This window comes from Pundamilia nyererei, unplaced genomic scaffold, assembly GCF_000239375.1.
Source record: "Pundamilia nyererei isolate P.nyererei 1_Seehausen unplaced genomic scaffold, PunNye1.0 scaffold00013, whole genome shotgun sequence".
Taxonomy (NCBI): Eukaryota; Metazoa; Chordata; class Actinopteri; order Cichliformes; family Cichlidae; genus Pundamilia; species Pundamilia nyererei.
Genome location: NW_005187414.1, coordinates 3,994,673 through 4,047,832, shown reverse-complemented (window position 1 = coordinate 4,047,832; position 53,160 = coordinate 3,994,673). Strand labels below are relative to the sequence as shown.

The following is a 53,160-nucleotide window of genomic DNA, read 5'->3' as shown; positions in this document are numbered from 1 at the left end:
CCTTTTAGTGTCACTATATACATGTATAATGAGATTCAGAGCAGCTCCTATCCAGTGCAGACATGTGGAAAAAGAAAAGGGGGGGATGAGGTGCATAGTTCTGAGGCATTATGAACAGTCTCAATTAAAATATCAAATATACAAATATTGGAAAAAATGAAAAATACAAATAAATAGGGTTTACAGTACAGTTTTTTTATGTTTATTTATAAGATTGTAAGTTCAAAGTTACATAAAATCACACCAGACAAAGGACATAAGATTCAAAAATAATAACATTCAAGCACAGAAGAAAAAGAAAAACAAACAGGAAAACAGGAAAGAAAAGAAAAAATACACCGGTTAGCCAGTACAAATCAAAAGTTCAAGAGAAACACCAGTGTCCAAAGAAGATGATCTTCTGTGTGAGGTTAGACAGGACAACAGAGAGTTCACCACGTCCAGAAGATGCGGGGAACAAGTCCGAGAAGGAATCAGGGTCCGGCAGAAGTGTAGTTTCACACAAACACAAAATGCAGTCAAATAGGTTAATGTTTATGTTGAACCCCATTAATATGATTGAGAAAAGGGCCCCAGATTTCAACAAACTTAAAATGAGTGTCAGCCAGACGATAATGATCCTCTTCAATATACAAACATGCAATCATCATGTAGCCAAAACCTAAACAATGGAGGAGATGGTGATTTCCGGGCTCTTTTAGCTCCAATCATGCCAAACATTAAGGCTTTCTGAAGAGGACTTCAGGACGGCTTTAATTTGATGTCATAGATACAGTTATATATATTAAATATCTCTGCCCAGAAACTCCCGAGTGTAGGGCAAGACCAGAAAAGGTGACCAAGGGTTCCTTCCATTGCTTTGCATCTGTCACACAAAGACAAAATAGATGGAAAAATGCTGCCCAGCTTCGTTTTAGAAAAATGCAAACGATGAAGGACCTTGAACTGTATAAGTTGTAGTCTGGCATTAACAGAGCGTTCTTTAATCTTCTTCAACCCATGGGCCCACAAAGCATCCGATATGTCTACTTCCAAGTCCTTAATCCAAGCATCCTTGATGTGGTTTGTAGGTGCAAGTGTAAAAAGTGTAGTAAACTGGCTTATTAGGTGTTTGGAAGTGGGATTTTTAATCAAATAATCATAAAAGTCACTATGAGCCTTATCCATATGGGCGAAGGAGTGTTTAACAAAATTCCTCATTTGTAAGTATCTAAATAAATGAGCAGAGGGGAGCATAAATTTTGATTGCAACTGAGCAAATGAAGCAAAACAATTGTCGATGTAGAGGTCCTTAATAGTGTGAAGACCTAATTCTGACCAAAGCTTAAACACAGGGTCCATCGAGCCGGGTGAAAAAGAAAGGTTTTCAGTTATGGGAGTAAAAATGGATAGGTCTGGAAGGCACAAAGCACCCCTAACTTGCTTTAAGATGCTAAGAGAATGACCTAGGACAAGATAGTACACAGTTTAGCATTGTCTTGCTGAAATATGCAGAGCTTACCTAAAAGGACTTCATCTAGATCAGAGGTGGGGAACTGCAGGTGTAGGTGTCCGGCAGGTTTTAGGTATTTTACAAAATAAATTAAAAACTCTGATTTTTTATGACCACAGAAAATTCTTCCACTTTGTCTCAGTCCATTTTAAATCATCTTTGAGCCGGTGAAGAGAGCAGCATTTCTGAATCATGTTCACATATAGCATGGCTTCTTCTTCACACAATAGAGCTTTAACCTGCGACTGTGCATGCCACGATGAACTGCGTTCCAAGACAGTGATTTCTGGAAGTGTTTCTGAGCCCATGCTTTGATATTAATGACAGAATTGTCTCTGTTTTTGATTCAAATTTTCACAACTTTATATTTAGGAACATTATTCTGAAATGATTTCTGCACTTTGTAGACAGTTTTCTGCAGACTGGTGAACCTCTGCCCATTTTTACTTCTGAGAAACTTTTTACTCCCAATCATGTTACTGACCTGTTACGAGTTAACCGAGTTACAAAATGTTCCCAAAGCGGATTCTTTGTAGTACCACTTACTTACCCATACAAACCTTTTAAAAAATGAGCTAACATTTTTCATGACATAGTTTAAACATGTGACATGTTTCCTATGTTTGTTTGTTTTTTAAATTTGGGTTTTACGTTATTTTGAAACACAGAAATGAAGCAGAAATATTGCAAGATTATAAAATTAAAATCCACACTGATTTTTCTGTTGATTTGGCGTCCTTAATAATTCCAGTGACTGAGCTCCAGTCTTTGGCCTGAAGACTTCTGTTAATGCCTGCTTACAAAACAAAACACATGTAAATGAATAAGGATACAGCACCAGGAAGTATATGGTGATTTGTAACAAGCAGACTGTTGAATGTTGAGAAATACCCTGAAATATTCATTATGCTGCAGTCACTTTATACTCATTATGATTTCTGCTTCCTTTACTCTTTCATCGGGTCTTCGTGAGCTGCACATTTCACTCTCCCTCTCAAACCTCTTTTTGATATAGATAGTCGAGCCATACAATCCCAGTTAGCCCCTCTAAAAGGTTCATGTTTATTTAGTGTCTGCTTTTAAACACAAATGGCTATATAAACTGCTTTGTTTTTGTTGTACATAAGTGCTTTACATGCACCTTTATCTCTGACTGAATGTCAGGATCTCACTTATAAGGACGCTTTTTGTTCTGACAATATATTTTCTGATCTGATTGAGACTGCAGCGTTTTCTTACTGTTGCATGGTGTGTTACCTTAATTTGAACACGAGAGGGTGCTTCAGGCTAAATTTTGGCATTGATTATTAAGTCTCGTAGTTAATTGTTCGATGACATGATTTACAAATACGTCTCATACATCCTAATTTGGAAACCAGATCTTCCTTCCTTATATTATAAAAACTTTGTTTGGATCAGGGTGCTGAAAATAACAATAGTGAAACATTTTCACAGTTGTACAAACCTACTTCGCATTTATCATTTAACCCTTGCGCCGCTGCAGTAGTTACACCCTTTTCCACATACTCTACAGTAAAATAATAAAACATGTTTTTGGCTCATCTGCATCGGATCGTATTTTTAGTTATTTCAGTAATAGGCTGTTAGTGTCTGACCATGTAGTAAGACTTCTAATGTTCATCCAGTCTCAGTGAAGACAACCCTGCTTTAAAATGCATCACACCAATATGTCCATTTAGTACAGTAGTGGATGGGCGTTTCAGAAATATAATTAACTGCTTTCTACAATTTGTTTTTATAAAAGTTTGCGTTTTAATTATAATGCCCATGCAGTGTTTAAAGTAAGGTTACACTCTCCAGTGCATAAGTCTGAGAGGGTAAGTGAGTTTAAAAGGCCACATCATCTGATCCCTCCCTGTCCCAGACTGCCCAAACAGTGAAAAATGATCATCTGCTCTTGACCCAAGGACGTCGAGAAATACAAATATGCTATCACATATTTGCATTTCAGTTATGCAATTCACGCTTTCGTGGAAAAGGACTTGCCAAAGACACGACTATTTATTTCTCTGTGTGTGTGTTTTGGAAATCATTGCCAACTTGTGGGACATCTGTTTTCTCAATAGTCAAGAAGGCGGATTCATGACGCAATTGTCCCAAACGTCTCCTCCTATTTAATATCGGAGCACTTCGTCCTCGTCTAAAAAACAACTCATATTTTCAAAGAAAATGCTCAGGTTTATCGATTTCAGCTGATGGTATGTTGATACTTCTCAACACTTTTTTTTCTCTATGCGTTGTCATTGTTGTACATACTTTAGTTTGCCGGTGCATTGCAGCAAACTTAAGAAAGTCAGTTGATGTGCCATTGTGGACTTCTCAGAAGCTCCTACGCTTAAGATTTTCTTCAGTGTATTTTTATAAGCTTATATTATTTCTGAGTACATTTGATTGTAAACAGTATTTTTTTAAAGACCTTGTGAGAAAAGCGATTTCATGTAAGACATTTATCAGAAATATATTTTACTGCAGTCGACGTGGGCGAGGGTCGAGGTTTTTCTGCCGGTATACCTCATATAATTGCCGTGTTTCTGAAAAGTAAGCGAATGCGGCATAGTTGACGCGCCTCAGATCCGGTGCAGAGCGGTATGAACCGGCTTCCCCAAGTAGTCACCGGAAGCCAAATACAAGAAGAGAAAATGATAACAAAATAAAAGTGAATTTTTAATACAATGTCCAAATGTTGTCGATGCAAATGCTAATATTGAAAACATTGCTGATTAGTTTTGAATGTTTTCTCTACATTCTGTGTCCCAATATAATAGTCTTAAATTTTTTTTTTCATTTGTCACTGTTTTACAATACGGTGTCTTAAAAAAATGCATTTTTTTCATTATAATAATTAAAGGTGAAAATGTTAATCCAGCGGTACACCAAACATATAAAAAAATGAAAACACAATGATCATGGATCATAAATTTCGTTCTGGTTCTTTTAGCTATCTCACAACCTCAACACAGGTAAAGCCATCATATTGGACAATGAGATGGAAAAAGTACACAACAGGTTTTAGTAGCATATATTAAAAAAAAACTTGTATCTTAATTTTGTGTAATCTAAAGAAATGGATATGTATATATCCAGGAGAACTTTACCAAAGTTCTTCTGGATATAATTTCGTTGACGTTCGGTCTGTAGTTTTACTTTTAAAAATATATCCCGGAAGTCGTATGTGACTTCTGGTGTTTTGACGCACGCGCTTCCGGATGTTTGCTAAATCAGCTAAACAATGGTGAAGCTTTCATGTCAGTCAGTTAATTCTTAGTAAATCAACACTTAGTTGTGTCTTTAGGGGTTTTGCAAGGTTTCTGTCAAAACAGGGTTATATTTTCAGTGAGTGTTTTGTTTTCTCTTGAGGTAAAGCTTCCTGTCTATCTGGTGCTTGTTTCTCTGAACAGAGATGGGTGTTGTTGGATGGGCTGTTCAGATTAGCTTTCGCTTGGACCGACAGCTGTCAGCGGGATAGGCGAGGTGTGTTTTCCGCGGGCTCTCCTTACGCGTGGGTGTCAGGAGCCGATACAGAGCTACCAAGACTTAGAAGGTTAGTCGCTTCTGTTTGTATTCTTCTACTTTTCGGATTTTTAACGATGTTTTTGTGACACAATTTCTGTTAACACACAAACTAGATTAATGTGCATTTTACCTGGAGTTAACGCGCTAACTGTTGAGAGATAAATTACATTACTATTACTTCTTAGATAATATAATTTTGATAATGTCGCAGGTTTTTAGCAGACTGTGGCCTCACTTTGAACAGTCCTGTGCTCCGCATGTTTTCTAGCTTAAATTGCATGAGTTGTATCTGTAGTTTAGAATTGCACTAACTAATTCATGGTTATTATCTTACAGCTTGTTTGCGCCACCTATTTCTGTTTGTTCCCGTGTAAACAATGGAGACCTGTGAGGTGACTTTGGCAATCAGGGGAGAGACATCCCCAGGTATAACTGATAAACTTGGTGTGACCTTTAACCTATTTTCTCCACGATACTTGTATCAGAAGGCTGATGACTTTGTTTCAGTTTGTAGCCATGCCCCATTCATTTTTTTCTCATAAGGTTTCATCGGGTTCATGGCTTGTTTGGATTTTCCATAGGTGAGGTATTTGCTGTTGTTGGTAGCTGTGAAGCCTTGGGAAGCTGGAGCCACCAAAAAGCTGTGACTCTTCATCCTGTTGGTGGTGATGAGTAAGTTAGACTTTTTTGTGTATATTGTAAATACTTATATACAGGTTGCTCCCCCCCCCCTTACAGTTTGTGGCCAAGTGTCATTTATAATTACCTTGTCAGAATAAAAAAGTAAGCTGTGTGGGTTTTTTCCCCGTAGATGCATGTGGACTACAACAGTCACTGTGCCTAAAGGTGTTGTTACCCAGTACCGCTATTTCAAAGGCTTCTTTCTAGAGTCCAAGGTGAGCTGCTTTTCATTATTTTATTGTCCCCCATGTGAAAGATTCATTCCCCTGTAGTCATAAAAGAGCCACTGAATAGACTAGACTAGCTATTGTTTGTTTTGAAACAAGTTTTGTGGGTCATTGTGGTGTGCGGGATTCTTTGAGCCTTAGTATTTTTTTCTATTGATGTCATTTTCAAATCCCTGAAGTTCTTCCATATAGCAAAAGTCATTGTAAACCTCAACAGTTTATACCAATTTGTGAGAATAAATATTAGAAAGCATATCAGTTGCCCTGGTTTAAGACGGTATCTACACAAACGCTGTGTGACTGCCTGTACCTCTGTGTTTACATTCTCAGAAACATCTGTCAGTGTTGGTCAGCCACAGACAAACTGCCCAGGTGGCCTCCTCTAATCTAGCAGTGGGCCTTCATTGCACCTCGAAGCCTCGTGTGTGAAAATAGGCATAGAAAACAAACTGAGAGAGCAGAGATCAAAATTCCTTGGAAGGAAAAAACACCCACTGTGCATGCTTTGCTACAGTTTTTGTTGACTTTGTTTAGCCTAAACATAGAGTGTGTTTTTATGCTTTTTCTAAAGCAGGTGGAGCGCTCTTTGTGTGAGGATGACTTAACCTGATTTCATAATGTGTTTGTACTGTGTTTTCGACAAGATGCTATGTAGATTACAGAGAAATCTCTGCAAGCTCACACTTGATGCCTTACTGGTTTAATTTAAGAACAGCTCCCATTTTATGAAGTATGTTGGGTTTGGGGTTTTTTTTGTTTCTTTGTTTTTGTTTTGTCGCACTTCAACTCAAGTTATATTATTGTGTTTAAAAAGTCCTAACAGGCAAAAAAAAAAGATTTTAAATAAATGACAAGATGTCTTTAACTAGGTGGTGAATCGACAGCCATTGAGTCTTCTAGGGAGGTTTTCCCTCTAAAAATGTATTGGTATATACATGTTGTTTCTGTTGTGACTATTACTTAGTTAAAAGAAGATAACATAAACAAAGAAATGTTTCCTTCTTTTTTTTCTTTTCTTTTTTTTACACGTCACTAACAAATCCACTTTTCAGATTTCAATCCATGGTGGCTGACTGCCCTTTCTGGGGATCGGTGACTATGCTGGCTCTAATTCCTTTCTCACGGTCTGGTCCAAAGACAGCTTTGAGACCAGACTGAAAAGTAGGTTAATGTGTCTGATTTGAAAACCCTAACATTGTACCAAACATTGGAATTGCAGAGTGCAGGTGGTCCCTGTCAAGTGATAGTCAATATGTGGGAGATCCATCATCGCCCCCGCACGATGAGCCCCACAGGTATAGACCAACAGAAAACTGTTCAAGGTTTGGTTGGGTTGGGATTGATTAAGTGTGTCATACTCAACCCCCCTTTAAACCCCCCATTCTCTATTCTAACAGTTACCTGTAAACACCAGTGTAGAGTCTGTTCAGGCTTATCCTGCTGAGGGTTTTGTTGTTTTGGATAACACTCACGCCTGAATTGCCATTTCCACCTGGCTGCAGTGTTTCCTCTTTAAACCTTGTCTGCCTGGAGCTTTTTGCCTTTTTGATGCTGTGCGTATGCTTTGGGGAGATATTTGGCGAAAAAGATGTACAATAATCCTGATCCAAGGAGGAGACACTGCAGTGCAGCCGATATTATGATCTGTTACTGTAAAGCTCTCTTTGTTAACAAGCTTGTGTTGTTAAAAAAAAAACTCATTCAAAATGAGCTTGAAATGCTGCTTACACACCCCACTGATTTCCTTCTTTGACCGCACCTTATCACCTATTCTTATTTTTGTGTGCTATTTTAGTCCTATAAAAAAGCATTTCCTACTGCAGTAGGAATTTTTTAGAAGTACTGCTTTCTTTGATTTCTGTTGTTTATTCTAAGTGACAAGTTAAAATAAAATTTTAAATACTATATTTATTCCAGATCAGTTTGGAAAATTCTCGAATGCTCTGGTTTGATTTGACTTCAACTTTTGTCTCCATGAGATCCCTTTGTCCCATTTTTAATTCTCTTCTCCTTTACTGCAGCAACACACCAGAATATTGATGATGGACAGTTTGGATTTCACAGTAAGTTGGAATTAAAAATGCCAAAAAAAAAGCACACAATAACAAAGTGCAATAACTGCACTTTGTTGTGTGTCATAGATTTTTAATTACATTATAGTTCCTTTCTTCAAATATTATAGCCATCACCAGTTCTGTGGTCAGCATTCATGAGACACAGAGTGGGTGTGAAGTCTGATCACATGCTTTCCTGTCTGTGTCTTCTCTTTCTGCAGATGGGATAAACTGTGTTGACTCTGGGTGGCTGACATGTCAGACAGAAATTCGCTTACGTCTGCACCATTCCAAGAAGGCTCCAGTGTCCATCACTAAGAAAAAATTCAAGAAGTCTCGCTTCAGGTATGGATTACACAGAGGCTAAATTTAAAACCAGCTAGAGAAAGTATCAGGGCACAGATCGTTAATGTGCAGTCGTTACCTGATCGATCTTTCACCTGAGTTCAAGAAGTCCTGCATAAGTATCTATAAACGACAGCTGAAATTATAAGCTTTATCATTCGATGCAAAATGTCTTTACAGTATGTGTTTGAATGTGGTTTTATCTGAACTGTTGTACCTGTTTATGCAGGATCAAGTTGACATTAGAGGGCGTTGAGGAAGAGGAAGACGATGAGGATGAAAACGAGCTCAGTCCTTCATCTTGGCACAAGATGACCACCACTCTGGAAATCAGTATGATTAGTGCCAATGGCTATAAGTCACGCCACTCGCAGCCTGAGTGTGGCTATGCTCTGGAGCCTTCCCAGTGGACTGAGTACAGTATTCACACCATGGACCCAGATAACCTTGAGCTCACATTTGAGTTCTTTGAGGTAATCCTCCTGGGATCACTCTCTAATAATTCTGTACATCTGGTAATTGATGGTGAAAGGAAGGGAAAGCAGCACAGCTGGTATTTATTTAGGTAAATTGAATTGTGTTGTAGTAATCTAGTGTTTTTGTTAACAGGAGGATCTGAGTGAGCATGTAGTCCAGGGGGACATCCATCCAGGACATGTAGGCGCTGCCTGCCTCCTCTCTTCTTCATTTTTGGAGAGTGGCAATGATATTGGAGTAGTCACTCTTCCCATAATGGGACGAAATTCCAGGCAGACCATTGGAAAAGTAAGAGGTAAGTTTTCCCTTTTTTTTTTCCCCCACAAATATTTATTTATGACAAAATGAGATACAAAATCTACATAAATTTATGACCAGCTTGAGCTTCCTTTTACATGTTTGCCAGAATTTATGCATACTGTGAATGTACAAAGATGTTAACTTATTAATTCATTTTAGTGGATTACCTGGTAATCCGACCCATCCAGGGGCTGCAGTGTGACATGAGCTCTTCATACACCAAGTACTGGAAAAAGAGAGGTACTTTGGATGTGGGTCACAGGGGAGCAGGCAGCACCCATGCAGCCAAGTGAGTGATGATCTTTGCCTACTACCCAACTTAAAATTAAACATTTGCTGCTTTGTGTTTGTCTTCAGATAATATTCAGATTGTTTTCAAGATATGGTTCATCACACATTTTGACATGATGATATAACCATTGACATCCATCATGGAATATTGTATGTGATCTTGTGGATATTTTGTGTTTAACAGGCACCACAGAATCCGAGAAAACACAATAGCCTCATTTAAAAGTGCTGCTAAGCATGTAAGTCACCAAGAAGATTATTGCATGAGTCAGTACTACTGCCCTGCTATTGCATCTACTAAATTAGTTTTCTTTCTGTATTCACAGGGCGTAGCCTTTGTAGAGTTCGATGTTCACCTCTCCAAGGATGCTGTTCCTATTGTATACCATGACCTGACTTGCTGCATATCCACTAAGAAGGTAAACTATGATTGTAATTGGCTCCTCAGAGCTAATGAGAGACATTCATAGTAGCACTGCATGATCAGTTTCCCATGTCGTGCTAATATTTTGTCTCACACTCAACAGAAAAATGACAAGAACCTGGAACTCATTGAGGTGCCAGTCAAAGACCTGACATATGATCAGCTGCAGCTTTTGAAGGTAATAATGCTGTTCAAGTTAAATCTGTCTGTCATGATTGTGTCAGCTTAGGAATGTCATCAATCAGACAGCTTGACCTATAATTCCTGAGTTATACCTCTGCACAGAAAGGTAAAAGGTCTCCAAACCATACCTTTCCTAACAGTTATAACAGCTGTAGAATAAAAGAAAGTCTGCAAAACTTCTTACAAATGATGGATGGATGGATGGATGCCTTTCCTCTGCTTCTGTTGTTCCATACCAGAATAAAATCAAATGCTCAGTGGAGTAGATCATAGTGAGAAGCTCCTTTTTTTCTGATGTGTATAGATATTCATAGTATCACATTTGAACCAACACTACATTTACCCACCTGTTTCCCTAAAACGGTCCTATTGATTGCTTTATTGATCATACAAGAAACATCATGGTCCCCTGCACTGATGCAGAGGTCAGATTGTTACCTAACAATCATTTAGCAAAACTGCAGGAAAAAAAATCTACCAGCTCGAATTTTGGTGGAATTGATTACATTTTACACTCTGATCAGTTTCTTTAAAACTGTGAAACTTGGTGAAGGATGTTAATGCAAAAAGTTTTTGGGGCGGGGTTGTTTTTAATTAGTTTATGTATTTTTGGTTTGTTTATTTGTTTTTGTTTTTTTTCACAGCTGGCTCATGTCACTGCAATGAAAGTAAACGATCACAAAGGTGTGCATTTATTTATTCATTCATTCATTTATTCTTTCAATACTCACATGATCATGCTAAGACCTTGGTTCAAAGAGTAAAATGGCTTGGTTATGAAATTATATTGTCATGTTTATAGAGATTTTGTTTTGTTGCATGAGGTGTTTAAGATAAGTTATTTTATTTAATCAATGATTTGTTGTTTTGTACATTGTAGATGACACTGTTTATCCAAGCTTGTTTTGTACACATCATCTTGTAAAGATATGTTGAGGATAACTCGTACAATGTAGAGTAATCCGTTTTCGTTTGCTCAGATTTGCTGGATGATGAAGATGAAATTGATGAGCATCAGCCATTCCCCTCGCTCTCACAGGTAAATGACATAATTTGATTGAACCATCTTCTTCTCTTCCTCTTCGTCTGATTTTTATGTCCCAGTGTAATAAAGGATTTTGCTCTGTACCTCTCTACAGATCTTCCAAGCTGTTCCTGAAAACGTCGGCTTCAATATCGAGCTCAAGTGGATCTGCCAGATGAAGGTTAATATTCAGAAGTAAAGTCAAAAGTTCAAGACTGTCATTGTCAAAGTAACCTGACGTTGTTGGTGATGCTTTGTATTGACAGGACGGGTCATGGGACGGAAACTTATCATCTTACTTCAACATGAACACCTTTTTGGACATCATCCTGACAGATGTTCTGCAGAAAGGTGGAAAAAGACGCATCGTGTTCTCCTGTTTTGACCCGGACATCTGCACCATGTGAGTGCAAAAGGATTAAAAGGGGCACATGCTAACACTCTTGAGATAAACTCTCTGGTATTCACAAATGCTAAACACTTATGTGTGGATGGATAAAGTGTATATTCAGTAGAAAGATTTTTTTTTTTTTTTTTTTTTAAATTCCTCAGACTGTGTTTTTACAAGAGTTGCTTTAAATAAGTTGTTGCTGAATAATCTCTTTGTTAGGGCACCTTTAGGTAGTTCAGTCTCATAGTAAAGCATGGCTCTGGATGTTTAGCTGCTTGATTCTCCTATTCTCTTACTAGATTGAACTCATGAACAGATGTTGCCCTTCCAGCATTTGGTTATTAATAGGTGCTTTCCAGCAGTTTGTGATATCTGTTTGTGCTTGTCCTTCAGGGTGCGTCATAAGCAGAACAAGTACCCCATCCTCTTCCTCACTCAGGGAATTTCAGACAAGTATCCTGAGATGATGGACATCCGGTGCCAGTCCACTAAAATTGCCATGAGCTTCGCCCAGAGTGAAAATATTCTGGTGAGATACAACCGCGTGCTTTACTACAATGATTAGTCTTCAGGTTTTTCAGTGTAATGTTCTTTTTATAAGTGCTACTGAATATGTCGTGTATAGTCAGTCATCTTGAATGTTTCAGTCCGAAGGGCTGAGAGTACTTTAGTGATTCATCCTCACCACTTTATGTAAGAAGGTATTTATTTATTTATTTATTTTTTAGGATGGACCGTATTTAATCTAATCTATATATGGCTGTCGTTTTCCAGGGAATCAGCGCCCACACAGAAGAGCTGTTAAAGTACCTTAGCTACATTGGGGATGCCCAGTCTAAAGGCTTAGTGGTATTCAGCTGGGGGGATGACAACAATGATCACGAAACCAGAAGGAAGCTGAGAGAGCAGGGAATCGACGGGCTCATCTATGACAGGTAGGCTGAGTTAACGTTGTTTATCTGTGGCTGCCATGTTAATTTATTGTTGCATAGACTATTTCAAGGATCAAGGTAAGGAGCAATGAGGAAGGACTTGTCTCCTCTTTAGTTGGCCTGTATTGAAGTTGTATTCTCCTGTTAATTATTGCACACTGCTATATTTGCACTACTCGGTTATGTAATTTGAGACGAGAAACTACACAAGTGTAATCTTACTGGACAAAAGTACAAGTGACAGAAACAAGATCTTGTGTTTGGGTGTTTTGTTTTGTTTTTGTTTGTTTTTTTCTTTTTTGTGAGTTTTCCAAGCAGAGTTTCTGAAACCCAATAAAACCAAATTCGTTATTTTTAACTGTTGGTGTTGTGTGAATTTCCAGGCCTGTTTGCTCCTCACTTTGTTGTCATTATGTTCTCTTGGAGCTTGTGATTATGTTACTTGTCAGACTTATAGGATTCACATCGTTAGGCTTGCTTTACATGTCAGCCGAGTCACAGTATTTCCTCGGTCCAATTGTCCTCTAATAGGAGACCAGTGAATTGCTTTCCGAGCATTTTGCTTTGCGTTTTATTAAGTTTCAGGAACATTATGTTACTGTTGTGTTGTTTCGGGGCTGACTCATTTGGCAGTGCTCTGCACATAAATGATTAACAGATATGTTATATATCTGTATGTTCACACAGATATACACACGTGACTTGTATTGCAGAGTCTGAGTTTGCATTTAGAGCTGTTTTGGTACATGTTGTGTATGTTATCTACACCTGCCACCTACTAATATCATTAACATTGTCACAGTCTAGGCAGTATAGCTTCAAGATGGCAGTGGCAGTACAATTTACATCTAGTATGATGTTTAATTGATACTAGTTGAAAGTGGAAGCTCCTTTTAATCATCACCTAGAAAGGAACAAAATCATTATTTTATCCACTCTACAAATATGCTATCTGTGCTTTGGTACAGAGAATTGTAACTCACTAAATGAGCTACTAACTTCTACAGTAAAGAAACCAACACTGATAATATAGTAAAGTATACACAAAGTATCTGAAACACCTGCTTGTTAAATATCACTTTGTACTCCACACTCTATTGTGTTTCTGCTCTGGCTGAGACTTCAGGGTATTTCAGAGGCCTTTCAGGTTTATCAGGGATTATTGCATTCCAAGGTCCTTTTCTTGTTACGGAGTACAATACTGAGCTGCTTTCCGGCTTCTTTTTCAGGTTTACAGAGTTATATAATTCAGTGCCGGGACACATTTTAATTATTTGGTACTGGCGTAGCTTTTGACACAAAAGCTTTGAGTATTCATTGACTAATTTGTGAGTGTAAACTGAATGCACACAATGTGCCAGTGCTGTTACATAAAGCTTGGCTGGAGCTGTAGGCAGGGTGACAGGGTTTTCTCTGGTCTTTCGCAAAGCTGCGTGGTCAGCAGAGCCTGTTTGTTATCAGTTTCAGTTCCATGTCTGACTGTACAATGACAGTGACTCTACATTCCCGTTAGCACTTTCCCCCAGATTTCTGCAGACCCCTGCAGAAAAGACAACAGCCGCGCACACTCTAGTTTGTGTTTTAACACCTGTTTTAACCCATCACAAACCAGTTGACCTCTCCAGGTAGTTGTTGTTATAACTGTGCTTCTTTCTTACAGAATTTCTGAAAGCTTGGTTCCATATTTAGACTCAAGTTCTCCAGATTTCCGTAATGTCTCTCTGGTTTCTGGCTGTGTTTTTGTTTATTTTCCCTCTGAACACTCCTTGGCTTGTTTTTGCCCCTTTAAAAATAAAGCTTGAATGAATCTCACTCATTAAAAGCTGAAAGAACAAAAGGATGTTCTCGACAATGATGCAAGACGGTTGACTTTTCCTTCCATATTCCACTTAATGTTCAGGTAGCAGTGGTTAATGCTTTGCATTTTTCTAAATTGTAATTGTAATAATCAAAGTTGTTTTGATTGGTCAACTGCCATGTTCATCATTTCCTAGTTTTGTTAGCTGAAAGCGGCTTCACTTCCTTTTTAATAATGCCTGTATTGTTTGGGTATGCTTTGAAAGGCCTCCTTATTACGTGCTTCATTTTAAACTGTACACAGTGATGTTGAACTTTGAAACAAAGAAGGCAGCAAGAGCAAATGGTTTGTTTGGTGCATGAGACGGCACCTCTGGAGGCGTTGGCTTGTGTATGAACTACTTTAACACCTAGTTTTAATCTTATTCGCGTAGTACTAAAATATGAATGTTGCTTAACACTAAGCCACCTATTAAAGCATGCATACTCACTGTGTAGTTTTAAATAGCTCACAAAGGTACTTTGTCGGGTATAATAGCATTATTCTTCACAAATATGTTCTTTTGTTTGTTTGTTTGTTTTGCTTTTGCTCTTGTGGATGATCTGCCTTTACTACAACTCTCTATGTACAAAAGGGCTGATTGCACTGAACCCTCTGTCTTTATTTTGTGAACCTATTTAACAGCATCTTTCATGAAAGGATGTTAGACTTACATCGCTCAATATGTGATGTTTTCATTGTTATTGGAGTGTCATATCTGACTTCCTTTGAGTGCACATACTTACACAGACATGTCGATAATGATTGTGTCCTACAAAAGGGATCATAGATGCTTTTGTTTGTACTTGACCTAATCTGCTTTGGTTCAGAAAGTGAGCCATCCAGTTTTTAATGCGTGTATTGCCCATTCACAACAACATCTACTTCATATTGGAAGGAATACCTTATAAGCCACTGGTATGTAAAATATCCAGCAGGTTCAAAAACAAAAACTGGGGTCTTCAAAGATTAATGGGATCTAAAATGTTTGCAGAAAAAGGCAGCTTCTCGCTCACAGAATGGTCACCAGTGCAATCATTTCCCTGACCCAAATGAATGCAACAAATCCTGCTGATTGTATTAATGTGGGTGCATGGAAATAATGAATGTGAATTTCTGTAAAATTCTGACTCTTCTTGATGGTTTAGAGCAGAACAGAAGTATTTTCTGTTGCTTGGTGGAGATTGTTATTGAACTTATGTGAGGAATAGATAAACTAAAGGTTTGTTAGTACTTTTGTCTGTGGATTGTTCTGTGCCATTGATTGTGTTGGTGCCATCGTACCAGCATGCTTGTGTACACGATACTGTCACTGATCTAACTGCTAGCATGTCTTTTCTTTTTCTTTTTTTCCCCCCACAACTAGTATTGGTGAGGACTCAATAGAACAGCCAAACATCTTCCAGATAGAGGAACAACACTCCCTGCAGGAGGTTATTACAGAGACCCTAAAGAGCTCATCGTGTTCCTGCTACTCGATTCCCTGCTCCCTGGCACCATGCATTGCCTCAAAGGACCGTGGTGGAAACCTCGAGTCAGACTCTGGTCTCAGCTCCTCATAAATATCCCTAAAGATCTACCTTTCTCTGTACTGTTGCTACACAGACAAACTCAAGAGGACCATGGTAGAAATGGGTGACTCTAGAAGGTTTATATCACTAAAACCACTCAGACCACCTTCACTCCACTCCAGTCATTAGCAGGTTTTTGCAGGCTGTCGTTTAGCTTCCGTGAAGTTTTATTATTTACTTTCTGTTGAACACGTGTATGTTTAGCCAAAAAGTGAAAGCAGCCACAAATGCTTTTCGTTTTTCTCTGTCAGACGCCGGCCTGTTTGTATAAGAGCAGTCTGCACAGAGGTTTTCATCGTGCTGGAAACGAGGTTAAGCTGACAAATTGTTCATGAGTGGATATTTATGAAGCCAATGTTACATCTGTTCTATCGAATGCAAAATGCATGTGGTGTGGTTCAGGGGTCTGTTTTTATGTGCGTGTAACCATGATTTATTGATCCTAAATATCAATAAGTAATTTTGAATTTTTTCCCCCCCCAAATTAGTCAGTTGCTGGGTTTATTTTGCATACCACCTGTTCACTGCACACAAAAATGTTTCAATTTGATGATGTTTAGAGGTTACCATACCACTCTGATCCTCTTTATGATGCCTTCAAACTCCTGATTATTGACTTGGTAATAAGTAGCCATTATTTTAACTTGGATACAGCACACTGGATGTACTGTTTTTTTGATTACTTTTTTCTCCTTTGTACTTGATTTGAGGTTAAATGGGAAACTGTATTTATTTGCAGTGCACATTTATACCACAGCCTTAAAGGGGGAAAATGCTTATGTTTGCCTTTTTATTTGAACATTACCAATACCTCAATCACTGATTAGAATAGACTTGAGTTGAGATGCATACACTTCCATACTGTGTATATATTATTGGAATTCACAACACCAATGATGGTTTTTGGGTGGCGGACTCATTTCTGGTGGACATTACCCTTTTTAGAAGTGTGTAAATCTGTGTTATCGCACAATTTTTAACCACAAAGACTGATGATTGCTGCATGTATGGTCTGTGTATCTGAACAACTGAAAGAATGAAAAGTGTCTAAGATATAAATAAATAAATTAAAAAAACAGATGAATACGATGGTTTCTTTGACTTTTGTTTTTCCAAGAAACTTAATGTTTCACATTTTCATAATAGTCACAGTCTAACTAAGAATTTCCATTTGATCTTTTGATTTTAATGGATCTGCATTTTCATTGTACCAAAGCTGCACTGCAATATGACTGAGTCACTGTTACAAAGCTGTAATCTGTAGTTGTAGTGTTCAGCCAGGTGTAGCCAGTGTGTAATTACCCTTCACTGGTTTTCCCTTGAAAGTTTCTACTGTAGAAGGTGAGTCATAAAAGTCAAACCAGTGGCCTGAACTGTTCACTATTAAAATTAATCAGTAATTGTGTTCCGTAGCAGCTTTACTGTTGCCATATCTTATCTATCTATATCTTGACTGTACACATGGCTTTTAATGTATTTTCTCATTTAAGCCATATTGTTTTATTAGAAACTGGTTTACAATTATGATTATAGTACGAGTACCTTTTAGAATATAGATAAACCATGTAAACAATTGCAAAATGCATGAAATTTTTCTTGACGCAAAAACTAAGTTGACTCATGTAGTAATGTCTTTATTGCTTCTGCTTTTTAGATTAGAGTTTTGATTACCAGGTTGCTTGTTACAGATGCAACCAGAAAAGTAAAACAAACATTAAATGCAGATAAGAGAGCTGTTCTTAGTGCAATACATTAAAAGGTCAAAGTAAACAGACTCTTATGAGGTCATGACAAATGCCATTTCCAGGGAGTTGCTCTTTATATGGAGTTAAGTTCAAGACATACTGATACGTTCACTGTTTGTCAATTTTCCACCAACGTCGCCTGGGCTCTCCAGACCTCTCTGCGCAGAAAGACTCAACGAGGACCATAAATACTGAGGATACTCAGATTTTATATCAGTATGGCTGGTTTAACGCCTGTCACTGACTCTGATTTCATCCTGGTACAGCCTCACTGTTATACACAGTGATAACCATCTCTGATTACCAAACAGGCTGGTGAGAAAACAGGTTCTGTTCAAGCACCGCTGTCTGAGTGAGTGGTATTGGGTCACTTACTAGGAAGGCCATGTGACCACACAGAACCCCCTTGCACCATCTCCATCAGTGCTGTTACCATCAGGCTGGCATAATCGAGTCCCCTTGGCTAAGACAAAGGTCAACAGAGGATCGTTTATCCCTCAGCTGTAAATATTTTAAATAATTTTTTTAATGATGTTATATCCTTGTATTATTACAGACTGATGTTTAACTCTGATGCCCTTTATCAGTGTTTGTGTTACCGGTTTCTATTTAGAGCGGTGTCACTGATGACTTTTCTCTCCGCTGCTTTGTGACAAACAATAAAGTTGTTTCTATTCGCTTGTGCTTTAAGGACACCACCCATGTCCTTAAAGTCCTTCCATATCATCGTTATGTTGCAAACGGTGCAGAATTGTAAACAACAGAGCTGCAGCGCACTCTGCTGGACAAACTATGCAATGACACCATAATCTTTCAGGAATAAAAAGGGACTGCTTTTTCATCATACCCGGAACAAAACACTTTGCAGATGATATGCTGTATGTCTGTGGTATGTCAGCATTTTTCTGGCTCTAGAAATAGAAATTCCCTTACATCAGATTACAGCTTAAAGTGTTATTCTGTAATATAAAATATAAAGACAACAAATTAACAATTTAACTAATAATATATCTAATATACAAATTTTATACTTAATGAGAGTCAGACATATCCAGATAATATAGGGACAGCAAACAGTGCTTACCACACTGACTTCTGCTCTTGTAAGCCATTGAAATATGAGGGCACCAGCTGTTTTCCCACTCTTGCTTGACATACAAGTTGCTGCTGTATGCAGACTTTGATCCATATATATAGCCTACAACACTGTGCTTAAGCCTTGATAGAGCCTCGTTTCTTTATATTTTGCTAAGGAAACAGGAAATAGGGTCAGCAATTTATGAAAATGTACAAATATCCTTGAAAATAGAGTACATAAGGCAAAGGAGTTTGCAGAGTTCCAACAAAGTTGAAAGTCTGTATTTGGTTTGACGACCTTTATTCTTCATCAGATCTCTTAGGGAAGCTTTCTGGTCATTTCTTTAAGTAGTCTGCAGGAATATTTCCCCAGGCTTCTTTGGATGATCTCTGTCAAAATGATCCCACACTGCTTCAGTAATGTTAAGGTCCAGTATGTGTTTTTCTATCCAGATATTTTACTGCATTGGTAGTGTGTTTGGAATTTCATGCTGGAAACTGAAGCCCCGGCCAATCAAAGGCTGGTGTACTTTTCTCTGTTCATAATTCCTTCAATTTTCACAAGATCCCCAACACCACAGGCTGAAATGAACCATGACAAACCATGACAGAGCCTCCACCGTCATTTGCAGTTGGCTGTAGACACTCACTGTTGTTACATAATTGGTTACAATTAATATTTAAGTAATTACGAATTGTATAATGTAAATGACAAGCATTATCATTTGTAACCTACTGTTTGACCAGCTCTGAATGAGAGCCTTGTTGTACGACTTGGAAGGATTGAATACAGAAAAAGGACGATCACAATAGTGTCTTTCTCACACTTTTTAGAAATCTTAACAGTTTATAAATGTTAGAGCAGCTGAGCTAGGGGGCTATGTACGGTCACATGTTACGACAGTTTGTTTTTAAGCCCTTATTGAGAATTTACATTCACCAGGAGAATAGAGTCAATGTCTAATTGTACCCAATGGCATTGTTTTGCTGAACCCATAAAATGAATTAGATTTTCCAAATGCACGTTTCCCTCTACAGTTTAATTTAGTTTTAAAAAAAAGGACATAACTGCACACGCACAGTATAAGGTAAGCAATTTGAAGTTTTGTCGAAATAACAACAGCAACAAAAAGTTGTTTGAGCTTCATTTAGCAAAATGAATAATTAGGAAAGTCAAAATGTTTATAGTATTAGTCAGTTGCACTGCTTTTGCGCCCTCTGCTGTACAGAAACACAAAGGACACTAATTGTTGTGTTTCTAAATTCAGACAAAAATATTTTATTTATTATTTAACTATATTTTTTTAATTAAATGCTGCAGAAAAAACGAATTAAGAAAAAATAAGCCGAATATTCAACATTTATTTTGTAATTTGGCACAAGATATTACGTAACACGGACATAAGAAAATTTGCTCATATCTGGCTGGGAGTTGTAGTTCTTTTTTGCCTCGGCTCTTGCTGAGTTTGGGGCGTAAAGCACTCCAACTCCCGTGATGCCACGGCACTCACCTAAGCCACTAGCTGTGCACGCCTACGCTAAATAAACCCGTCGACTGTAATCCTTACTGTACACACTTGAATCCTCTGCGGGTGTTTTCTGCTTAACTGTTAGCTTTTTTCCTCCCCCAACTACAGACAAGAAATGGACAACTCTGGGAAAGAGAAGGAAGCTATTCAGCTTATGGCCGACGCTGACAAAAAAGTCAAGTCGTCTGGTTCTTTTTTGGGAGGGATGTTTGGAGGGTAAGACAGCACTGCACCAAAGAACAACAGCTAGCAAGCGTTTAGTGTCAGCGGCAAAGTTGGCACGGAGCCTGTTTCCATTCACACTTGCTTTCAGTTAGCTAGCTGAGGTGTCCGTATGTGAACAGGCTAAATGTTATAGAAGTTTAGCTGATTGTTAACGTAGAGGAAGATGACATGCAGCGCAATCGTACCTGCGAGGCAGTTAGCTAACTTAGCTGTTTTTAGGTTTGTAAACAAGCCAGCAGATCACGACCTCCTGCTAGACTTAGCGCTGGCCTTGAGGCTACGCAGCAGACTGTTTTAGCAAGCTTAAAATATCTAATTTATTTACTATAGCTGTCAGTCTTTCCTTTGTTTAATACTGCCTGTTATGTCAGCTTACACATACAGTGTGCTGGCAAGTTCGTTAATGTCATTGAACTGTTTATTTCTATTAAATCAGTTTAATGGCAAGTCCTGGATCATGTTTCTTAATTAAATACCCCCCAAAATAAAAAGGACTTAAAAAAAATAGAAAACAACGTAATCAGAGTTAAATCACCAGCAGCAGCACATCATCTAATCCTGATGTAATCCGCAGAGGAGTGAATTTATTGCATTAACTACAGTTAATGGTTGCCTTCAGATGTGACCAACACCCTCGTTAATCCCCATAACTATAGCAATGGCAGATGCTGTCATTAGATTCATGCTATACATAAACTATGGAGGACGCTTGGAGGAGGGGTGAAGTGTATTTTGATTAGGAAGCTCCTAACTCACACCCTCTGGTTTATCTGACCAGTTCTAACCAAATAAACGTTTCTCTTTTATATCTGTACCTGTATTCATGCGTCTTGCTTTCCCAATGGTCGTCATTACAGAAGCTCTATCCAAATCTTTTGCCACTGTCAGTGACCCCAGAAGAGATCAGCATTACCTTATTTAAATCTTGCAAACATGTGTATATTCTATCCGGTAATGAATAAAAAATATTGTTTGTTTAGACTCTTAATGCAAAAAACCTTCGACGATAGCCCCGTGTGACTCTGGGGGTTTTTTTTCTCTAAACCTCTGCACAGATGAGCCCCAGATGTTACTACGCTGCAGTTCTTATCCAGGATAACCATTGCCAGGCTTCATATTGCTAATTCTGTTGCCGGCCAGGCAATGATGTAATCCTCTGCCATGATTGAATGGCCAGAGTATGATTACGACTACAGGGAGCTCCCAGGGGTCTGCTGGCTGTCAAAAGGAATTGAGCTCTATAGTGCCTGTGTAGAAGGTTTATTTAGGACAAGCCAACCATTGCATCTTAGTGGAAAATCTAACAATAGTGTGTCTTTACATATAGCTCAGCATGATCGTCCTTTTCATAAACAAAATGCAATGAACATTTGCACTAAATTCAAAACTGTGTTCTTGTTTTTCTCCTCATATGAATATATTTTTTTAGGGGACATCACAAAGTGGAAGAGGCATGTGAGATGTACTGCAGAGCAGCCAACATGTTCAAGATGGCCAAGAACTGGAGCGGTGCGATGAACTGATTATTGCTTATGACATCCACACCTTAAAATTTTCCACTCACTTTTGCTGCTCTCTTGAACAAGTTTTTATTTTTTTATTTTTTTGGCGCTGTAACTGCAAACTTTGTGAAAGTGCCACACTTAAGTTGGGTTCAAGTTATGCGCATAATTAAGAGTGTCAGCTAAATCCAAAGTGTGCAGTATGTGTGTAACAGTTTGGCATCTCCCTCGTCTCCAGGTGCTGGAAATGCATTTTGCAAGGCCGCACGTCTCCATATGCAGCTGCAGAACAAACACGACTGTGCCACCAGTTTCATTGATGCTGGAAATGCTTACAAGAAGTCTGACCCTAATGGTAAGACCAGGCTGCTAATCACATGTAATACTCTTTATATTCCAACTGTATAAATGAATAAAGTGTTGATTGTGGAGCCCAGAAAGCAGATTCTGTTAATCTGGATGCAGCGTTTTCAGTAATCACTCATCCCAATGGCTTTTTTAGTGGGTGATGAACTATTTCTCTCACTGAAAATGCTGCATTCACATGAGCAAAATCATCTTTTTCTTGAATGGATTATTGATCATGCATTAGACTGAGCTTTAGGCTACAAGGTTTCTATGGAAGCTTCGTTCCACAAAAAAAAAAAAAAATTATTTATTTTTTAACTCAAACATATCACAAACGTTTGAGTTATAACTCAAACTTTTGAGAAAATAACTTAAATATTTAAGTTGGCGCTGTCATTAAGGAAGCTCTGTGAAGGTGCTACGTGAAAGCCACATGAATTACAAATGAAGGTTTTGTGTTGCTAGCTGAATCGCCTGCCATTGTTTTCTGCACAACTGCAATATGTTCATGTTTAATGTACACTGGTAGCTCAATGATGCTATCACTGTCCAATTTTGCGTGTGCATGTGTCTGTACCATCTGCCATCTGTTTCCAGGTAACAAGGAAAAGGTGTCATTCACTGAGCTTCTTGATTGGCAGAGCTAACTTGAAATTTAATCTTACTAACTCAAAGGTTTGAGAAAATAGCCTGCAATTTCTTCTGTCAGTAGTGGAAACAAAAGCTTCCATAGGTTTCACTGTCAGCCTGCTGTGACTTTGATGTTGGCATGTTGAGCAGCTTGTTCGCAGTGTTGTGTAAGGTTGTTTCTTTGAGCTGCATGGTATTTACCTGTGGCTGATGTCACTCTCTTTGTTGATGTGGGGTACTGTCGTCAAATTCATACCATAGCTGCATCTCCTAAAAACCCCGGACAAGTTTGAATCCCGGTGACCTTGAGCTCGAGGTCAAGTTCAGAGATGAGGTTTTCTGAAAATCTTGTGAATGTGATAACCCGAGAACAAGGTTACATAGGATTTTAAAACTGATACCACAGGTGTGTTTACCAGTATTTTTATATTTTACCTTTATAAGTAAGCGGTAAGAAATCTCTTTTATGAAAAGCGGGTTAGATAACTGTATGACTCACACCATTTCACCCCGCTGAAAGAACATCCCGTGTATACCGATGTGCAACACGATGCTGTGCAAGAGAAAGTGTGAGAAAGCTTACATGATGTCTAACTGTTCCCTCCTCTTCCCTTAATGCTGCTAAAAGAGGCAATCAAGTGTTTAAATGCTGCCATCGATATATACACAGACATGGTAAGATTTTTATAGTGTCTGATTGTGACTTGTAATTTTATTTTTTCCAAGACTGTACTAGAAGTCCCATCACCTGGATAACCGAAGGCCCTCATACACATCTGTGCTGTAGCAGGCTACCTCTGCCGGTATCAACATATCCACTGCCCATGTTGTGTTTATTGAATGTTGTTCTCCAATTTGCCCTTTTCTTGTTGTTTTTCTTCATGTTCCTTTAAAGAGGGTGATTTTTAAATGTCTTGTAGATGGAGCCCCACAGGCTGCTACTTAACCTCCCCTCTCAGCACTCAGAGTGGAACCTTTCATTGACTTGAGAGGCATCTGTCTGGATAGATCCAGTGTGTAATGATTTTTTCCCCCCTTTCTTTGTCCTTCAGGGAAGATTTACCATCGCAGCCAAACACCACATCAGTATTGCAGAGATCTACGAGTCTGAACTAGTTGATATTGAAAAGGTAATGTTGTCATGTAATCAGATTATACTACCAACTACTGTTAAAACTAATTATGGTGCAAATTTTCTTCAAGGGACATTGAAAATATAAATATAAGGGCTTTTTGTTGCTTTGTCTTCTGTAAAGGCGATTGCACATTATGAACAAGCAGCAGACTACTACAAAGGAGAAGAATCGAACAGGTACTGTCCCCTTTACTAGTGTAAAATATTGGATTTTGTCATTCTTTTTTGTTTTTTTGGGGTTTTTTTCAGCTCTGAGTTCAGAAATGAAAGCAAAAAGTAATTTCAGGTTTCAGAGATATATATGTGTGCACCCTCATCGAAGCTGTAAAGGTCTACAATAGTCGGCCACAACATTAAACCACCAGCCCAATATTAAATAAGTAACCTCACAACTTCAGCACAGCTCTAACCCATCAGGGCATGGACACGGGCTTCTGGAGATGTTCTCTAGTGTCTGGTGCTGGGATGCTGACAGGTTGAGAGTTAAATCCTTCTTGGATTGATGTCCAGCTGGATTGAGAACTAGCTGAGTTTAGAACAGGGATTTCAAACTCATCTTACATCGTATGTACATTAACTGCACATTTAATCCTTGAAATATCTTAATGCAAGAAAAAGAAGTGCAATCTCTCTAATATGTCCCAGTTTTTCTTCACAATAAGGAAGTGTGTCTGTAGTAATTGAAAGAAATCAGTCAGCATGACTCTTTGAGCTTCAATTGTGAGAAATGAATGTATAAAATAATAGAAAAAGCTATATTTTATTTATTTGTGTTTTTCATTTCTTTCAACTTATAAAAAAGGAAACATTTTGTCTTTTAATTGCTTATCTGTTACTTTATTACTGTAGTATGAATGGGTATGGGGGAGGTCTTTATTATTAGGAAACACTGTAAAATTTATGAAAGTATGCCCTCCTTCACATTTTCCAAAGATGTCCAGTTTTTGAGTCTTTGCCAGACCAATTCTGGCTCGTGGGCTTCACGTGTCACACCGCTGGTTTAGAAGATGGGTCGGTTGTTTTATCGTGAGCCACTAAAGGGATGTTGGTTGCTGCAGAAGGCATTGCAGCATCAACTCTATATAAGAAAATGGACATAGCTGTGAGACTTCGACCATCGGTTATGGGTTTGTTACATTTTTGCCGCTGCTATGTTAGTTTTATGGACAAAAAGGGTGGTGTGCTAAGTTACCAGCTAGTCCCAGCAAGCTTTGTTAGCAAGCTCCATTCAAACATTGTGCAGGTGCAACACACAGACAGATATCTTCTGATAAGTGCAAAGCAACATACTAATAAATAGAGAGCTAGAGGAACTGCAGATTTTTCTTCCCCTTTAGCTGACATTACCAGCTGGTGCAGTAAGATTGTTAAGATACTTGTTTTTTGCATGAACATTCAAGCAAAACAAGATCGAGTGTTATTCACCTCCATCGGTCTGTGATTGTAATGTTGTGGCTGACTGGCGTTAAGCATTGATCACTCACATAGCTGTTTACTGAAGTCTTTGTTCAATAGTCCAATCCATTACACAAGTAGAAAGAGGATAGCCATTAAAGCAGGAACAGTATTAGTTTAAAAATATCAGCAGCTGTTAAATAATCTCTAACCAATAACAAATCTTATCCAGGTGGGCTGAACTGCACAAAACTGTGGCATTGGACGCACTCGTTATAAATCAGCATTTGAAACTAATTTAGCATAGCGCTTTTTGAGAACTGTGCAACACTGGTTTCAAACAGCCCTCATGGTTATACAGGTTGCATTAGATTCACTGTGTGCTGTTTACACACTGTCCTTAGTTCCGCCAACAAGTGTCTGCTGAAAGTGGGAGCTTACTGCGCTCAGTTGGAGCAGTACCAGAAGGCTATCGAGATCTACGAGCAGGTGTGTCCACAGTGCTCTGCTTTGTATTTGTGCATGAGGCTCGTAACTCAGTTTTGACATTTCTGATAAATGTTGAATGATATGGATTTATATCCAGGTTGGAGCCAACACGATGGACAACCCGCTGCTGAAATACAGCGCCAAGGAGTATTTCTTCAAAGCCGCTCTTTGTCATTTCATCGTTGACGAGCTCAACGCTAAGGTGAGTTTACGCCTTCGTGAGTGACTCTCAGGATCTGGGATGATGAATTCTGGAAGAATTTTAACTTTGCCTCTCCGTAGATCGCTGTTGAGAAGTATGAGGAGATGTTCCCGGCTTTTTCCGACTCCAGAGAATGCAAGTTGTTGAAGGTAGCTGGATGGCGGCTTACTTTCTTCCCTTAATCTATTCAGTTTCTATGAGTGACCTACATCTCTTTGTTTTAACAGAAACTCCTTGAGGCTCACGAGGAGCAGAACAGCGATGCTTTCACAGAGGCAGTAAGTCTTGTATACACTGAAAACGCTCTTCTTCTTCTTTTTTAATAAAGCGTTTGGAGAGTGTAGGCGTCAGCTTGTGACTGTTTCAACTTGTAGTTTAGTTAAATTTTTATTCAAAGAAGCTGAAGGCTGGAACTCGGCAATTCTCCATGGACTTTGTATGTGAATGTGTTGCAAAGTGTAGTGTATAGTGCAGCCCGGTAATCATAACAGCTAAACTCATAAAAGACAGTTTAAAATTAACTCAGAGTCACAGAGCAAAAAGCGTCCTCGTGCCAGAAGTTTGAATAAACCAAGTGTAAACCTTTGGGGCTGAAAAATTAAGCCAATCCTGAAATAGATACTTGAGGTTGGTTCCAAAAATGAGTCGGTCCCCACGGACTCCCATATTAAAACGCATGACTGTACTGGAGGAATAACCATAATTACAGCCTGGTATAAAAATTGTTTTGGTCCCTGGGTTAATTTTACCGCTTTTTACAACTGTATAGAGGAATCTTTTTTAACCTTCCCTGTAAATTAATATTAAGGCTTAATTATAAGGGCTTCAGGCTTCAACTCACTGAGCTGACTTTTCAACCATGCAGCTGTCTGACCAATGTACAGTTTGTTGTGCAGTTTATATAAGTGATATCCTAGTAGTTAGTTACTAAGCACTACTTAGCATGTAGCTGTGTTTGTGTAGCATATCCATACATTCTGTGGTTATAGTTTGCTAACTTCTTCCTGTTTAAAGGGAGTTTTTCCTTCCCGCTGTCGCCAAGTGCTTGCTCAAGTGGGGTCATTTGGTTGTTGGGGGTTTCTCTGTTTTATTGTAGGGTCTTTACTAGAGATGGCACGATACCACTTTTTAATGTCCGATACCGATAAATTTGGATATCTGCCGATACCGATATGAATCTGATATAGTGTATTTTAGAATCAATAAAACTGGTGTTTTTTTTTTTATATTTTGCTGCATTTTGTATAAGTTCATACTCAAGTTTTAAAAAATAAAACACTAAAGCTATTCTATTATACCTTAATGCAAAAAATACACTATTTCATAGTTCAGCAACACTGATCAGTCTAATAAACTTAAACCTGCACCATCCTCTCTATTCTGGTATTTTAAAGAGTACTTGGCGGAAATATTAAACAACCTAACTAATGGGATTGCCAACAAAAAAAATATGGGGAATCACCCCCCACCCTCCGCCTCATGATGCTTAATCGATGTAATCAACTTTAATTTGATATATGTGTAAAACAAATGCACAGAAATCAATTCTTTTTCTACAATAATTAAAAAGATTCAACATTTTTCTTCAACAGAATTTTCCCTGTTAATGCCCTACCTGCCCCCCTGGCAAAACTTTGCTAGACCCGCCCCTGCACAGTTACCAGCCGTCAGCTACGTAGAAAAGGATCCTGGTGTAGAAAGTAATATTAAATACATTCTAACAACAGCTTATCAAGCTTAAACGTGCTGCTGTTGTTTAGCGCGACATCCGCTGGTTTCCTTTTTCTGGAGCAAAGTGGGCGATAAACAAACAAGAGAGCCGATCGCCTGATCATTGATCAGTTTCATGATTGAAGTAGCAACAGGAGAGGGAGGGGGGGAGAAGAAGAGGCAGTCGCTCCATATATCGGTTGTTAAGCTTAACGTGGGAATGCTTTAAAACATTTAGAGATGAACTTACACACTTGCTTTACTTCTCTGGGATAGTTTGTAGTTGTACAAATATGGTCAGGCAAGGCTTCAAAACAGGCATCCACAAACCAATAGGTAGGCACCATGGTTATTTTTGGAGTACAGCCTTTTACATAAAGGACCATCTAAAAAGGATCTTGTTTGTGAGAATGCACCACTTTTGATAGAGTGCTGGTGATGCAAAGCATTCTAGTTGGAATCCTAATTTGAAGCAGGAAACACTTATTGTGTGTGTCCTTGTCTCTCTGATGCAGGTAAAGGAGTTTGACTCAATCTCACGTCTGGACCAGTGGCACACAACCCTCCTGCTGCGCATCAAAAAGACCATCCAGGGCGATGAAGGGGATCTGAAATGAAAGACACCTCGGGGTAGAAACGCAGCACGGAGGGAAAGTTTATCACGCATGCTTTCAAACACACAAACCAACACACACCCTTACACTCCCCTCACTGTGTATAGCGTCTGGAGAGGAGTGTCCACTGATGATTTTTCAATATTTCACTGTTCACTTGCTGTTCTTTCAGAGCACTGTCTTTGTTTCAGCGTGTCTGAATCTGGTCAGAATGTAAATCCTCTCGCCCTCACCTCTGTCTAGAGGATTGCTGCATACATTTTTCTCTTGAAATCTGTCCTGGGGGATTTCAGAGCAGTGTATTCTGTTTTGAAGTTAGTACTGATAAGAAATATTGCATGTTTTGTACAGTTATTGTTTACTAGTCAGATGCAGCTTCTTTCTTTCTTTTTTTTTAAATCTAGTTTATTGTATATTTAAACAGATTATGTAATGTTTCTCATTATTTGTATGAATTTAAAGAATGTACCATTATCTTAGCTTGTGTTGTTGAGATGGAAACAGAAAGATCTTAAAGCAAAATTCATTTATTACATCCACAAACTCTTATTTAGCTTCCATTTTATCACCACAGGGAGGGTAATGATATGCACTAAGTGTAGACTGTTATACATTTATAGGTAATTTTATTACTGCTGTTTATGATTACGTTAGGATTTGTCAACTTAATGATACTTTGAATGTTTGAAGCTGCGATTTAGAGTTTGTACTGTTGAATGAAAAGCACTGACACAGATCTCCTTACTTCTTATACCCAGGGCTGTAATCCTGTGCTGATGAGCATCATTAGTCACTCATTATGTGCTGTAAACGTATCATAGAAGGTTTACTACTGCACTGTAAACCTTGCAAATGGCCAGTCGCTAAGCATGTCATTGTGTATAGTTCAGTGTTGTGTACTTTCACTATTGTTAGCCAGACCAAAGTGTTTACTAAAGGGTCAGTTGCCCCGTGTACCCAGCTTCTTCCAGTTGGGATAACAGTGGGCTGTGGATTTGATCAGTATGCTTGTGCAAATGGAAATTAATAAAGGCATTATATCCCATACTGTTGTTGCCTTTGGTGTTACCTCAAGCAGGTTAGCTTATCTTGAATATTATTTGTACTCTGGCCTCATCTGTCATGTGTGTGTCATCATGACAAAGTTTTACATGTAAATGATAGCATTTTGTTTTCTATTTAAAAAAAAAAAAAGAAGCTTAAACTAGTTTTTCTTATTCAAGGTTTTCTGTTAAATAGTTTTTACCCCTCTGTTGTAAAAGGCTGATGTCGTCAGGCAGGCAAGTGGACACCGCACTTTGTGAATGCGATAACTCGAGATCAAGGCAACGTAGGATTTTCAAAATAACACCAAAAGTGTATCTAATAAAATCTCAGACTGGTTTTATTCTCAGTGACCTCAGGGTCAGAGGTTAAGTTTTCTGAAAATTTTGTGAATGCGAAACAAGAAGGTGACATATTTTTGAAATTGATGCCTTAGCTGTGCGTACTAGGAGGCCGAGGGACAATTTCAAACAGAGACAAGTGCCAGGATTTTGAAGGACTTAAGCAATTTTGTTCACAGTTAGATTAAATGATCAAAAGTTCGTTGCTGCTGTTTCACAGCTGCAGTATTTTATATGCAGAGCGTTTCTCTGTAATTAATACAAAAGTGTTGTAAAATATTCTAAACCATGCTTTTGAACATGTGTAATTGATTACAATCTTCACTTCATTTGTATTCACTGGGATTTGTGTCAGATTAAACTTTAGCTTCACCTCTAAAGTTTAATATTGTGATATTGAAATGCCAAACAAAAAGTGCTAACGCTATTCCTGAAACACCAGAACTCAGATAATTATAATAGTGAAAAACTCAAAGAATACACATAAGGTAGCATGATTTGATTTGAGACGGCTTAAAAACTCCCCAAAGCCAGTAAAATAAGCTATTTACATTCACCCCCTACACACATCTTATTTTGAGGTCTCAGTTTAGTCCTTTCTTGTTCTTCACTTTGGATACTGGCTGTTTTCTCCCACAATCATTCTCACCAATAACCACAGTCTGAATGTTGGGGTCGGGAGGTTCAGTATCTGAAGCGGCTTTAGAGTCTGAAACTGGAGCCAAAATAGTTTGCGAAGCTGCAGCTTCCAGCACAGATGATGTCGAAACTCCTGGGATCTGTGAGACTGATGCTAAAAACCCCTCAGAAACAGGAACTGAGAGAGTGGGTACAGACAGAGAAGTAGAGGGCGCTTCAGAGGACAAGGGGACAGAGTGAGCCATGGACACTGGTAAAGGGAAGGGAACAGGGATGGCTGACCCATCTAAAGAAATGACACTGGTCCCTGTATTGTCAGTGGCTACGATGGGCTGGATCTGAGTCCCTGGTGTGACATCCGTGTGGATAACGGTGATCCCGCCGATAGTGCTGTGGCTGACCAGAGCGATGGCTCCGTGACTGGTCAGCCACTCAGCAGGAACACTGACTGGCTCAGATGGAATCACAATGGAGTCGGTGTGGGTTTTACCACCAGCATCAGGAGCATCGCCAGCAGCAGTTGTAGCACTTTTCCTGGGCGTGCTCTTATGCTCTCCTGGTCCTGCTTCTTCTGTCTTTATCTTAGTAGGAGATCTGGGCTTCTTTTCCTCCACGTTTCCCTCCAGCACCACCAGGTATGTCTTCCACGGAGCATCTGAGTCATGAATCTGAAGGTCAAAGAATCCGATGTTATTTCTGCAGCAGTCAGTGCAGGTTTCTTTCTTTTTTCTGTTTTTTAAGATCTACAATCACTATACAAAAAAATCCAAAAATCATCAGCTTATGTGTCTTTTTTTCTAAATACGGGAACTTCAGCTCCTGCCACAATACAAGTTAAACAAACTCTGTACCCGTGTAGGTGAAACTACTTTTTCTAAGAAGTATTGCTCACCGTAGTGTGCCTGCGTAGGGTGGACTTGTCTGTAAATGTGCGTTTGCAGAGGCCGCACATGTAGGGCTTCTCTCCTGTGTGAATACGCTGATGCCTCTGCAGTGCGTTGAGCTGAGTGAACTGTTTGTCACAGTCTTTACAGCTGTACGGACGCTCGCCTGACAACCACCAAAGAAACAAGAAAATATCAAAAAATATTGAGGAAGAGATTAATGAAAAATCACCTATAAATTCAATGTAATATAACTATTAAATGAAAAACGACATCTACATTTCACCTGTATGTATTTTTAAATGCTGGTGGAGAGAGTTCCTCTGAGCGAAGCCTCTACCGCAAGTTTCACACTTATATGGTCTGGAGCCTGTGTGGATGTTTGAGTGGTGTCTCAGGTATTCTTTAGATGCAAAGCTTTTCCCACAGGCTTCGCACATGAATGGCTTCTCTCCTAACACGAGAGAACAAAAAGTTATGGTCTTGTATGTGTACATAGTTTTGTTTTTAGTGTGCTCACACTTCAGGACTTTTTCTTTAAGAAATACTGTTTGTGGAGATAGACCAAAAAAATAATCTCCAATGAGCTTTAAGGGAGAAACTATAGGCGCAGAGGATAAAAACTGTAACACATCCCCACGAAGCATCCTCAGGTGATTAGCTGTTTCAAGATATTTTAATGAGGGTATTTTTTAAAAACCTAACACTTCATGAATCAGAAAACAGCCATTAATGCTAATGCCAGGTGCTGCTAATCAAATGTACTTAATTCGCTGATCATCCGCAAGCATGAGCACCTCTATAAAAGCAGATGTTTTGGTAGTTTGCTGGTCTGGATGTGCAAACAAACTGAACTCAAACTCAAATCGTGCAATGCTCAGATGCAATGCAAAAAACCCAGGATGTTAAATTTTAAAGTTTATTGGGCACTACGAGGAAAAAAAAAAAAAAGAACAGGACAGCACAACTTAGGTTTGGAAAGTTGGATCTTACCAAACCACGAGACTTTTGGGACAATTTCCTTTGGACAGACCAGGTGACAAATTGAGATATTTGGCCATAATGCACAGTGGCACATTTGGCAAAAAACAAACAAACAATACTGACTTTCCAGCCCGATGGTGGAGGAGTGATGTTTTGCAATCACAGGACCTTGACAACTTGCAGTCATTCAGTTGACCTCCTCTGTATGCCAAAGTATTCTAGAGTCAAATGTGAGGCCATCTGTCTGACAGATAACAGCTGGCTGAAAATGGGTCATGCAGGACAGGATAACGATGCTAGGCACAGTAGCAAATCTCCAACAGAATGACTTTAAATTAAAAGAATCAAGTTGCTGCAATGGCCCCAAGTCCAGACTTCAACCTGACGCAAATGCTGTGGTAGGAGTGTACGAGAGCTGTGCATAAATAAATGCCAGCAAATTTCAATGAACTGAAACAACACTGCAAAGAAGAGAGGGCCAAAATTCCTCCACAACACAATGAAAGACAGATAAAGCCACGCAGAGCTCAATTCCTTCAAGGTATTGCCGCTAAAGATGGCTTACAAGCTACTCAATCATGGGGTGTATTTAGTTTTTAACATACTGCATAAAGTCATGTGAAAACTTTCTTTTTCTTTTCTTCCCACAGGTCTGTAATGCCAAAAATGACCAAAGCACAGAAATGTAAAGAAATGACAAGATGAAACATGCTCTTGATGACAATGCTCAAATCTGATTAGTTATTAATGTTCAATTATGGTTTTACCTGTGTGCGATCTCTTATGGTAGGCCAGCATGTGCTTCTGAGTGAACCGTGCATCACACTCATCACATGCAAATGGCTTCTCTCCTGTGTGAGTCCTACACATGTGTAAACACACAGGTTTAAACCTCATCATCTGCTTACACATACACTACATAAACATGTAGGATGCACCAAACACACAGAACTGCCATTAAAAAAACAGTCCAGTTGTTCTTTGACGGTAAAGTAACATAGGAGGCTCTCGTGCCTGATCTCCAATTGATGGCAGCACCTTCAGCCTGATGTTCCAGCTGTTTCTGGTGAAAGTAGTCTATATATAAAGATGCCTGGTCTGAGCTATTAATTTAGCATACTGTTCTCCAGGAAGGCTGAAGGTGATGCATTTCATGACTAAGTAGCGGGATGCTAATATCAAAGGATTCACTATAAAGAGAATAACTCAAATGACCCCCTTAATACTCTCCCAAGATTAAAAGCTTTCGGTCAATTTCTTGCTTTTGCAGGCCCACCCCTACCCCGAGGCTTTATTTAACCACCTCCGTACCTGCGGTGCATCTTGAGGGCAGAGTTCTGGGTAAATCTGGCCCCGCAGTCAGTACACTCATAGGGTTTTGTGCCTGTGTGTGTCCTCTCGTGCAACAACAGGGCAGTTTTGGAGCTGAGTGATTTCCCGCAGTCAGGACAGATGTGTCGCAGATTGCGTTCATGCACCTAAGCAGCCGCGACAGAAACTCCACATAAAAAAATGTGACTCTCACAGAAATTGGATTATTACAAATTTAATACTTTTTATCATTAAAATAACATTAATATGGCTGTTAGAAATTCTACCGGTCCTCACCTGTCTTTGATGGCGGACGACATCCTTCTTTCGCTTAAAGGTCTTGTTGCAGGATTCGCAGACAAAGAGCCTCTCGTTACTGTGAACGTGCTTTTCGTGGATCTTCAGATTGCTGCGGTTTGCAAAGGTCTGCGAGCAGGTCTCACAGCGATAAACCACATCTGCTTTCACGCCATGGTACGTACTCACCAAGACACCAACAAGTTGCAGCATTATTTAAAAATATATACCATGTACATTATGATATAATGCACATACTGTACTGTACGTTGCAGTGCATAATTCCAGCTATATTAGAGCTAAAGCATTATTATCATGTTACCTGATATGCTTTAAGTAGCTCTTCTCATAGTGGAAAGTCCGCTGGCACTTGTTGCACTGGAACTGGGCCTTGGATGATTGTTTTAAAGTCTGCTTGGATTGTTCCTCCTCATCCTCCTCCTCCTCTCCGGGTGGTAAAAACAACGGGTCTTCAGAATCCTTACTCTGCGCATCGTCCTCGCATTCCCAGTCATCCCCATCAGAGGCAGGGTCTCCCAGTGAACACTCGTCTTCTTTGGCTTTTTCTTTCTCTGGCTCAGCTTTATCTTCAGTCCTGCTCCCATCCTCCTCTCCATCTTTATCAATAGTTTGATTTTTGATGTTTAAAGGCACTATTTTAGTACAAACGCCTCTCTGTTGCACCTTACTGCCAGACGGTTTTACCTGTAGCTTTCTTCCCCGCCTTTTTTCATCCCTCACTGTTTTCTTTGCCTTGAATCTTTTTGAAGTGACTTCTGTCACCAGCCTATGTGGAGACAGCTGCCGCTTAACCAGCAAGCTTCTACGATGCCTCTTCCCGTTTGCCTTTTCTTCTTTTTGAGCACCATGCACATCATCTGGAGCCACAACTTTTGAGCTTTTCTTTGTGGGCTTTTGTATCATTTCTGCGCTTATGGCTTCGCCGCAAACCTTCAGCAGATCATCACAGTCCAAAAACTCTGCCGCTGCTTGAACACTACCTATCTTGTGTCTGGCAACTTCAACTTTACCGGTGTACACAAATTCCAGAAATGCAGAGAAATCCTCCGAGTGCATATTTGAGAGAGACAGTTTATCACGAGATGCGTGCGGAGACAGCAGAATTTTCTTGAAGTAGCCACTGGATGCAGCAAGCATCACCTGGTGGGCATGAAACTCCTCCACATCTCCCTCATAGTCCACCTGCACGGTGACGTCACTCAGCTGACCTTGCAGCCTCAGGTCATGCAGAGAAGCCAGAATGTGCTCATGATGCGAGCCTGAGGTAAGCTGGACCGCTTTGCTCCCCATCGTTCACTCGGGCACCTGAGAAAAACATGAGCTGTAATTGGCTGGGTTTGTTACTCAGCACTGACATTTGTGTATGTGCTATGAAAAGACTATACCGGCTTAAATCTACATTAGCTTGAGCCATCGTTAGAAGAGGCTAACTTTACAGCAGTTAAAGTGACATTTAGTCTATTAGGAAATGAGATGAACACAATAATAGGGAATTGGCAGTTAATAATTAACTAGAGGGCAGTAAATGCTCAGCGAGTTCCTTAAAATGACCCCGATGTCAGAAAAACTTACATATAATTACTTAAAGTGATTTAAATGTAACACGTTTGTGGTTTTGTCTCGATACCACTCACTGACAGCAAATGCTAACAGCAGCGTCACATGCACTGTGGCAAACAAGCTAGGTTAGCTACAAAAAAATTAGCACTTCGTATGTAACTAATGTGTGTTTCTTTGGTAACACAACATCGTAGCACGACACGCTGCACGCAGTGTAGCAGCCAGCAATATACACAGCGAAACGAAGCAAGTTTTCTTACCGTAAACTCGGTAAAATGGCAGCCCTTCAGAAATGCTCTACTCGGCGGAGAGCACTTCCTGGAACAAGTCACTCACGAAAACGGCACTTGTCTCTTTACTTTGCCGACATCCGGTGCCGTTTAGACTGATTTGGGATCAGTCTTTATTTTGCAGTCGCGTTTAAAATCGTAATTTGCTGAGTACAGCTGCTGTTTCTGGGTCGTTTTGTGTCGGGTTATTGACTATAAGCGCAGGACCTTATCTAAAACTAGACGGTGTTCGAGCGTTTGTTCACCCGTGACTACTGTTGTGCTAATTTAGCTAGATAGCACTTTATATCGGTTTACCTTTGCGCCAAAATACTGTCCATTTGCTTAATCAATAGGATACTGCAGTCTTCATGCTACTGCAACTGCCTTTATTTTGTGTGAAATAAACTGCTTACAGAACAATGACAGCCAAGTCCCCGTGTTACCGTAACTCTTAATCGCTATAGAAGATAATGCTTATGAAAACATTACTCCTAGCACCCACATGGTGGCAGCATGGCACAGTAGGACAGCAACGCGCTATACGCCGCTTGTGTTGGGTTAAAAAGCACTTTGTGTTTATGCATTATGTACAGTCTGCAGTCTTTTAGGGCTGGACAGTTTTCAGGAGTGCCTTTAATTTATAATGTAGCTCGCTTTCTGGTCGCTAGTATCACGTGGCAGCCTTCTATGATGTCAAATAATTTCCCTGTATAATATCATGGACTGTATACAGTGTAATAGTTTAGTGCTGCAGAGGGAATACCAGTACCGAGGTAAAACAGGCCAGCATGCTGAAGGACTTAAGCTAATTCATTTACAGTCAGACCAAACATATATCATCTGCAGGGTTGCAAAATGCTGCCATTCCAAAGGTGTATGGAAACCTACTTGAGGATTCACTGGGGTGCTGTTCTGCAGCTGCCAAGGTTTTTTTTTCCTTCCAGAGGAAATCCATTACATTTGTCTTAATGAATTCTGCAAGCTAGCAATCTCTCTGTTCCGGTGACTCATGCTGCTCTCTGTGTGCAGCGCTGTGGAGGCTTTAGCTCTGACCTGGAACACTGTGTTCACCTGGTTCTGGTTGCTTTCCTACTATATATACTATATTCTACAGATCGCCGTTTTCATACAACAGGTCCTTACAATACACAAAACATCTGCATTTGTGATAATCTGCAACTGCAGGCTGATGGGAATTAAAGGTATTTGCATAGATATTAATATTGTGTAAAGTATTAGCATGGGCGGGGGGGGAGCGAGAGTTTAATGAGAAACTGATTACTTTGTGGAAAATAATGAGAAGACATATATGCATTTTACACTTTGAGCTTGCGAGCACATTTGTTGTTTAAGGCTTATCTAAATGAAGGTTTCAGTCAGCCTAGAAGACCTATATAAATGTTTTCTGTTTATAGAAGCCGCTTTACAAAAATGATAAAAGAATAGCTTAAGCAATCGTGGTGGTTATGTCTAAGTCGCACTATCATTGTTCCTGTGTAGCACAGTAAAGAGTTAAGCAGATTCTGGTTTGTGGTATAGTCAAGGGTAAATATGAAGGGCACTTCAGTATTTGTGGTTTATGATGTGACAGGAGGCTTTGTCAGAATGAAGACTGGGTAGAAAAATAGATGAACTGTTTCTACATGTCATCAGTGGTTGACATCTGTAATCAAGAGGATGAACACATGCTGCATCGCTGAAATAACAAAAGGTCAAACAGTCATTGCAAAAACAAGACTATCTGATCTACTTTCAGCTGATACTGGTTGACTTTTTACTCCAGTGCAGTTTGTGTTATTCAGTCAAGGTGTCAGATGTTGCTAGACTATGGCATGCCTAGTAGCCAGGGGTTCTTCCAGTAACAAATTAAATTCCCACATTAGGTTGCCAGAGAAGAAGGTGACGTGCAAAAGCCTGCTGAAAGGTGATGGGCTCAGCAAACAAAACACTGCGCCGACTTTTGGGCTGTTTGTTCTGCTATGGGCAGACTCCTCCACACGACTGAAAATACCAGTGCTGACATTCCACAGCGCACAAACAACACGACAAAATGTGCACTGTGTGAGTGAAAAAGCAAAAGTGAGAGCCAAGGCAGATTTAATTTGAGGCTACAGAGTGCGCACACACTGTAAAAAAAAAAAAAGAAAAAGAAAAAACACAACAGTAGAATTCAGGGAGTTGGATTGTGATGGTTATGTTTGGGCTAGGCTTGTGTGCTGGACTGTACAAACACTTTAATTTGGATGCTGTGAAGGGTAAGCCAGTTTGTGTCCTTGCAGGACCTCTCTGCAGATCTTTAGTGGGGTTTGTTGACTCAGAATCCCAGCACATGAATTGAACCAGTGATGGTAAACAGCCGAACATTACATGGAAGTGCGGACAGTGGTGGTCCAAGAATAACCGCAGAATTCTTTTTGTGCTTGCCCATATTTACCACAAAGCTGATGCCAGACCAACACAAACCGGTCCAACTCAGTATTCTGTGGTGTCTTTCCCTTCCCCTCCAGTCAGTGAACTCTGCAAACTAAAAACATACTTCTTTAATTAAGATACCAATGCTTTTTTGTCAATGGCTTGTTCCTACTTTGTGCACTTTCTTGATTTTATGAAAATTTGCAGAGCTGTTTCACTTGTTTTAGTAAATGAGCGCAACTCTTCCACCGGCAGTTATGTAAGTAAGAATCTGGTCAGGATTCAAATACTGTACATGTTTGTGCAGTCGTGTCAAGGCCAAGGTTGCTTTGCCAGGATACACACAGCAGCCCAGGCCTGTCTATGGTACTCTCGTCTAACACTTCAACCCAACACCCTTCTCCTTTTTCCCTTTTCTTTTCCTTTTTTTGACTGGCTGGATGCCAGACCACATTTAGCTAGTCCAGAATATCACTGGAACCTCTAAAACCACAATGTACCATCAAGACATATGAGACCAATGATTCACAAAAATTGCAGAAGACTGTCCATGCCATAATGAGGAAATGTGATACTTTTTGTTTTTGTTTTTTTGGTCATGAGTGCTGAGACTTAAGGTTTATGCAGAAGGCCAGATAGGTTCATACGATAGCAAAAAAATGCTCATTCCTTAGTCATACTCGTACCGTGGCTCCAGGCATGGCATTGTCTATAGTATGAGTATCTCAAATGTGTTTGATGGCTTTCAGTAAAATTGGCACAGATATCCATTGTGCCCAGCCGATGAATCCACTCTTAATACCATCCAAACTTAGGTAGGTTTAATAGTAGATTTTTAGCCAATAGGAGATTAATATACTGCCAGACTGTTAGTGCTAGCTACCTATACACATTACAGGGGATTTATAATTCTGTGTTAATCTGCATAATAACCCTTTTGAAACCCTATGCTGTAACATGCATAGCCTGACTGCAGTAACTACATCACCATCACTGCGCAGACAGTGGCTTCAGTCATTTGCTACATTGTATTACAATTAAGTATTGCACGTGTTCTGGGGTTTATGTGTGTTAAAGTATTTAAGTCTATTTAGCATTTGTTGCCAGATGCTTGACAAGTTAACATCAGCCAGCAAAATAACAGTAATCCTGTTGCAATTGTCTGATAAGCGCAGTACTTCTTCAGTTTGTGACAAAAGTTACCTGTCAAAATGTACAAACTAATCAAGTAAGTATGCTCTTGTACATAGTGTACTACATGAAAAAAAATTAAACCCTGCTCATCATTTAGGGGCACATTACCATGCCAGCGTTTAGCCATATCCAATCCCTCAATAAGCAACAACCGTAGCTGTGGGCTGTTGTAGGTTCGTTCCAAGATCCTCAATGCGGTGTACTGTAACAAACAACGTTAAGTTTCTGAAATACAGCGCAAAAGGAATCGTGCCTGTCCTCTCCCATTCAAATAGGCTCCATTTCACCAAACAGAGATCTTTTTCTTCTTGCGCCTGCCTGGTTTGGAAAATACTTTCCTTTCATTGATGAAAAGATATACAGCATTCAGAGATGAAATTACTTTCCAAATGGCCTCTGACTCACCATCTCTATTCCCAGTACTCTCTCAGCTCCCCCCTCCTCACCCACTCTCCACCTTACTTGTCCTTGTGAATGTTCTATCTATTGTAACTGTATACAGCACTTAGCACTTCAGACGGCAGACAAACCAGCTCAAGGACAACTGCCCACTCTTACGATGTTCATAAATAGACTATTTGCCCAGGCTTACCAATCACGTTACCCACAGAGCCTGTGTGGGTGCTTGTGGACATTGTGTAGCTTGTACCGAAATAGACCTCCGCTGCTGCGTGAGGGTGCAATCAGGCCTTCAGCTTGCAGTGTGAGAGACCAGTTTGCACAGAAAAAAAGCTTTGTTGTGTCGTTGAAAATTAACAATAATGACTCACACAGTCTATCCCTTTTATAATGTGCGATTTTATTATCCGTTTGCGATCTGCGGCGCCTCAAAACAGGTGCTATCACCTCCGCAGAATTTTTTCCAGAATGCAACACTCCCCGACTGTGTGGGCCACAACCGTCAGCACATTCCTGGAGAGCTGGATCCCCAGAAGCAACAATTCCTCCTTCCTCTCTTCCCTCCCTTCCTTCCTGCCGCCCTGGTGTCTTCTACTTTGCTTCCATGGATTGCATCACTCGTCTGCCTCCTGGCCTCCTCTGCTCAGACCCTTTAATCACATATGGCACGCACACAAGTAAATGTGTGCGTGGCACAGACACACACACACAAATGTGAACACACAAACTGTGGGCAGAAGGAACCCTCGTCAGTCCTCATACTGGTTTTGAGGCTTCAGTTGGAATTTTATGGTTGGTTTGAGCAGAGGATTCTGGAGGTTTTCCAGCTGCCCTGCAAAGTCTCCTCTCCCCGCTTTCGCTCCCTCCATCTCTTTGTTCCTTTCCTTCAGCTTTCCTCTCTTTTTCTTTTCCTCCCCTCTTTCCTCTCCCCACCCTCCCAGCTTTACCCACTCGCCCTCAAGGTCAGAAATATCCTGTGGTTTCGGTTTGATCCCCTTGGATATGCTTTTGCTCTCTCCCTCTCTCTGCCTTTTCCTTCTTTTTTGTCTTGCTTGTGCGCACTCTCACACATGCACACACGCACACTTACTGTAAGCATACTGCATTACTCTAAGCATTCCCATACAGGAAACACATGTTGGGATAAGCACTGGCAGTTCTGTGTGCCTTGCAACACACACAGTCCATCTCATCAGGGGTCAGCAGGCTATCCGGTATGTAACATTCAGGAAGGAAACAATGTCGTAGTCTCCTATTGCTCCGGGCTGAAGTATTTGCCACCGAAGACCTTATCCATATTAAATCTGTTGATTCATTGACAGTGAAATAATGAGCAATCCTCAACTTCCTCACATGAAGCCACGGTCAGTGTACTGCTCCAGCCCCAGCCAGGTTAACCCTGCTCTTCTGGGTTCACCTATTCTCTGAGTTGTGCAACATGGCAAAAGTCCAGCACTTGTGAAATAACAAGGGCCTTGGCTGACTGAAAGAACGGCAGTTCAAACAGTCATCGTATCCGCCAGTTAATGGAGGAAAACAGTCTTGCCCAATTAACCTGATCCCAAGTCTCTCGTGTGTACGCCTCAGTCGTAGTTCCACAAATGTTCAGCTAACGGTTTTCTACCAGAAAAGGATGAGATCATGTCCATAAATCCTTCCTCTTCTTTGTTAAAGTTATTTTTTAAATTCAAAAACAGTCCTCCAACTTGATTTGAAGTTAAATGCTGAACCCAGCCGCCAACAGTTTTCAGTTAAGAGTGACGTAGATCACCTACATTTTTATGGAACTTGTATTCATCCAATGATTTTCAAAGTCAACATGACATATAGTTAAAAGATAGTGGAAAATTAAAACAATTGTGTACTTTGTGCAAAATGATAGCAGGCCTCGCAGATCTTTGGCTTGCTGTCAGTTTGTTGAAGTAATCTGAAGACGATTCACGTCAGACTTCCTAAATCACTGTTAAATAGGGTTAAAAAGCGGTGAGGGTGATAGTTTTTCAGTCCACAGGCTATGATTGTCCATGTGGGAACTTTGTTATTTTTTACTTGGCTTTCCTTTGTTTTCTCTTCTGTTTCTGCTTTTGTATTTAGGCACTACAGGTTAGCATAGGGCAGCAAAACCTGCTTGGTTATGTTGTAGATAAAGATTTCAAAACTTGAATCCTGCACACTGAAAATGTTCTCAACACAAGGACACCTTGTGTTCTCCAGCTAAAGGGACAGTTTGCGAGGCCTTGGGAAACGGATATTGTTTTGGACTCCTTCAGCATCTTTTCATGTCTTCTACATTCTGACTCATCATGACCACTTTGCGCATACTTGTGCCTCCTTGCGTGTCGGACGACCTGTGTCTGTCCCTGAGCTGAGTCTACTACAGTACTTGCCGGGACAGGAGCTTTGAAAGGCATTGTTGTTTCAGACTGATGCTTTAACAGTGAAGAGGGGAGACTCTCCCAGTAAAATAAACCACAAATACTTTTCGGGAAACGCTGCACCCTGCTGCTCAGTTTCAGCTTGTTGACACAACTGCTCGGGGCAGATTGTTTTTCAAATATGCAACCGGTCGTCAAATATACAGTGTCAAATTAATTTCAGGGTAACCTCCGAAAGATCTCTGTTCACTATATTAAATTTGTCCATTTTCTTTGGGTGGCTTCCCAGAAGCAGGCGAGACCACAGACATGAAAACCTATGTGAGATGACGCCCAACCATACGGCCAAACTGTCCAATCTATAGTGTGCATGCAGACGTACACTACTGTGGCAAGGCTGATTTAAAAATCATTTCCTTTGTAGCTTGTTAGTTCCTCATAACCTCTTGTTATAAGTATACTGTTACCACATGCTCTTTGTTGTTTTCTACATGAATCAGGCTTTAGTGAGAGGATGGTTTCATTAAAGTGAAACAGTATCTTATACTGAATATTTACTGAAAAATTCCCAAACACCCAGGCTGTTAAAGTGAGATTTCGAATGCTGACCTATTCCCTTTTGACTCTTTGCGGATCACCACCAAATCCCGATAATCCCAAGGAACACAGCTTTGCTTTAAGAGCCACCATTTTCTTTCAGTATGAACCCTTTTTATCCCTCCACATCCTTTTGAAAATGTCCAAAAATGGAGAGGAGAGAGGAAAAAGAGGCACGAGGGGGGGAGGGAAGGGATCTGACAGGCTGTTCCAGCAACGAGACCCATGACTGACACATTTACTGTGGAACAGGACAAGTATATGAATGTGTGAGCGAGACAGAGAAAGACACACATGCACAGAAACTGAAATGTTAGCAGATAGTATCTCTTTTTGTCAGCTGAGTGTGGTCACAAGACCAAAGCTCCACTTTACTAATTTCATTCCCTCCTGGCTGGGTAGGAATTCTGCAGAGACATCTCAGCAGGACCTTTTTTCTGTTTCCTTTAAATCCTCACTACAGACACAGATTTGTCACTTTTTTTTCCAAAATAAGATCTCATTTGATCTCCTGCCATCAAAATGGCCTTCCGTCTGAGGCAACTGTCACTGTTTATCCACATTATGAAGATAACGGGGCCATCTTCTGTGGTTTGGGGGTGTCAGATGAGTTGAGTGTGGAGGAGCTTGTCAGAGGAGAGGAGAATGATTCATTGTGTTGCTCTATAATTGAGTGATCCAGCATTCATCGTGGGCATGATGGTGAGATCATCCCTCACTATTAGACGTGCAGGATTCGGTGCAGAACTGCAGGACAGCAGCTTTGAGAACAGAAAGGACTGTTCTGCTGGTTCTGCCTGTCTTTCCTCCAAAGTGCAAACTGTTAATGCTCTGCTCTGTTGCGTTAGGCCTTCATTTATTTCACTACAGTGCAAAAGCCATTAAGAAGCAATTTAAGCATACCAGTGAAATGTTTCCCATCTTGAATCCCTGTTGCATTCAGGGACATGCAGACATTTAGGATTCGCCTTTTTGGAAATATTCGTCTGGCATCTCGGTTTGGTTTGTAACCAAAATAGAAGTCTCCACACCTTGACTGTGCACATCAGCTGTCCAAAAATGAACCCCTTTGAAAGAGATTTGAAATCATACACATTACATATCTAAAGAGGTACTTGCAAAGTTTAGGGAATTTTATGAGGGAAAGTATGAATCCAGCTGCAAAGACGCTGTATTTCCAACCAAACAGACCCTTGTTTCCAATGCAGGTTCAATCTTATTAATTTGTAGTATTAACTCACATTAAGACTACACATTAATTGTAATAATTTAATAAGGAAGGGTTAGGAACCCTTTCTAACCCTAACACCTAACCTTTAGGATTAGGATTAGGATTAGGGGTTAGGGTTAGGAAGTGTTAAACCACAACAGTCTTTGCGATCTCACCAGTCTCATTTGTTAGAGTGGACAGGACTGAAGAAAATATGGAGGAGTTTTTCCAATATGATTAGGATGAGATATTTTATTGTTATTTTCCAGAATAGCTGAAGTGGGGTAAACTTTAATGTTCTATGCTTCAAGGAAAAAGGACGTGCTTTTTATTCCATTTATTGACAAATTCAGCACTAAATTAGCCAAGTTCACCCATACAAATGAAGCAGTTGTGTCGCTAATCTCATCTGCACTTTACTTATGCAAACAGCTACAACAGAAGACTTCAACATAGTTTAATTACAATGCAACATATGCATAGTTATTCCTTTTTTGTCTTTTTGACAAGTAATAGCGCACATTCTAAACAAAAACATAGTTTTTGTTTAGAAATTTGACCGTGGGGTTATTTTGGTTCCATTTTGATCAAATATGAACCCGGTATAAAGCTATCCTGTGTGACAGTGAGGGTGCAGGCAAACCATTTTTAGCAAAGCGAGTGCAGAGAGGTGTTGGCAAGGTCCTTTGTGAGAGATAGAAAGTAAGAGAGGGTGCTTGACCTCCCTTAAGAAGCCATCTGTATAGTGTGCTCACAGCACAGTTCAGTACAGGCTGTCCTGAATGCTAACAGCGCAGCACTGGTATTTTCTGAGATTCATAGATTAGCTGCCCACACTTAGATAATAACTGCTTTTACTGCTTGTTGATATTTTGTGGATCATGTGAGATTTGCCTTCATCTCTGTCCTTTGCCTCGTTTTGCAAAACAATGTCTTTCGCCGAGATGATAAAGTTGGAGACTGTTGACGTAACCAACAGTTACACTTCATTAGTTGATACGGTGCTATCATGCCACTGTGCATACAAGTGTGTGTGTGTGTTTCTGTGTTTATAGAGCAGTGGCAGGAGGAGTGTGTGGAGGTCACCATGACTTTGCCACTGCAGAGCATATCAGTAAGTTAGAGAAGGCAATCTTTTTCACATTTGTCTAGCGAGTCTCACATCGAAGCACAAAGAAGCAATTTACCTTCTCAGCACTGCACAAAGTAAATACACGAGCTGCAGTCATAACCTCGCCTCCTCCTTCTCCCGCCTTCGCCCCGCTCGGCGTGCACGAGTGATAAAACGCACAGGGAGGAAACAGAGACTGCTAGGTACACAGGTAAATGGACAAAATGATCCAGTTTGCCTCATTAGAGAAAAAACATTATGTTCCCGGGTACACTAGCGCACCAAGGTTGTCATGGAAACCAAGCAGCTTTGTCACAGACTGTTTCCGTGGGGTTCTTGTCTGTCTGTCTCTCCACATTTGCTCTTCATCAGGGACACTCAGATCACTGATATTCTACACCACAAGGCTATGACTCATACACATCATCTTTGCATCTGGAACAAAAAGGGGTGGGGGAAAAACAATACACACAAACACACACACACACACACACACACACACACACACACTAGATAGGCCAGGCAACACATACGTACTTACACTCCTACATCCACTGCAAATCTGTGTTAATTATATGCATATATTATATGCATACTTGCACAGAATCATCTTCCGTTTTTCACCAACTACAGAACGTGCATGACACTTTTAAGGTGCCTTTTTCAGACCATGACAGATGTGCACCGCACTGAGTAGTCCTCCTTTCTGAGTGGTTATGTTGGCGCCTGCCTTTGAGATCTGACTGGTTCACCTCATTATATATCAGGTAGATTATGGGCTTTAATCGGCCTTTAGTCTGTCCGATCGGCTGATGTGCTCAGTGCGTTTCCTGCTTATCTAGGCCACCAGATGTCAAAATCGGGGGCCTTATGGAAAACCAGAGCAGCATCCCGAGTACCAGGAGAGAGAGAGAGAGAAGAGATGACTGATGTGGAAGGGAATGCCAAACTTTGTAACGGGAACCAAATCTGCAGAGGGAGTTTTGAGAGATACATGTGTTTGCCAGAGATTTTTCAGGTGCACCAGGTGATTTGCATTTGAGTTGAAGATAGCAAGGCCAGTGCAAGACACACACACACAAGTACACATGCACACCCTGGGGTGCAAGGTAGAACAAAGTGATGAGTGACCCACTGTCTCATCGCTCTCCTGCCATTGCCTACAGCTGTTTCATCAAAGTCTCACTTCTGGCAGCCCCTCATGTGCCTGCCTGACACGCTTACTTGCACACGCATAGACACACATACACTTGTCTTGTAGCCATTTATCTCTCCTGCCAGCTTGATCTGGCTGCTTATCTCTTCAATCTTTTCCTAACTTGGATGGACACACATATACACACACACCATCCACCCCCTCTTCATCTCTATTCCCCCACCGTCCCGCCACCCTTTTTTTCCTCTCTCTTCCCTACTTTACACTGGCATTAGCTACATATGGCTTAACACATTATACATTTCACATATGGATCTGTGGACGGAGGATAAAAACATGTCTAAAACATTTTGATGTGGATTCTGTGTCATGGTGAAAGTCTTTTATCATTACAATCCCTCTACTGCAGCTTGCTCCGCTCATTACTCCGCCTCCTCGGTTACAGAGTGTGTGTTTTCAGTAGTAACGATTCTCAGAGACTTCACATGCGAGCAGCACAGAGTCAAATCTCTTCAGATTCTGATTTATTAGCTCCAAACAGAGTTAACAGTACAATGAAAAGTGCTGGACCAGAAAGGTTGCACAGCTCAGTAATAAAAGCACTCATCGAATAAAAAAACAATTTAGCTTTTTTTAAAAAGCTAAATATTAAATGTAGGTAGGATGCAATATAAATGTGCACATGTATGAAACGGGATTTTATGTATGAAAGCATATGTAGCAGTTGCGTGAGGAGTGCAATAAACAATACAGTAAGAGTCAGTATTTGCAATGGATATGCGAATTGAGCAGCCTGACAGCCTGGTGCTAAAAATTGTCCTTAAGTATAGTGACACGAGTGAGCCACATGCATCAGACAGCAGCAAGGACAGCCGTGTACGTGCTGGGAGTCTGGTGCCGATCTTTAACATGGAAACTGTGACGAGACAGTTGCCCTCATTCAGAAATAGCTGTTCCAAAAATTCGGATGACTAGTTTAAGATATGGATTCATTATGAAACACCAGCTCGATATTCAAGAGAAGACCTACTGTCCAGATAAGGCAGCGCAGTGTTTTAGTATTTCTACCAGCACTAAGTAGCTGGGCAGCCCTTGAGACCTGTCGTAAAGCCCAAACAAACAGCTCCAAAAAGAAGACAGATCACTGTGATCTAAAAGGCTCTATCAGGCTTGACTGTTCTCAGCCTTCCCCACAAGAGTGAAGCCTCACCAAATACAGAGGTCAACTCTTTAAAAATCCATTACAGTGATGTGCTGTGCATGCAGTCTATAGCAGTCTACCCACTCTATAGCGCTTTGTGTAGAGTGGATCAGAGTGGTTCAGCAGGTACTTCGATGGTGCACCTTCACTCGCGTGCCCGCTGAGGTGTCCTGACCACAGTGTTTGTGTGACGTGACCGGGAGCACGGAGCTGCTGATCCTTTCAACATTAGTGTCAAAGATGTGTGTGGGAAGGTGTTTTTTTGCAGATGTTAAGTGAGAGGTTGTCTTGCCTCACATGACATATAAAAATGTCTAATTGACCCTTGTTGACCGCCTCAGACGCACATCAGCAATAGTTTATCTATTTCTAAGCATAAATAGATACAGATACAATAGATACAATAGTGTGTGTGTGTGTGTGTGTGTGATTGTTTTTGGTGTTGGTCTGTTGAATATTCGAGCATAATAGCTTAACTATCATGCTTCAGCACCTGTCACCTCGCTGTGTGTTTCCAGCATGCATCTTCTCTCCATCTTCTTGTTAAAAGGGAGTTTTTCCTTCCCACTTGCGCCAAGTGCTTGTTCATCGGAGGTTGTCTGACTGTTGGGATTTTCTCTGTACCGTTTTAGGATCTAGAAGTGACTGTTGTTGTGATTTGACATTATATAAATTTAAATTAAATTGAATCAGGCTTTTAGTCACTGTGTCTTCGTAACTGTTAATAATTCGAAGTCATTTAACATATAATAAGATGCTGGAAAAAAAACTGACCTTGTAGGGAAGCGTTGGATTACTGGCATGCATGTTGGGATTTTTCTATCCTGTCCAAAACCATCTGTATTCATCTTCCATTGCATTAAATGAGCTAATGAGGTGTGAAACTGGCTGTTAAAGTCACATGGCATTTCAAAGTGGGGTGCTTGATTCCGCACCAGAACAGCATGTAACATGTAAAGGCAGCTATTTTGCAGCCAGCTGCAAATCAAATATCAGTTAACAAGAAAGTCAGGGAGGCTTGTTGGAATCTCACCGGAGTCTTGAGCTCAACGGTGCATAGCTGATGAGTTTCCTGCATAACTGCTTCCAACCAGTCAGCCAGCCGCTCCCTGGCAAGCCATCCTGTGTATGACTCATCACATGGAGCATGTGATCATTCTTTCAATGCACACACACACACACATATACAGTCACATTTATCTGCCAGGAGTTTCCCTCACCAGCAGTGCAGTACATGCAGAAAGACATCCCTGACAGATTACAGAAAAGGGAAGCTCTTTGTGTTTATGTTTTTCAGGCAGTGCGTGTTTGTGTGTGTACATGCATGTGCGTGCACGTCTGTGTTTGAGCATATTTGCGTTAATGACAGGATGCGTGGATGTGTGAATGGGAGTGTGTTGATTTTCCAACAGGCCAGCGTTTGATGAGGGATGAGTCATCCGGATGGAGACCCCGAGGAAGACTGGCAGGTTGATGATTCATCCAGAAAAAAAATGCTCACAAAATAAAAGATGTGTGTGTTCTTAGTAGCATATGTAAGTATAAACACGGGCATACACAAAGATATGTTTCGTTGCACTTGTGTGTGTATTTTCTTGCATACTGTACGTGCGTGTGTCCTGTGGCTTGCTTCGGGCTGTTTTTGTTTATCTTCTTGCAGAGAGCCGGTATATGCATTTATCAGAGAGATGCCACAGGGAGTCGTTGACTCCATTAATCCAATGCGCAGGAGAGAATTCCTCATTCCACACCACGCGCCCTCAAACTCACAATCTTATCAGCTCGCTGAGGCAATATGAATGGCACAATTCAACATGGATGCAAGCATCTGCGGTCATATGCAGATGCGATTTAAATGATCTCATTATTTTCATGTCAGAATGCTTCGAATCGAGAGAGCGCCGGCGCGAACGCAGGGAGAACTTCATCAAAGATATCAAGTGAATTGATATTCTGGTGGCTCCAAATCTGCATCATTTTTATTATTTAAACGTCTCCTGGCAAGAAGAATCCTAGATTTTCTGACAGAACTACATTGCTAAGAGATTCATTTTGATCATTTTTTGTTTTTGTGAAGCTGCTTCTAATAAAAAAAGACCGCTCCCAGTATAATTAGAGAGATTTTTTGATTATGAAGTATCTTGCCAAATACTGACGACTTCATGCTTTAATTGAAGTTATTCACTGTAGTTTAGGGGCAAGCGTTCAGCTTTATCATGCATGTATTGTGTACATCGCAGCATTCACAGGAGGAGTTCACAGAAGCTGTAATGAGCGATCATCGTCGTGAATGCGGCTGCGGTCAAAGCAGTCAGAGTCTATCTCTTTACATTAGGATGATTGATCAGCTGGCGGGATGCTAAGCTGATGATGAGGCAGTTATCTGAGAGAGGCAACAGCAAGATCATTAATCTTCCACCGCGATGATGATGATGATGTGTGTATGTGTGTGCCAGGACGGCCTTGTGGTGAATCCAGTACTGTTTGTTCACAGCGGTATTGATGATCCCCCCCCCCTCCAAAAAAGAACGGCGTCTCTTTCTCCCTCTAGGTTTCTCATGTACCCTCGCACATGCTCAGACACACACAAACAGACACGCCGATTTTCTCTCCCAAGGGTCACCTTGAGCTGCACAAATTGGCTTCGGTTGGTTGAGGTTTCAACACAGGCAAATTAGTTAGTCGCTGCATCTCTTTGAAAGTCTGAACTAGACTGTGATGATTTCCCCGTGTTTCCCTCTTTCTTCAAGCTTCCTTTGGCCTGTTTTTGCAACAGTCTTTCTTTGTTATTCCCTCTTTTTCTGGCCAGTTCTCATGTTCACGCACTTCCCATTCATCGCATCAGCGTCACTTTTTCATTCCCTTTGTCTCCATTTTTCCCTTCATTCACTCACTCCACTTCCACTGCTGATGAATGGAGTGGGAACTGCCCCAGTAGCATCCCCAAAAGCGGCTGCTGTGGTATTTCTTGACTTGTTCATTCAGGGTGTTGGGAAATGCAGCTCCGCTTTCAAACTTGCCCTGCTTTTTATTATGTGAATGTGTCCCTCCGCTTTTACTTATCATTGCAGCGGCTGAGCTTGTTTGCCTGGCTGACGTGCGGGAACTCGGGAGAGTGCTTTTATCTGGGAAGAATGATACTGCAGTGTCACCAAAGTAGCTGAGACTATTCATTTCCTGCAAGCACTGTCAGTGAAAACAAGTACTCATTTTGAAACTGACACAAGCATGCATCCATCAGAAAAAAAACACAAAACAAAAACCTATCAGACATGGAAAGAAAAGGCGAATCAATAAAATGATCCTCCATGAATGACAATGAGTTTTAATTACATGCTGAAAAATTAGCATGTAAACGCAGTGTGGATGTTGACTTTGGCATTTTGATTCGGAGCTGATGTGCTTCCCAGTGCTGCAGTTTGTACTCTGCGTGACTTCTCGACTTCTGGTGAATTCTACTGATTGTAGAAGAGCTCATCCTCTATTCTCTATACTTACAGATTTTAATGTTTAGTTTTGTTCAGTTTATTTATAGTTATTCTGTTTATATTAATCCCAAATGTAATCCCCCAAAAAAGCTCCAGATAAAACATACCAAGGAGGAAGAAGACCATGAACTAGCTACACAAAGGGCCATCAGATTCAAGCTTCTCTCCTGAATTAGTCCTGGAAAACTAGACTAATAGAAACCAAAACCTAAACAGTAGTGCTGGTGAAAGCAACCGAGGGTTTAAGGTGGTGCTGATGGAAATAAGGTAGGAAGAGTAAAGGACGAAGACAGTTGCCAACCACCATGGTCCGCCTTTTCCAGGCGTCATTTGATATTCTTAGTGTCAATTGGTGCACCAAGCCTTAAGACACCAGTTGACACTAAGAATAAATCAGAGGGAGAGACCAGGTTAATGAGGGAAACAATAAAAAACACAACACAACAAATGACTGAACCAACACCCTGAGGTGGCACGTAATAGATATATATAGTGAGCCACCTATACGCATGCATTTGTTAAAAATATACATTATAAATGTTGGTGTTTAAAACCCACAAAAGGAATCAGTGACATTTATTTTGAATAAATGTGAACTTGATAGCCCATACCTGTGATGTGTTTCTAAACGGAGTGATAATTAAGAAATAGTCGAAAAACACGAAACATTGTTGAACTACACTGATACATACAAGCATTTTATGCAAGCTAAAAGTAAGAATAAATAGCTGAATGTGTTTTGTTGAATGCTTTGAACTTTTCAGTGTTTGCACAATGGACAAACTCTAAAATACTGCACAGCAGATAGCTGAAACATCCAGCTTTTAGCATTTAATATGTGGCTCAACTTGACTAAACACTGACGCTAGCTAAACTGAACTGAATTGCAAAGTGGTGCACGTCATTTAAAAAAAATTATTGCAAAACATTCAAAATAATGTTGCTAAATAACATTCGATTATAATAACTGTGGAGTATTAGTGGAGGTGCTGAAGTAGTGGTGCTGTAGATCAGCTGACAGCGCTCTAGGTGGGAAGCTGATGAAAAAGAGTGGAAATCACCGTTCTGTGATATATCCTTTTTTTTACATCTCTAGGTATGCAGTCAGTTTCAGAACATACTAGATAGCACGAGCAACAGACTGAAACAGTGCTCCCTTTGATCAAAAGCAAGTGAGTCCTCATCTTTTGTCTTGCCACTGGCGGCGTTGGCATGGAAACACCACCAGAGTGGGGAACACTGTGGTCGATCAGCAAATGGGTCACATGGAGAGGAAAACAAGCACAACCCCACACACGTACACACAGAGACTCATAGATGTGCGGCAACCCCCTTTACATCAAGTGTAGTGTTACAAAGTAAAGAAACCCCTGACCTATTTCGCCACAACGCTCCTCTTTCTTTTGCACAACATGCTTATGTTGCAACATGCAATACAGTTAAAGTATAAACCGTGACACATATGGTTTTTTGGCCTTTTGCAGAGTGTTGGGTGAAAGTTTCCTTTATGTGGATGCCAGTTTGAAAAATGGAAAGGCCCATTGAAGACGAATGCAAAGAAAGGCGTATTGAGCGGCGCCTGTAAAATGACTCTCTGTGACAGCACCAACTACCTGCCGGTGACGCTGGGTGAAGCAGGAAGAGGTTTTAGATTGCAGCGGCCTTTCTGCAGCTTTGTCCTGAGTGAGGAGATCCCTTCACGGTGATACTCACTACAGAGAAAAAAACAGAGAAGAGTAGAGGTGAAGGGGGATCATTGTTTGAAATTCATTCATATTTCTAGATGTCCTTCTGACCGATTCACAGCCCACGACAGTGTGTACTTGGCTTCATTTATGGCTCACAAACCAGTCGGAGATTTAGTGTTACTGTCTTGGTCCACAGCCACAACTTGGTGACCTTGTAAAAGTATCTGCAGGGCAACGTGATGCAATAAAAGATCATGTTTACTGCAGCAAAATCTGCAGAGGCCAAAAAAAGAAGTTTGCAACAGAAATAACGTCTACATCTGGCATCCTTTTGCAATTTGTAGCAAATAGTGACGCAAAGAGATGCAGTGCAAAGAATGTATATGTATACATACACACACACACACACACACACACACACACACACACATATTTCAGTATGTCTGACTGCTCTCCTACGTGGTTCAGGGCTGGCATTCAGTTACATCATCCTTCAGAGAACGGAAGCTCAGATTACAGGAAAGGCAAACACAGGCCTCTGGGGTCTGTGTGTGTGTGTGTGTGTGTGTGTGTGTGTGTGTGTGTGTGTGTGTGTGTGTGTGTGTGTGTGTG

The 53,160-nt window shown here is 40.3% G+C and overlaps 3 protein-coding genes across 9 annotated transcripts; 2 read left to right on the top strand and 1 right to left on the bottom strand.

Annotated features, from left to right (window-relative positions):
• Positions 1-3,564: 3,564 nt before the first annotated feature.
• On the top strand, positions 3,565-16,831 carry gpcpd1 (glycerophosphocholine phosphodiesterase 1). 6 transcript variants are annotated; one of them, XM_005724925.2, is made up of 22 exons: positions 3,565-3,711; positions 4,912-5,054; positions 5,363-5,452; positions 5,608-5,698; positions 5,838-5,922; positions 7,154-7,229; positions 7,956-7,997; positions 8,210-8,333; positions 8,563-8,806; positions 8,943-9,105; positions 9,270-9,399; positions 9,586-9,640; positions 9,728-9,820; positions 9,929-10,003; positions 10,653-10,692; positions 10,989-11,047; positions 11,148-11,213; positions 11,299-11,435; positions 11,817-11,952; positions 12,198-12,358; positions 14,016-14,065; positions 15,559-15,636. In XM_005724925.2, the coding sequence occupies exons 3-22, from the start codon at positions 5,404-5,406 to the stop codon at positions 15,576-15,578; spliced, it is 1,896 nt and encodes a 631-aa protein (XP_005724982.1). In that variant the 5' UTR covers positions 3,565-3,711; positions 4,912-5,054; positions 5,363-5,403; the 3' UTR covers positions 15,579-15,636. The 6 variants fall into 6 exon arrangements, with proteins under 6 accessions (XP_005724982.1, XP_005724978.1, XP_005724979.1 ...); XM_005724921.2 differs by lacking the exon at positions 14,016-14,065 and adding an exon at positions 16,252-16,831 and having other exon boundaries at positions 3,567-3,711; positions 15,559-16,219; XM_005724922.2 differs by lacking the exons at positions 3,565-3,711; positions 14,016-14,065 and adding exons at positions 4,679-4,745; positions 16,252-16,831 and having other exon boundaries at positions 15,559-16,219.
• A 3,270-nt stretch (positions 16,832-20,101) lies between these two features.
• On the top strand, positions 20,102-29,409 carry napbb (N-ethylmaleimide-sensitive factor attachment protein, beta b). 2 transcript variants are annotated; one of them, XM_005724920.2, is made up of 11 exons: positions 20,102-20,330; positions 21,769-21,848; positions 22,080-22,196; positions 23,448-23,494; positions 23,872-23,949; positions 24,076-24,131; positions 25,754-25,838; positions 25,936-26,040; positions 26,121-26,189; positions 26,268-26,318; positions 28,266-29,409. In XM_005724920.2, exons 1-11 carry the CDS (start codon positions 20,230-20,232, stop codon positions 28,365-28,367), a joined length of 891 nt encoding a protein of 296 aa, XP_005724977.1. In that variant the 5' UTR covers positions 20,102-20,229; the 3' UTR covers positions 28,368-29,409. The 2 variants fall into 2 exon arrangements, with proteins under 2 accessions (XP_005724977.1, XP_013764186.1); XM_013908732.1 differs by lacking the exons at positions 20,102-20,330; positions 23,448-23,494 and having other exon boundaries at positions 21,789-21,848.
• Positions 29,410-30,144: 735 nt separating this feature from the next.
• On the bottom strand, positions 30,145-36,130 carry gzf1 (GDNF-inducible zinc finger protein 1). Its single transcript, XM_005724919.1, has 8 exons — positions 35,706-36,130; positions 34,187-35,190; positions 33,865-34,048; positions 33,568-33,734; positions 33,024-33,118; positions 31,559-31,726; positions 31,281-31,438; positions 30,145-31,056 (listed from the first exon to the last, which is right to left on the bottom strand). The coding sequence occupies exons 2-8, from the start codon at positions 35,173-35,175 to the stop codon at positions 30,334-30,336; spliced, it is 2,484 nt and encodes an 827-aa protein (XP_005724976.1). The 5' UTR covers positions 35,176-35,190; positions 35,706-36,130; the 3' UTR covers positions 30,145-30,333.
• Positions 36,131-53,160: the final 17,030 nt, after the last annotated feature.

Coding starts and splice junctions, on each gene's coding strand:
- gpcpd1 (XM_005724921.2), top strand. CDS start 5,404: ATGGAGACCTGTGAGGTGACTTTGGCAATCAGGGGAGAGACATCCCCA. Junction 9,106..9,269: donor GACCATTGGAAAAGTAAGAG/GTAAGTTTTCCC, acceptor AATTCATTTTAG/TGGATTACCTGGTAATCCGA. Junction 9,400..9,585: donor GGCAGCACCCATGCAGCCAA/GTGAGTGATGAT, acceptor TGTGTTTAACAG/GCACCACAGAATCCGAGAAA.
- napbb (XM_005724920.2), top strand. CDS start 20,230: ATGGACAACTCTGGGAAAGAGAAGGAAGCTATTCAGCTTATGGCCGAC. Junction 20,331..21,768: donor TTGGGAGGGATGTTTGGAGG/GTAAGACAGCAC, acceptor ATATTTTTTTAG/GGGACATCACAAAGTGGAAG. Junction 26,319..28,265: donor GCGATGCTTTCACAGAGGCA/GTAAGTCTTGTA, acceptor TCTCTGATGCAG/GTAAAGGAGTTTGACTCAAT.
- gzf1 (XM_005724919.1), bottom strand. CDS start 35,175: ATGGGGAGCAAAGCGGTCCAGCTTACCTCAGGCTCGCATCATGAGCAC. Junction 31,727..33,023: donor CCATAAGAGATCGCACACAG/GTAAAACCATAA, acceptor CTCTCGTGTTAG/GAGAGAAGCCATTCATGTGC. Junction 31,439..31,558: donor GCATTTAAAAATACATACAG/GTGAAATGTAGA, acceptor GGTGGTTGTCAG/GCGAGCGTCCGTACAGCTGT.